The sequence below is a fragment of the Oryctolagus cuniculus genome, chromosome 5 (assembly GCF_964237555.1).
Source record: "Oryctolagus cuniculus chromosome 5, mOryCun1.1, whole genome shotgun sequence".
NCBI lineage: Eukaryota > Metazoa > Chordata > Mammalia > Lagomorpha > Leporidae > Oryctolagus > Oryctolagus cuniculus.
In genome coordinates, this window is record NC_091436.1 from 34260717 (window position 1) to 34332805 (window position 72089).

The 72089-nt window shown below is 41.4% G+C and overlaps 1 long non-coding RNA gene across 1 annotated transcript; it reads right to left on the reverse strand.

The window, feature by feature from the left end:
- Positions 1 to 6775: 6775 nt before the first annotated feature.
- Positions 6776 to 51504, reverse strand: LOC138849581 (uncharacterized). The gene is made up of 2 exons (XR_011388513.1): positions 50970 to 51504; positions 6776 to 6991 (listed from the first exon to the last, which is right to left on the reverse strand). It is a non-coding gene; the product is annotated as an uncharacterized lncRNA (long non-coding RNA).
- Positions 51505 to 72089: the final 20585 nt, after the last annotated feature.

Here is a 72089-nt window from a genome sequence, read left to right on the forward strand (position 1 = left end):
TAGTCAGAACTTCATATATTGTTTTCTTAATTTTTTAAAATTGTTTATGTCTATTGATGTTGGAGTTTAGTTTACAAGTAGTTTACTCCAAGCATCACTGCATTTACTACAGAGCATGATACAATACAGAGTTTATGGTAGAGAAGCTACACATGGGACATGGGGCATGTAAATGGCGGACACTTGGGAGACATTGGTTTCTGGGAAGTGCTAGGTTTGAGAATTTGTCAGATTTGAAGAGTTGTTTGTTTTTTTTTCACTGAACCAGTGAAATTGGTTGATTCTTCGATGTGAGATTCTGCTGATTACAGACTTGCCACTGACATTGATAAGCTGCAACTGGTCTTGGCATTTGAATCTACGGTGGTTATAAAGAAAAATAAAGTCTTGATCCTCCTGAAGGAGATGAATATTCATAAGTAGCTCCTATCTGTTTTTAACTTGCAGGGAAGTCTCCATAGTTGCTCTCTTGACATCAGCAAGATCACAAACACAATGGCATTGAGAGCAGAGGAATTTGGTTGGAGAATTTGGTAAAAAAAAAAAAAAAATCATATAGATGAAGTGACCTAGAATGTTCATGTAGTTTTAAAAAGATATTGTTTAAATAAAATTTTAAAACTTCTGACTTCTGACTCCTTAAAAGAACCCTTAAATAATAGTAATCCTCAAGCTGAAATGAGGGAGAAGCCAGTGTTCTCTCCTGACAGTAACTGAACGTATCCTCGTAAGCTGTACTGTAAGTTGGCACTGCTATCAATGATGCCTGTCCTCGTGGGCTTAAAATGCAGGCCTTTGGAAGGAGGTCACAGCAAGGGAATCAGAAGTCACCACAAGACTCGAGTGAGGTCCTTCAGTTGCACTAATCACACTTATGGAGGTTTGGATGAGGAAACTTGTTACCAGTAGGAGAATCCACACAAAGGCCTAGAACAGCTGGCATAGGAGATGGTCACTGAGGCCTGGGTGGAATTTAGACAGAGTAGGTATTGAAGACAGAAGACCTCCACCTTTTATTGGGAATTTGCTCTGTAAAAAGCAGTGGTCTGAAGATTAATAATAATGGTAATAATAATAAAAGTCTATTTTAGAAAAATATCTTGGTTGGCTGGTGTTGCAGCTCACTAGGCTCATCCTCCGCCTGCGGCACTGGTACTCCAGGTTCTAGTCCCATTTGGGGCACCAGTTCTGTCCCAGTTGCTCCTCTTCCAGTCCAGCTCTCTGCTGTGGCCTGGGAGGGCAGTGGAGGATGGCCCAAGTGCTTGGGCCCTGCACCCCATGGGAGACCAGGAAGAAGCACCTGGCTCCTGGCTTCGGACTGGTGCAGCGCGCCAGCCATAGCAGCCATTTGGGGAGTGAACCAACTGAAGGAAGACCTTTCTGTCTCTCTCTCTCTCACTGTCTAACTCTGCCTGTCCAAAAGGAAAAAAATATCTTGGTAAAGAACATGGATGTAAACAAACTGTTACTATACAATGTGTTAACTGGTTTAATAGAACTCTTTGGAAACAATTAAGGAGGAAGAAATTAGTTCTGCCTGGGGAATTGGGAAAGCGTTTATGAAGGAAATGAGCTTTGATCTGGGATTTGAATGATGAGTGGAATTTTACTGATGGAAAAAGATGAGAAATAGACTCCAGGCAGTGAGTGCAACATATCACAGGACATGCAGATGTGAAGGAGGGCCATGAGGTAGGGAAGCGTGAGAACCTACCATGTGGTTGAAGAGGGTGTGGGGTGGGGATAGAAATGGAGATTGCAAGGGCGATCACTGGGAAAAGCATATGGGTACTGATTTATGAAAGGCTAGGTATGCCATGTTACTAATTTAAGCTCCAAGAAATTGGTTTATGGACAACAGTGTAGTTCAGAGCTTTGTAGAAGGATGAGGTAGGGCACGGGGGAGGTAAGGAAAAGCTACTCTGAAGAGAAAGCATCCTGAATGGGATGACACAGGGAGTAAAGGCGCTGAGAGTGAGTCGCAGAGCACCTCGGAAGCCGGATTGAGAAATCGGCCCTGAGTTCTGTGACGGCGCCCGACCGTAGGGATGTTAGTAGTGAAAGGCTCAAGGAGGCCTGCAGCGCACAACACCGGTGGCCAGCCCACCACCCTGCCCCTGCTCCCTCCTTCCTACCGGAGCTGGGGTTTGGTCCGTGATTCCCCCTCCTTCTGCTCCTAGACAGGGCCTTCAGAAGAGGAGGGAGGAAACCTAATCCCTGCCCGAGGATGAGTCTGATCAAGGATAGTCCTTGGAGCACCTTTTGGCCCATGAAATGTGTAGGGAGTGCTTCAGGGGCCTTCTGAGAATTGCCTTCTTTTTCTGTAAGAGATTCACTGGGAGAGACAATCTCTTCTGCTGTGAGTTGTTTGTTTTCATGTGACCCTTAGAACTTCCATGCCCTGTTTTTGCTATAAGAGTTTGTTATGGTAAGAGGAGTTAGTCTGTGGACAAAGCCTGATTCCTTAATGTTACTGAGCAGCTGATATAAACAAACCTAGAACTGCCTTCCCTTCAGACATGAGATATTTAACATAACTAATATTTGTATTCATGTCAACATGAGTTTGGTTTTCTGCTGTATGTAGCCCAAAGCAGTCATACTAAGGCACTGAGATTGAATCAGAATGGAAGTGGAAGGAAAGTAGTGGAGAACAAATTTTGGGGGCCCAGACACAAGTCATTGTTGCTGTGGGACTGGGATTAGACAATAGCTGAACATCAATGGAACGGAACAATATGACTGGGATTATAGAGCTATCTTGGATCATTGGATTAGAAAAACTAAGGAACAAAGACTTAAAAGATGATTCAGTTTGGGAAAGAAATAACTAGATTTATGGGATCATACTGAATGTGAGGTGAGATGTCTACAAAGTTTAGGGTTGGCATACTGAGGAATGAGAGCAAAAGCCAAGCACGTTTCTTTTTTGTTGCTGTAGGCCTGTGGGAATTATTACATTATGAATGCTTGCTCCTAACTGCATCTTGTATTAATTATTCATGTTTTCATAAGTATAATTAGTGCCATTTATATCAATAGCAATAATGGAAAACACATAATGTAATAAACCAGCGATTTCTTATTCGGGAAGCTCCGTGAAGCTTTCTCAATACTAATGTTAATGAAAGTGTTCTGCTAAGACTTTAATTCATTGAAATATACTCAATTGCTACATGGCAGAGAAGAACGAGCATAGTTCTGGGCTCGAACTGCTCAAATCTGCTCCTCTACGTGGTCCCAGCAAGCGCCTTAGTTACTATGAATCCGAACTCGATTAAATTTTAAGTAGAATACATAAAACTTACTCTACAAAGTTTGTACTTAGTAATGCTAATTACTGACTGTATGCATCCACATTTTCAAAAGTATTTAATTTGTTCTTGAAATTCTCAAATTTGTCAGTCAGAGGTTGTGACTAGGCTTGATTTCCAGTTTACTTTTCCCCCACCAAGGTTGCTGCTATCTTGAGAACCCTCAGGACTCAGAAAGCAGAAGTTTCAAATTTGTTTGCTGAGCCCAGGGGCCCAGATTAGCCATGCCAGTCGTCTGGCAGGGACACTCTGTCAAAAGTGCAGGCCCAGCTATTTTGTTTTTGCTCTCTTACTGCAGGGATGAGCTTTCGGAGCTCTGGCGAACTCATCTCTTCAGGCTTTGCAGTTCCCTCGTGGGAAGACTGAGACTTGGAGGGGCAGCAAGTCCCATAGCAGGTTTGAGTCTACAAGAGCTCCTGTTTAGTCTCCCAGAGAGGTCTCTTTGGGATATGGGAATCTCTTGCAAATAATATGTATTTTTATTTTCCACTTGTCCTTTAATTGAATTAAAAATAGGTTTATTTTGGTGCAAAAACCAATGAAATCTATGCATGTGATGGGTCTTTGAAGAATTCATAGAAAATGTATATTATGAAAAAAGTGTATGGATGTCAAAGCACCTTCATATACATAATTATCCCCCAGAAATTCACTAGGAGGAACTGGCTAGGCCAAAATATTATTTGGCCCTTTATTGTGGATTTGATAAATCTCATGACAAATTTTACCCAAAACAATAATTAATAATCGTTCATTCCAACATTCAACAAACATTGATTACCTACTAGGTACCAGGCACTAGCTTAGGCTATCACAGATTTTTCCTGTTCCATTTAAACAGAGGCTTGTATTTTGAGCAAATTGGTAATGCTATTAGGACCCATGTAACTCACTACAATTCAGATATTTCTGCTTATTGGACTATCAACAGTGTTAATGTAAGTCTAGGTTCGAAATTGACCTACTGATTATGACTATGGAATATTAGTAGTCATTAGATAAGGACAAAACATTGTGACCTTATTTATCCATAATGTTAGAGATTAAGAACTCTTAATTAAGTAAAAAGACTACACCTGTGTGACTCACCTGGCCCTCACCTGTGCTTTGTAGCCCAGCTCTTTCACCCACACACTGATTTCCAGTGATCTAGGTTTGGCAACATCTCTGTCCTGCTTCTCACGATGAAGGTCCCAGTGACTGACAAGGTTGGACGTATTTTGCCCAGGCACTAATCTTGACATTGTCCTTGGACAATCTTGAGTACATTGGCACATTCCCTTTCAATTTAATGATTACACATCCCTAGGTGGGGTTGGCGGTGGGGGGATCTTCCTGGTGATCAAGGAAGTTGGCTTCTCTTTGACACTTGGGAAATTCCAAATTTTGCTTTTGTGACAATAAATCCATCATGTAAATCCCTAGCATACACCAGAAATATTTGATCATTAAGTGATTCACTGCCTTTTCCCCCTTCCAGAACCACTTCCCCAGGGTTGGTGCTGGGTTAGCACACACTTGGTTTATTTTTCTCTTCCTGGGAATGCTTAGTAGAAAATCTATGCAGAGTAGACAGACATGTGTAAAGAAGGGAGAACCTCAATATTTATCTCCCAGCCCGCACCCTGTGGTTTCTGGGTGGACTTGGTTTGCCTGCCTTCCCTCCAACACACACACTTAAAGTTTGAGCTGGAGATGAGTAAAGTGGAAGAAGATAAGGCTGAGCTACCCAAGTGATCAGAGTCCATTGTCCACCTGTGTTCTTCCTCCTCACAAAATAGCACCTAACTGTAAACATTGTAACTATTACTGTATGGGAAAATAAAGGCAGATTTCAGCATAAGCTGGCATTAGCATGGAGATATTCTAAGCTGATTGGGTTCCGCTGCACTTTCTTAGCTGAAGTTTCATGCTACATATTGATATTTCAAAATGGTTACTGGGAAACTACACAAGAGAAACTCTGTAGTATTTTACAGAAAACCATTTTTCTATAAAACTCAAGTTTACAAAACCCTACATGAGCAAACCTTGGTCTCAGGGGTATACTACATCTCCTGCCACACTTAATCCCGGGCAGCTTCTCTCCAGGCACACTGGCTTTCTATATCCTTTCTAGCTCATTGGTCCTCACCTCAGGTTCTTTGCAATTCTTTGCTTTCCTTCTTGCCTGCACCACTCTGCCCCAGCTCTTCTCATGACCTCTCCTGAGTGAGCTATCTCCTGCTCAAGTGGCCTGGCCTGACCACACTATCATAGTGCTGGCCAGTACTCAAATAGAAACATAGGGTGAACCATTACAATTGAAAAAGTCCTAGTGGCCACATTAAAAAATAAATAAAGGGAGGTAGAATTAATCTTAATCTTATTTTTATTTAATACTCTGTACCTAATGTTATAATTTTATCAATTAGTTGAACTTTTTTTTTAATTAGGCAGAGAGAGAAAGAGAGAGACAAAATGATAGAGAGAACTCCTGTTCACTGGTTCACCCACTAAATAGCCAAGACTGGATCAAGGCAGAGCCAGGATCCAGGAACTCAACCTAGGTCCCCCATGCAGGTGACAGAAACCCAATTACTTGAGGCATCACTACTGCCTCCCAGGGTCTGCACTGGCAGGGAGCTGGAGTCAGGAGCTGGAGTTGGGTATTAAATCATGGCACTCTGATGTGGGATGTGTCTGTCTGAACCACTAGGCTAAATGCTTGCTCCTACAAATGTTAATGAGGCATTTTACATTCCTTTTCTCACTAAATATTTGAAATCTGTCACATCTCAGTTTGGACTGGTCACATTTCAAATGCTCAGGAGTCACATATGGCCAGTGGCTACTCGATTGCACCATGCAGACAAAAAATAACTCCTACCTCAGGTCGCTGTTTATTGCAGAATCTTGGTTTATCACAGAATCTTGGTTTATCATTACCATGGCACTTATTAGTATTTGAAATTATATTGCTTGTATTGTATTTCCCTCAATTTTCTATCTGCTCTCTGCCCTTGAAATAAAGTCCAAAAGGCAAGAAGCTTTATTTTATTCTTTGTTGTATTCACAGAGATTTTATGTTATCAATTTTCAAGAAGTATTTACTGAGAGTTAAATGCATAAGAAACAAATATGTTGTTATGACCATGAAATCTGTATGTGGCTTTCGATTTTTCAGTTGCCTGTTCCTTAACGCTCTATTTCAGAGAGATGGGCTAATCATATCAACCACACATGCGTTCCTTTGTTTCCCCTTCTCCATCCGTGTCTTATGGTCACCATGCTGCATTATCTGCATCTTACAGCTTTCCTGATACAGGAGTGAGCCATAAAGAGAAAGCACTTTCTAGTCCCCGTTTAAAGCTATTTTCACATTAGCATTCAACTCACACTGAACAGGAGGACAAAAGCAAGCATCTGAACTTTCTCTTCTTTGCCCTGTTAACCATTACAGGATTCTCCCAGAAGCCAGCCAGGCTGTAAATTACATTTATTATATGGTTAGCCAATGGGAAGAAGACCAGGATCTGGGATCAATTGCAGTCCTTGGAAACTGCCAGGGAGGCTGGGTCTTTGAAAATTTCCCTCTGATGCTGCTCTGGAGTGCGCCCAGGCTTGCCTGCTATCAAGGCCGTCTGTGAAAGTGGGCAGTGGTTCCAGATCTGCCTGTCTGTGCTCCTCGCCTCCATCTGTGAAAGGAAAATCACAACGATTGCTTCTTTCAGTGTGAGATAATGGAGAACATAAGCAAAGACTACTTTATACCCGGAAGTAAGAAGTATTGTTGGTGGTCACACAAAGCACCTGAACTTGTGTTCTCAGTACAGGTATTATAATAAAAACTTTTAGAATCTTGGAGGGTGGATCAGGGTTGCATGCAGAGGGTACAAAGTCAGTGGGATTTGAAAATAGTTCCTGTTCAAGTACAATGAGTGCACTTTGGAGAAAAGGAAAAGTTTCTTGCAAACTTGTTTTGGCATTACATCACATTACTATACACTACATTACCATACAAGTACTGAAACAGAATGAAGAGAAAGTTGACCTGATTCCATTCCCTTCCCTACCTTCTTCTTGCCCTACCCACAGGTTATCTATCGGTGAAATAACATTCCATAATAAACCTAACACAAAGTCAAATTTAAGAATGTTGAGTTTTCAATTCAGAATTAATTTATTCATTAAAAAAATTGTACACCTACTATGCATAAAAATCTAGAGATGGAAATATAAATAAAACCCTTGAGGAGCTTACATTTTAGCAGATGGCATAGTCATTAAGCAACGATTAACTATTTAATTGCAATCATAATGAGTGCCTTGAAGGAGAAGAACCAAGTGGCATCAGAAGAATCCTGATTTAGTTAGCCCTGGGAAGGTGGCCTTCTAGCTGAATTCTAAAGGACAGATAGGGCTTAGTGAGTGCAGTGGATCAGGGAGCTTTGTGGGCAGAGGGAGAAGCAGATGTCCATGTGTTGAGGCAGGGAGTACTCTGGCATAATCAAGAGACTTGGAAAAGGCCAAGTGGCCTAAGCATCACCCAGAGGGCTCCTAAATAAGGGCCTAATGGAGACATCAAGAACCAGAGCCCAGGACGTGTGCCTTCTCCCCCAGCAGAGCTGACAATCGATGGATCAAGTATTCCTCTTTATTCACTTACCTGATTCTTACATATTTAGCCCTTATCTGAGGTGCGAAGATCTCAGAGGTTGTGGCTTTTCCATGCCTTTAGCATTAGATAGACAAATCCCTCCACCCTTTGCAGAATTCTTTGAGCTGAGCCATCTGCTGCAGAAGCAGACAATGAGCACCAGGGGGCAGAAAGCCACTTCCTGCCTTTGCTTTTATAGACCTCTAAATGGTGAAAATGCACGCTGATTTTGACCTCAAGTATTAGAGAAATCAGCAAATGAAACTACTGCCATGATTGGAGGTCCCTCCCTGCTTTTCTAAAGTTAGCCAAGCCTTATAAAAGCAAACAACATCTTAGTGAGTTTTTGGGTATGATTTAATTCACTCTGGCAATCACATGATGATGGTTAAAGAAAAATGGGAGGGAGTAATTTGAAGGGACATCTCAAACTTTGGTGCCCTGAAGGAGAAAGGATAAACAATGTAAAAGATAGTCTTCAACTCTTTAGCAAGACTGCTTTCCTATAAAAATAAGAATTGGGAAGAGACTCTAAGAGAGATGCAGGAAGTCTTAAATTTGCAATTGGATGAGCCAGTGCGATTTGAGAGTTGATAAACTGTTACTAGGAAGATAATGGAACTTCTGCTAGAACGCAGTTATATGAGTTTCACCAGGTTTATACCAAACTTCTGGCAGCTGTTTCCAACACATGATTAAATAATGATACCTCAAACAGAAAAATAGACAAGGCTACTCATTACTAAAAATCGGTCATGGACTGGATGGTAGTACGAACCTGACCCTGATCAAGTTTTACTGATTGCTGCAGATGGAAGTCTCATGGCAGCCATGAGAAAAGCCAGATAATTAGCAGATGTCACCAATGCCAATCTGCTGATGTTTAAAAATGGAACACATGAATCAGCAAACTATTTAGGAAAGTAAGGCTATGCCAACCATTCCGTCATCAAGAGCCTTGTTCGGACAATTTGGTCCATGTGTCGTGAAGGCACTCGGCATGATCATGAAAAATAAAATGGAAACAAGTATCTCATGCCTAACTGTGAGCATCGACTATGTTTATAAATACCATATTATGTAGACATTTTAAAAACTCACAAACAGTATTTAAAACTAATCACTAGGGTAATGCCTCCCCGTTATTATTGTCATTGTCACTGTCATGAAAAGCAAATAGCACTTTAAAGTGCAGCGTGATGTCCTTGTTCTAGAAGCACATCTTTTCATAACAGAATACTAATAGGTGTGGATGTAAGAAACATACAGCAAGCCGATATGCATGTAACTTATACAAAAGAAGCCTAACTCAGGCGCAAAGAAAAGATGATACAATTTGCCGGGATTTCATAGACATTCCACACGGCAGGCATTGTGCTGGGCATTTTATAGGCATTACTATACTTACACTTCATAGCAATCCTGAGGCGCTGGGTTTACTGTTATTCTCATCTTACAACAGACTTGGGGGAGGTAAAGTAATTTTCATAGCAAGAACAATGTCAGAGGTGGAAATAAGTCTGTCCAAACTGTAGTGAAATTTTGCAGATATGGATCACCCGGCATCCATTCTGCTTGCTGTCAGCATCTTCCATTTCCACTGGAAGATTTGCCTTTTTGCCATAGTGGATAGTATTGGTAAGCCAGAAAATTCATTCCCTGTCCAAATTCTTGTCACATCGTTAAACCTGTTTCTCCAGACTTCCATCAATTTAGGGTAATGGACCCACCAATATCCTTCTGATAAATTGAACGAGAGCTGCTCCTGCTGACCAAAGAAATTGATGCTTCAAATAAATGTACTTTCAATCCATCTAAGCCACAATTATGTCAAGAAAATACAATATTTTTACCTTTACTTCAGATACTGACATAACTTCCTAAGTAATGATTAAGTAGAAGTCCTTGTCATAAATAAAATAATTTGCAGTTCAAAGCGATAGTGACTTTTCACTACGATTCATTAAATTCAATGCATAGAGTTTGTTTTATTTGTATAACAATAGATTTTTCTATAGGTAAATTTAATTTTTTCTTAAATTACTTAACATTTGAATTCTTTTCTAGTAAAACCCTTTCCCTTTGTAAAACAAAAGTAAATTCCAACTACAGTGTTTAGATTAGGCTGATTCTGAACTTTTGGGTCATACCCAGCAATTGCTCTAATTAACTGAGCCCTTACTAAGTGTCATTAACGATGCTAAACTCTTCACATGTGATAATTACATCCAATAAATATTATTTATGCTCATCTCACACATGGAGTAGCTGAGGTTTGAGAAATTAAGTGACTTTTAAATGTTAACACATCTAAGAAAACATGAAGCCAGCCCTGGAACTTGGTCGGTCTGAGCCCAAAACATAGCACACTGCTCCTCAGCTATCTTCCCCAGTTGCTGTACTGAAAGTTAGGAGTCCTGTTCCAGACTTCTGAAGATGAGCTGCGCTGTCACAAATTTACAGATGACAGTCATCTTCAAGTGAGGTTCACTGTCTTGCTATGATCTCACAGATAACAGATGAGTTGATTGGCAATGAAGAGGTCTTTGTAACTTTAAAGCCACTGCTGCAACTGCCTTACCTTCCTGGGAGGGTTCATGGTGTGTGGATTAAATGAAAGCGCAGTCGCCACATGTTTATAAAATGACTAGCATTCTCCCAGCACACTGAGCGCTTTCAAGAATGCAAAAGCACGTTTACCAACTACTGAAATTCTTTTAGGCCAGAAGAATACAATAGTAGACGTTCAACAAATATGTATGGCTTCAGTGGAACCAACCTATGAACATATTAATCCTCATCTAATGATTTTTAACCAAACAGAATTCTGGAGTAGGAAGGGAATTTAAAGGTAATTTTATTTTATCCCAGCGGGAAAACTAAGACAAAGACCAAGTTTCCAGAATTTCTGAGTTGCAAACAGGGACCCAGGGTGCAGGTCTTTGGAATCTCAGCAGAGTGCTCTTTCCACACAGGTACTTTCTCTCCTGAGTAGCATTTAAACATAAAGCACAGGTGAGCTTCAGGGAACTACAGAGCCTGATTACATAATCAAGTGATGATTCTTTAAAATCCATTTTTATGCAATGGCCTTTGCCTACTGAATAGTCAAAGGTATATGGAATCGGATACGTTTTAGGGTTGGATCATTTGGAGCATGAGTGCTTGGTGGACAAATAGTGGAATTTTAGTGGCTATGCAGATGGTGTTGGTGGGGCAGAAGAAATGTGGGCTGCCCACTCACATTTCTACTTCTAAACGTTCTCAAAAATCGCAAGGTATTCCCCTCACACTCAACCCACTAAGTGATCACCCCCTCTTCTCTCCCTCTCCATGCTAAATGATCTTAAGAAGATTTTGAGTGGCAGCTTACTTCGGTCTACCCACGCAGTAGATAGAGCTCCCACACCCATCCCTAAAACACACTGACTCAGCCCTTGGATTTAACAGCTCTTATTTTCCATTGTTCTTTTCACATTTAGATAGGAGTTTTGGCAATTCCTAATGGACTGTGTCTTTGTTCTTTTCCTTACATAGCATCCAGCCCTGTGACAATCTAAAACTCAGGATAAAGGTAAAGTTGATGACACAGGCCCCCAAGACAGCATATGCAATAACTGAAATTCATCAAAGGAAATAGAAAGGCTGGATACCATTATCTTTCTGTCCAATCTTTCTTGTGAAATGGGAGGCCCATGAAATGCCATCTGTAACCTACTGCAGCATGAACAGGCTGTGGGTGCTCTTTGGTCTTGGGACACAGGTTCGGCAGCTGAATGCAGAACTGCCTGGAAGAGAGCCAGCTGGTCATTTTTTTGCTGATGCTGACAGTAACAGGAATTGTTGCAAGTGCCTCTCTTGCATTCTTCCTCCCTTTCTTCCCTGCATATTTACAACTGAATGTGCAGTCCTCTCCATATTCTGGCTCGCCTTCCCGGCCTTTTCTGGACCACTGCACAGGAGATGTCGGCAGTCAGATGGCACTGGCATGCCACCTAGGGAGAATTGCTTCTGGCTTTAAGCCCAGATCAGGAGAAACTTAGACTTGGAATTTTTGGACTGCAACTTTTGTTCTGCTGCTTCCCAACAGCGTGCAGTAGAGACTAGAGACAGATGGTTTGCAACTCAGCATTGTGAGCAAAACTTGCCTGGTTTTGCATTTTGACCATTGAATAGGCGGGCTTGTATTTAGCCAAGAATTCTGCACCAGCTGCTGGGGCTGACTTGGTTCTCAGAGGTCCTCTAATGATTGTAGATCTTAGGGCTCCACTTTAAAGTCCTGCAGAAATAGCCCCAAGTTCCCAGGCTCTGGGAAACAAGGGGAAATCTTATTATGCCAGTTGATGCAATGCTAACTGCACTGCATCCACATGTTGATTTTTTTTTTTTTCCTGAACATTGGAGTCAAAAGGCCTGAGAGATCATGTTATGGGTATTAAAGGGACTTGTCCGGGTTCAGACAGCAAGTGAGTGCCAAAGTTGGAGATAGTTGCAGGGTCACGACTATACTCATTGCATTACTTCCATTCCACTTATTTCAAAAACTAAATATAAATTAGCCAGCTTGGTTTTTGGCGTGAAACTACTTTTATTTTTATGTAAATAAGACTTATTTCCCCCAAATTATTGACACTTTGGCAACATTATGCTTTGGGTAATAATTTAGGTGTTGCCCAAAGGCCCATCTATTAAAGTATTAATCCCCAAAGTCTTACATTAATAGATTAAGAATGGAATTTAATTGACTTATAGTGTCTGAGACAGGGGCTTGGAAAGTGATTAGATCAGATTTTGTTGTTGGAGTGGAGCCCCACAATCCAGTCATTGTAACTGTGTCTATATACAGAGGGACACAAGGATGTGAACAAAGAGTATGCACCCTGTGTCTCTCTGTTCCCTGGTTTGCATGAGATCACCCATCTGCCATCTTCTAGCCTCACTATGTGCCTGAGCTGATGGGGTTGTCCATTCTTGGACTGTGAACCTCCAAAACTGTATTCTGAAATAAATGTTCTTTTTTCATAAATAGTTCCTGTCAGGTATTTTAGTTAAAGCAATCAATAGCCAGCTAACTGGCCGGCGCCATGGCTCACTAGGCTAATCTTCCACCTTGCGGCGCCGGCACACCGGGTTCTAGTCCCGGTTGGGGTGCCGGATTCTGTCCCGGTTGCCCCTCTTCCAGGCCAGCTCTTTGCTGTGGCCAGGGAATGCAGTGGAGATGGCCCAAGTGCTTGGGCCCTGCACCCCATGGGAGACCAGGAGAAGTACCTGGCTCCTGCCATCGGATCAGCGTGGTGCGCCGGCCGCAGCGCGCAGGCCGCTGCGGCCATTGGAGGGTGAACCAACGGCAAAGGAAGACCTTTCTCTCTGTCTCGCTCTCTCATGGTCCACTCTGCCTGTCAAAAAAATAAAAAATAAAAATAAAAAAAGCTAGCTAACTGGTAGATAGTAAGTCTAATAATTCTATTCACATTATTGTAAACAGTAAGTACTTTATAAATAAATGCTAATTAATAAACTACTGAAGTCATTTCAAGGATATGTTTTCAGCCCTGCCTTATCTTACAATATTTTTTATTTTTGCTGTCTTAAAATATTGATCAAGCTAATAACTGCTCATTATAAAAAGATACTGTGTACAAAATGGTCATCTCCCCTCTGCTGCCCCCTTTCATAAATCCAAAATGATCACTGCCATTAGGTAGATGGTCTTATAAACCTATTTCCATATTCATAATGCATATTCAAATAGAGGGACACATAAATTATTCTTTTTTAAGATTTTTAAGGCAGAAATGGCATTATCCTGTATGCATTACTTTGTAGCCTTTTTTCTTTTCTTCACTTATGTCTGTATTGTGGACACCTTTCTGAGTCCGTAACTATGAAGTTTACTCCTTCATCCTAATAGCTGTATAGAAGTCTAATGGGTATGTGGATATGGGTATGTGATCATTTACTCAACCATACCAGTATCAGTGGATGGCCAGGTTCCCACTGTCTTCTGTACAGCTTCCTCTTTGGTCCACATGCTGGCTGGCCTCTTACACACTGACTTCTTTTATGGTGAGACAAGCCATGTTCAAAATGGTGTCACCCACTCTTTGGGCAAATGCCTCCAAAGCTCTAGGGAATTTGTTTTATATAAATTAGAGTGGCAATTTTGAGGTAGCATTTCTATTCCACAATTAAGGATAAAGTGCTTTTCTGAACACTGTTGTCTTTCAGGTAATGCAGAGTATACAGAGAATGAATGACTTCCACTGAAAGATGGAATATTCTGAAATTACAAAAGAATATTAAATCTTTTATAATAGTTTCAAGTGTACATACATCTGCAGTATATTATTTCAGTGCTACTTTGCTGCAATATAGGAGCAAAAAGGGTTTGAGGCTACTTTTTGATTTTCTTAACTTTTGAAAATCGTTAATCCATCGAACTGTCAGCTCCACGCGAGTAGAGAGTTAAATTCCCTGAAGAATCCCTAGTATGCATCATGACGATGGGCCATACGCAGGAACGGTATAAATATTAGATGAACAAGTGGACATCTCTTCACTTTCACACACTCTGAATCATACTCTGATAGGGAAGAAGTCACTTTCAGACTCAAGTTGTCATTTTCCTTTTCCAAATGACAACTGGAGATCCAAACACTTCTAGACTCCTGAGCTCAGTGAATTCCCAGAAGTCTACCCCTGGGAACTGACTATGGTTAGGCAAGAACAGAGGCATAAACTCAGACATCAGGTTGGGATGTAACTCCCAGGACAATCTACAGGGGCCATATGGTTTAAAAGTTGAAGCTGTAAAAGACATTATTTATCCTGAATCTATAGATATATGCCTTAGTTGGTGAACTAAATCATAATACAGTGGAGTATTATGATGTCATTAAAAAGGACTATGTAGAAGAATGTTGAGTGATATGGCGAAACGTGATAAATAGCACAAGGGAGAATATGATCATTAAAGAAAATCAAAGTACATGCATATCTGTTTGTGTGCACCAAAATGTGTACAGGATCTCTGGGAGGACTGACTGTGACCATGAGTAATTTAAAAAGAAATTTTCTTGTCTTTGCTTTTCCATCAAAAATCTTCCTGAAACAACAAGGTTTTTTTTTTTTTTTTTTTGAAACTATGAATATGACACAACTCTGACTTCCATCTTATCAAATCACTGCAGTTATTTTCTTTCAACAAAAAACTCTTTCAATAACACTCTGCTTAAGAAAAACAAGGGGTGGGAGTGGGTAATGTTCCTAAAGGCTGAGCAATAAAAAGCAAAACTCTCATTCCTGAAGGAATTGGGAAAGTAGGGCCAGGTAAATATTCTGTCCATGAAAGCGTTGATGATTATGATTTACCTGACAACTATGCTGACAAGTTCTGATTGCAGAAAAATAGATGTAATTATAAGAATTTATGACAATTGTAAACAAGTTTCCTTCACAAAACTTGTCGGTTTTATGTAGAAATCCGTTATTTTTCTTAGACATTTCCCACTGGTGCAGTGGGAGAAGCTGAGCAGCTTAAATCAAGCATCAGCAACGTGGAAACAGATTTTGCAGTGATTTGAGATCAAACGTAGCTCGACCTGCGCCAGCGTATTTTGCTTTCTGTGGCTTTCCTGGGACTGCCCGCCAGTCTGTCGTCCTCACTTCCTGTAAAAAAAAAAAAAAAAAAAAAAAAAAAAAACACCTCTGGTTGTCTGTTTTGGGTCCTGATCATTACAAGCTGTGAAGCATTATGGCATTATGTTCTGGAAACTTCTGGTGTGGCATCAAGTGTCCGATTTGCCTCTGTGGTGACGCTTCCTGCGAAATAGCAGGAAAGCAGCTGGAAAGTGAATCTGGGCTTTTGCAGTGCTTGCTAAGGAGGCCTTGTGCAGTGAGTGGCTTGGGAAACGTTCACGTCCCTGACACGTGGACCCAGCCCACGGCTGGCACGAGAATGCTGCCCAGCTCGCATTTTTAAATGAAGGGATTTGTGGTCTAGGTATCCTCATGCAGGACCCGGCTGCAAATCCACACTCCCTTGCAATCTCCCCTTCTCCGTTTGCTTCCTACAAATTAAATTTCGTACAAATTTCGTACTGGGAGTCAAAGGGAGCACATAGACAAGTCTAGTACCTGCTAACGCTAACCGATGGAGTAAATAAAGGGGAGAGTGATCCAACATGGGAAGTGAGATACTCAGCAGACTCATAGAATGGCAGATGTCCTAAATAGCACTCTGGCCTCAGAATCAGCCCTAAAGGCATTCGGAGCTGGCTGAAAAGCTCATGAGAGTATTTCAGGCATGGAAAGCCAAGACACTCTGGCAAAAGATCTCTGCGAGTGAGATCCCAGTGGAAAGAACAGGTCATCAAAGAAGGAGGTACCTTTCTCTGAAGGGAGGAGAGAACCTCCACTTTGACTATGACCTTGTCTAAACAAGATAAGAGTCAGAGAACTCAGAGGGCTTCCATAGCCTTGGAAACTCATGACTGGAGCATGGGGAGATTACTGATGCCATAGACAGGAGTGTCAATTGGTAAAGTCAACAACAGGAGTCACTGTGCACTTACTCCTCATGTAGGATCTCTATCCTTAATGTGCTGTACATTGAGATTTAATGCTATAATGAGTACTCAAACAATATATTTCACTTTGTGTTTCTATGGGGATGCAAACTGTTGAAATCCTTACTTAATGCATACTAAACTGATCCTCTGTAAAAAAAAAAAAAAAAAAAAAGAAATTATCAATTCCCAACTTGACTCTCACTGGGATTAAACATGACAATAGGTCTGATCTGATTTCATCATCATTTAAAAAAAAATCATCTATTATTTTTCACTTTATGTTTCTGTGTGGGAGCAAACTGTTGAAATCCTTACTTAATGTATACTAAGCTGATCTTCTGTATATTAAGATAATCAAAAATGAATCTTGATGTGAATGGAAGGGGAGAGGGAGTGGGAAAGGGGAGGGTTGTGGGTGGGAGGGACGGTATGGGGGGGAAGCCATTGTAATCCATAAGTCGTACTTTGGAAATTTATATGCATTAAATAAAAGTTAAAAAAAAAAATCAACCATCCCTTCAGGTGCCTCTGTTGGGTTTCTACGAAAGGCAGGTCTTGGGTTTCTGGTGATCTGTAGAAAACTGCCTAGGAATTTTGTCTCTCTTAATTCTATTAGTGAAATTAAAAGCACACAGAAGTCAACGCAGAACACATACACACAAAGTCTTGCAGTTAAACAATCTGCTCACAGCGTAATTCTGGTAAATTGGTGAGCCCATCCACGCACGCACACCTGACATTAGCTGGCTCCTGCATATAAACAGCAAATCTGTAGAGTCTGTGATAAACTGTCATCTCCCTGGGAGATCTTTATCATATCTGAGCTCACTAAAATAATTCTCTTTGTTCTCCTCCTCCCTCACGTTCTCATTATTTTAAAGCCACTAATAAATAGAACTATATACTTAGAGAAGGAGGTAAAAATTGGGAAGTAGAAAAGGAAAGACTATTATTATCTATTGTGTGGTAGGCACTTATTGTAGGTGTTTTACATTTAGTATTTCTTTGAATCCTCATGAAACCCTTCCCAAGGAGATATCATTAACACCATTTTACAGATCAGGAAATATATTCACAGAGTCTAAGGACATGCACAGACCCAAACAGTTACTAAATAACTGAGCTAGACCAGGACCCAAGTTTTCTGTCTTTAAAAGTCTGAAGTTCTTTAATCCAGCACTGTCAGTGGTGTAGAGCTATGCTTGCACTTTAGCCCTTTTTCTGCTTGGAAGGTCATTGGTTGCTTGGAAGGCCCCAGAGAGCTGTCATTTAACTGTTGGTACAGTGTCTTTCCCTAGCTTCCACCTGTTTGGCTGTGGTCTCCAATTTGGAGCAAGTGGCCCCAGAGCTTGAGCAAAGAAAGCTCTGTGCTGTCTGAGGCTGCCCGGCCTGACTCAACACTTGTCTAGATCAATGTCCTTATTTAGTTCTCTTCCTCCTCTTAGTTTCAGGGCCAGCCCAGTGTCTGTGTCCTTTGCACAAGGAACAGATGGCCTGCCACGCTTCCACGGGGTGACAGTCTGCAATGTTTATGGTGATCCGTCTCATGATGTACAGTACATTTTTTTATTGCACCAAAGGTCAGGGGGAACTTGCGTTTTGTACATAAAGGTGAAAGATCTCTCTGGTAAGAGCAGGACACGCTCTGAACATTGCCTTTTACTTGCCTGCTTTTTTCCTGTGTTCCCAACATGTGCCCGAGACCTAAATAACTTCTTAATAGCCAACATTGTTCCTATGGTCCAGGTTCATTTTGATGAGGTGATGATATTTAGAGTATATTAGCTTATCCTTTTATGTCCCTTTTTAAAAAAATCTTTTATGAACTTTGCTTCATCTATTTGCCATGGAAGCTAACAAGGTCACACTTACTGATGTATTCATTTGATAAATGTTAAAAATATATGGCCTTTCTGATCTTCATGTTCTTTGTTTTCAGAGCTTACAGAGCCAGGACAGAGACCATCCTTTTCATAGTTCCTCCTCATCCTCATCCAGTTCAGCCGAACAAACTCTCAGGGCCCATCCTTCAGAGACGGGGAGGGCATAATCATATTTCTCCTATTGTATACGCTTACTTGTGGATGTTATAAAGTAGATGTTACACAATAAGTAGATGCTGTGTGATGTCTCACCTTATTTAATTAAATGCATATCAGAACCATTTTCCTCAAGTCAATACATATTTTCAGAAAGCCTCCTTTTTCTCAGTTGGGTACAATTCCTTTTTTAGGACATGTCTTTATTTAACTCATACTATATTGTTAGAAATTCTGTTTCTAACTTGTCTTTGCTATAAAAAATGTTAGAATATGTGTGTGTGTGCGCATGCAGTTTTAGACAGATCTTTTTAAAAAGAAATTTCTACAAATATGATAGAATATTTCTATAAATATTTCCACAAATATTGTAGAATATTCTACAGATAGCTCTACGAATATAATTAGTAAAAGGTAAAACTTTTAAGGTTGTTGATATATTTGACCACACCAGCTTTTTCTCTCTCCCACTGGTTTTCTGTCTTTTCCTTCCTCCCTTGTTTGGCAATTTCTGTGTTGTCTTTGTATCCCAGCAATGATCGGGCTCCTATAAGAGCTGGGAACATATTGTGCTCATCTTCTCCATTCTTGTCATTCTGCTGAACAATTACTCCTCTAACTTTCTCAAGCAAGCGTTAGTGCAGTCGTTTGACAATGTGGCTTACTTTTAGCCTACAGAATATCTGTATGGAAGGTTAGATGATCCCACATGTGTCAGGCTGTTTATCTGTAGGTTTTTGTGAAGCCCAAAACATAGCAGGAAGATTCTGATGGAGCATAGATAACATTTTTCTTCCAAATAGTTTTTTCATTCTTCCGTAGCGTGAATGCTGTACTTTTCTCCAGATAAAATTGATTAAAACTAGGCATGTAGAATTGGATTTTGGAATATGCACTCAGGATTCATCAGTAAGAGTTTTATTTCTTTTATCTATTTTTTTTAAATTTTATTTATTTATTTGAAAGGCAGAGTTATAGAGAGGCAGAGGCAGAGAGAGAGAGAGAGAGAGATCTGCCATCTACTGGTTCACTCGCCAGATGCCCCAGATGCCACAACAGCTGGAGCTGTGCCCATCTGAATCCAGGAGCCAGGAGCTTCCTTCAGGTCTCCCACATATGCCCAGGGGCCCAAGGACTTGGGCCATCTTCCACTTTCCTCCCAGGCCACAGCAGAGAGCCGGATGGCAAGTGGAGCAGCTGGGACTTGAACCGAGCACATAGGGATACTGGCACCACAGGCAGTGGCTTTACCCGCTACTCCACAGCACTGGCCCCAGTAAGAGTTTTAGACTTGTTTGTCTATAATATACTGATCTTTATATCCCATTTACCTGCTGGGATGCCAGTGCATTTATATATAAAACACCAGTTCATTTCTTTTCCCTGGAACTCCTGTCCCTTCTGTATTTTTTGGCCAGGTTAAAAGACTTCTGACAATATTTGCACTAGGAATATAGAGACAAGTATGCGGCTACTAAGTTACTATAAAAACATGAGTCTTTGGTATTGAGCTAAGAAAATAAGTCCTCTCATTTGATGTATACACAATGTCCTGAACAGCTATTATGATTACTTAGTTTTTCCATGCTGATGTAGGAAGTTTTACTAGCTTTTAGAAAACTAGCTCCAGCCAGCTTGTAGTCTGATCAAGCAGACAACAGATCAAGTGAAAATGAGAAAGTCAAGCAGCTAATCCTCTAAGTTAGGATTTTTTGAAAAGGCATCTCCATGTCGTTAATAAACTGGTGCCACTCTTCCTGAAATGGATAGTCTATCTGGGAGTTATAAACACACATTTGAACATCAAATTTCAATAAGCTATGTTTGCTGTTGGTATTCGTATGTTGCAATCTCCACTACCAAAAAAACTCTCCTTTATTATATTTTTAGAAGTATATCTGTGAACTACATTAAATCTGCTCTCTTTGTATAAAGACCACATTAACATTAGAATTGATTAGAATTGTGTTGTAATTATGACACATTTTATGTGACTCTGAAAATCTAATGTATTGATAAATTCCTAAAAGTAGTAAAAAACTAAAAAAAATGTATCACCCAAAAAACCCTCTTTTGAGCTCTTTATGGTGGCTTGGGAGTTGTTTGCTTTAACCTTTGTTGTGTTAGAGGAGAACTTAAATATACAGATTTTGTGGTTTTTAACTTTGTTAAAAACCTTGAAACCTGGGCACTGGTGCTTAGTGCTAGCGGAATAAGTTGAAATTTCACAATGACAAATACTTGATTTTCAACAACCTCGTATCTGCCAGCACTTTTCGTTTTCTGGTTTAATTTTCACGACAGTCCTACCAACTCCTTGGCTTGGAGAGAGGCTGAGTCCCCTCCTCAGGGTCACACGGCCGGTTGGAGGTCAGGCTGTTCAGATCCAGCTTGTCTTAACTCTGAACTACGCCCTTTCCCTCACGGGACAGTTCTGAATCTTTCCATATGTCCACTCACGTTGTTGTTAAACGAGACAATGGAAGAAATCTCAAGGAAAGAAAGGGCTGTAGAGCTCACCTAGCACTCTGTCTCACACTGAGCTTCTGGAAACACATATTCACCAAGAACTGTTGATGGCACAACTGATTCTCCCCTGTGCACATCAACTGGGAAGAAGCAAAGCTTGGAAATGGGCAAATCCTGCTTTTCATTCCATACGGGTCCCCTTTTAAATACCTGAGATAATGTGTTGAAAATATATGTAATAATAAATTATATAAATAAGTAATGAACCATAGGAATATATAATTTATATTTTATGTATAAATAAATAGTGGATTAATAAAGAATAATGTATCGAAAGTTGAGACACCACGGGGAAATTGAAATAGCACAACTGTAAAGGCACATGGATACTCCTCATCAGCACACGTGGAAAACACATTTGGCAGTGTGGCACAGTTAATGGCAGTGAGGACGATGAGAGAAAGTGGTCTGCTTTTAGATCCAGACACTCTGAAACTCACCCGTAGCTTGCTAGGAATGTTGGGAATGGCAATGTGGCCTCCAAGGTTGAAAAATAGCAAAAACATATGGGCATTCAGAAGAGCACTTTCCTAGCCACTGACTTTCTTTAAAATTCTAGAAAAAATGCTCATTTGAAATATATTTTAAAATAGTTTGATGAAACATCAGAAGGCTGAATATTCCTAAGTTAAATATTTAACATCAGACACAAATTCTTTGTAACTGCCTGTCCACTGGTAGAGAGATTTCAGATATAGCATTTCCTGAGGGAACCTGAATTGGCTAGTGTATTTCAAATTTCCCCATGATAATAATATTCACTATGGGGTTAGGTGTTTGTGTTTTACACAATACCTCTTTGAGACTGGTAATACCATTGCACCCAATTTTCAGATGGGGAAACTGAGACCCAACTCATCCACTAACATAGTAGGGAAGCAGTAGAGTCAGGATTCAAACCCTGGTGATTGGTGCCTTTAAACAGGTACTGACATACCAGGCCATACAGCTCAGAGAGGGCCAGGCAGGTGACTGGGATGTTAATTGTTCAAGGACTACCGCTGTGTGTTCAAGGTCATAATGAGAGTTTGCAACGACAGTCCGCTGCATTGTGCTGGTCGCATCATAAACCAAAGGAAGAAAAGGAAGGAAACGGCTTACGATTTAGGCCTGAGCTCCTGTGAAACTCTTGAGGGCCTGTGAGAGTTGAGAGCCCCCACAGGGCATCATTTCCTGCCCTGCGCCAGGGGAGAACTTGGAAAAAACCGCAGCATGGAAAGTTCCTTTGCACCTTGTGAAAGGGTCACAGTGTTCAAGCCGATGGCTGTTGTTCACTGTTCTCCTTGGAGTCCGTGCCTGAAGTTCTAAATGATTCTTGACTTTGGCTTCTGGCATATGCAGAGTAAAGGAGCCAACACTCTGGATTCCCAGCACAGGTCTTGGCCTGGAATTGTGCTGCCACATGTGGCCCTGGCCACATGGAACTCCGGTGCTCTCCCCTTGAACAATGTGTAGGCTTTTGAACTTCTGGGACTTTGCTTGGCAGATCCCCTTGGGTGGGGCTGTGAACTTCTCAAGGCAAAATGGCTTCTGTCTTTGGGAAGCTCATGCAAAACCAGAAAGGCTGCTTTATTTATAGGCATGCATATATGCATATTTATAGGCATAAATCATGAGGGCCCTGATGGGATCAGGTGTTTCTGCCTGTCACCCACAGAGATTTATGGCCTGCGCTTCCGCCAAGTGAGCCCTTCTCATTGCCCAGGCTGACTTGGGCATCATGACAGAAGGAAGAAGCTAAGCTGGGTGGGGAAGGTGGATCTCCATGATTGTGCTCTAGTATATAGAAAGGAAGAGAGAAAGAAAAAAGGAAGAAAAGATTAGTATTTTCTGCTGGAATCTAGGCACAGTCATTCCTTCCTATCTTGCCACCGTGTCTCATTGTGTTCAGACTAGTTTAAGGAGTCTCAGTGTTGTGTACAGTGCTATTTTGTTCTGTTTAAATTCAGGACTTGATTGTTTCCATTTGTGTTTATTTTTTGTTTCATAGGCTTGTTTTTAAAGATTTATTTACTTTTTCTAAAGATTTATTTATTTATTTGAAAGTCAGAGTTACACAGAGAGAGGAGAGGCAGAGAGAGAGAGGTCTTCCATCTGATGGTTCACTCCCCAATTGGCCATAACAGCTGGAGCTGTGCCTATCCAAAGCCAGGAGCCAGGAGCTTCTTCCAGGTCTCCCACGTGGGTGCAGGGGCCCAAGGATTTGGTCCATCTTTCACTGCTTTCACAGGCCATAGCAGAGAGCTGGATCAGAAGTGGAGCAGCCAAGTCTTGAACCAGCGCCCATATGGGATGCTGGCTCTTCAGGCCAGGGAGTTAGCCCACTGTGCCACAGTGCTGGCCCCAGTTTTACTTTTTTTAAAAAAATATTTATTTATTTATTTGAAAGATTTAAAGAGAGCAGGAATGACAGAGAGAAAGAGAGAGAGATCTTACATTCACTGGTTCACTGTCTGGATGACTTCAATGGTCAAGAGCTGAGCCATGCTGAAGCCAGGAGCTAGGAGTTTCTCCCAGATCTCCCCGGTGGGCATGCTGAAGCCAGGAGCTAGGAGTTTCTCCCAGATCTCCCCGGTGGGTAGTAGGGCCCATGTGCATGGCCATTCTCCACTACTTTTCGCAGACCCTTAGCAGGGAGCTGGATTGGAAGTGGAGTAGCCGAGTCATGAACAAGTGCCCATATGGGATTCAGTAAGTGGTAACATTACTTGCCATGCCACAACACTGGCCCCTACTTATTTATTTTAAAGGCAGTGTAAGAGAGAGAGACAGAGATAGGTCTGCCACCCACTGTTTCACTCCACAAATGGCTGCAATGGCCAGGGCTGGGCTAGGTCAAAGCCAGGAGCCTGGAACTCCATCTGTGTCTCCACACAGGCTTCTTTCCATGGCACATTATCGATGAGCTGGCTAAGAAGCAGAGCAGCTGAGACTTGCACTGGTGCTTATATGGGATGCCAGCATTGCAGTCTGCAGCTTAACCTGCTGCACCACAAGGCTGCCCACATAGGCTTGCTTTTGCATAGACAGACCACTGTGGATAAAGAAGACACTTCAGAATTAGTGATATCAACTTGAGGAAGGGTGACCAAGGTCCCGGTTCTCACTGTCAAGCAGTGTGACCCTAGACAAGCCACACTGCTTTCCCATTTGTATCAAGGCCACATCACATATCTAGGGAGCATTTTCAAATGAAATGTCTTGGGACCAGCACCATGGTATAGTGGGTTAAGCCTCTGCCTGTGGTGCTGGCATTGCATATGGACCCTGGTTCAAGTCCCAGATGCTTCCCATCCAGCTTTCTGCTAGTGCACCTATGAAAGCAGCTGAAAAATGGCCCAAGTATTTGGGCACCTGCATCCATGTGGGAGACCCAGAAGAAGCTCCTGACTCCTGGCTTTGGCCTGGCCCAGCTCTGCCATTGTAGTCATCTGGAGAGTGAACCAGTGGATGGAAAATCATTCATTCATTCTCTCTCCCTCTCCCTCTCTCTCTCCCTCCCTTATTCTCTTCCTCCCCCCCTCCCTCCTTTTCTCCTTGTACCTTTGTCTTTCAAATAAATAAACAGATCTTTTTAAAAAAGACATGTCTGGTACAACAGAGCACAGTCTCACCTTACAGGCTAACAATACTCTTCTGTATTTTGGATATAGTGGTGGTTACATGACTATATACACTTGTCAAATCTGAGTACTGAGGGCAGACATTCAGAGTGTTAGTTAAGATGCTGGGTGGAATGCCAGCGTCTTATACTGGAGTGCCTGGGTTTGAGTCCCAGCTCTGCTGCTGGGTAACCTGACAGGAGCAAGTGATGGTTCAATTGTCTCGGTCCCTGCTACCACTCACACAGGAGACCTGGATTGAGTTCCTGACTCTGGGCTTTGTCCTAACCCAGTTCTGGCCATTATAGGCAGTTGAGGTATCTCTCCTTACCTCCATGCCTCCCAAATAAATAAATAAATTTATTTTAAAAAATCTAAAAACTGTATATTAAAAAGAGTCAGTTCTACAGGATGCAGATTATCTTAATCTTATGTTTTAAAAGCCTATGAATACTGATATAGTGGGGAAAAAATGCCTAGGACACTCCAAGCCAATTACCTACTGAAGGCTATGTGTTCTTTTTTTAAGATTTATTTATTTATTTGAAAGGCAGAGTTACAGAGAGGCAGAGGGAGGGAGGGAAGGAGGGAGGAAGGGAGGGAGGAAGAGAGAGAGAGAGAGAGAGAGAGAGAGAGAGAAAGAAAGTTCTCCATCCACTGGTTCACTCCCCAAATGGCCACAATGGCCAGAGCTGGGCTGATTCGAAACCAGGAGCCAGGAGTTTTGTCTAGGTCTCCCACGCAGGTGCAGGGGGCCAAGGACTTGGGCCACCTTCTACTGCTTTCCGAGGCCATAGCAGAGAGCTGGATCGGAAGTGGAGCAGCCAGGACTTGAATCCATGTCCATATGGGATGCTGGCATCACAGGCAATGGCTTTACCTGCTACACCACAGCGCCAGCCCCTATATGTTCTATTAACCAACTCGTACTTGGGAGTCTATAGGAAATGAAATATACTTTCTAAGGTGCCATGATCCTAGGTTCTGGTGTTTGTCGGTGGTGGCCATGAAGTCAGCATAATCGGGGCAGCAGAGAGCAATATGGTGCCTACAGTCTCAGCACGTTGGAGCAGGCCACTTACATCACAGCAGGGAATGGAGGCAAGGGCCGCTAAGTTCTGGGTTTAATTCTCAACCAAATCATCCAGGATGTTCAGTGAACAGAAGATGCGAGCAGAGCCATACACTGACTACATAGTTGAAACCAGTATGATGAGATAGGCTGTTGAACTTAGAACTGACTATTAATAAAAGCTATTCATTTTGCTTTTCTGCAAAAAAAAAAAAAAAAAAAAAAAAAAAAAAAAAAAAACAACAACAACAACAACAAAAACAATGCTGTGGGGTGAACCTGACACTCCACTTATATGACAACATGTAAGTATCGGGTAGACACAGGCTCACTAATTGGAGTTATGTGGATGTTAATAGAGAAGAGAATGAACTCTTAGGTCTGACAGATGTTTTGGGGTCTCACATCAATTTCAGAGAGGATTGCACCCCACCATTAGAAAAGATATGTGAGGACCACGTAGCCGTTTCCCAACAGCATCTGTTATGCTGGAGCCCTAATAAGAAAAGGAGCTGTTGAAAATGTTTCACTTTGCTTAAAGTTTCCTGGAAGAACATGGGGGGAACACCCACCGTGCTCCAACAGAGCCTTGTGAAGAGGGCTCAGGTGACTGCATGTCTATAGTGGTGGAACTGTGACAGTATCAACACCAGCTTGATTGGGAGGGAATGCTCCAAGACCAGGATGGTTCTCTACATGAGCTAGAATGCAAGCCCATAAAGGAAGTAGTTTGCAGGTGGGCCATGGGAAGCCAAAGCCATGGGCAATGTAGAATTAGGAGGCAGTGCTTACAAGTGGTAATAGCAACAGTTGCCAACAACAGCATAATAGTCAGGAACAGTTAACATGTTAGAAATACTTTGTCTGTGCCGAGTGCCGGCTAATGCTATCAGGAGGCTCATATCACTAGTTGATTAGAAAATGAGGAAACCAGGGTGTGGATGCGATCACTTCCCTAAGTCCAGTCACCATAGCTGGTAAGTGGTAGAGCGGGGGCGAGGGGAGGCACCCAGGTAAGGCAGTTCTCCAGCTGGGTTATGAAATCACTACAAACCTTCTGGCTCCCAGGAAGCCCAGAAAGCAGCTGCAGTGAGGAGGATGGAAAGAATACACACGAGAGCCAGAAACCCAAGCCATGTGGTGCCAGGAGAAAGGGCAGAGAGAGGCAGCCCATTCCCGAGACTCTCTGGGGTCCCAGCTGCAGTTCCCATGATCCTGCCGTGCTTCCTGGGCGAGCAACACAAATCTTAAATAAACCCCTGTCTTCTTCTCCCTGCTCTTATTCTATTTCGCTGGATCTTTGTTCCTTGAGCTCAAAACTATTAAACTGGAATGGAGATGCATGTAAAGTGGGTGCTGGGGGATTTTCTTAGGTAAAGTCCAGGGCAGAGAAAATTCTCCCACTCTCTCTGATTGTCATACGATTGCTCTTAACCTCCTCATCTTAGGAAGATGAGCTCTTGCAGTTCATTAAGAAAATATCTTATCAAGGGAAACTCCAAAAGAGGACACAAAACTGCTGACTTATCTCGGAGTTGTTTAGCAATACACTTAGGTCAAGTGCAGCTGTTGAATCCGGTCTCTTATGATGATCTCTTTTAGGACTTTTGTTCCAATTTCCTTAATGGAATTACTTGTCCGTTTCGCCGAGATTTTACCCACCACTATCTCTCTCTCCATACTGATCAACTTTTCTCTCCTGTAAGGTGCCAGCTAAAAGGGCTACCAGGGCTGGTATGTGCCACAGAAGATTATGCCACCACTGGCATCCCATGTCAGGGTACTGGTTTGAGTCCTGGCCACACTGCTTCTGATCTAGCTTCCTGCTAATGCACCTGGGAAAGCAGTGAAAGTCTTGGACCCCTTCCACCCATGTGGGAAACTCAGATGAATTTCCTGACTCTTAGCCTGGAGCTAGGCCTGGTCCAGACATGGCTGTTGCAGCCATTTGGAAAGTGAACTCAAGGACTGGAGATCTCTCTTTTTCTCTGACTCTCATTCTGTCACTCTGCCTTTCAAGTAAATAAGTCTATCTTGTTTAAAAATAGTGAGATCCCCAGTGGAAAGAATGGGTCATCAAAGAAGGAGGTACCTTTCTCTGAAGGGAGGAGAGAACTTCCACTTTGACCATGGCCTTGTCTAAAAATGATCAGAGTCAGTGAACTCAGGGGGCTTCCATAGCCTTGGCAGCTCATGACAAGAGCCTAGGGTGATTACTGATGCCATAAACAAGAGTGTCAATTTGTTAAGTCAACAACAGGAGTCACTGTGCACTTACTCCTCATGTAGGATCTTTGTCCTTAGTGTGCTGTACATTGTGATTTAATGCTATAACTAGTACTCAAACAGTATTTTTCACTTTATGTTTCTGTGTGGGAGCAAACTGTTGAAATCTTTACTTAATGTTTGCTAAACTGATATTCTGTATATAAAGAGAATTGAAAATGAATCTTGATGTGAATGGAAGGGGAGAGGGAGTGGATAAGGGGAGGGTTGCGGGTTGGAGGGACGTTATGGGGGGGGGAAACCATTGTAATCAATATTCTGTACTTTGGAAATTTATATTCATTAAATAAAAGTTAAAAAAATAAAAAAAATAAGCTACCATTCTCCTGAAGAGCAAAATGTTGGAACCTTGAACTCTGTGCTTCATTCAGTCTGTAGTGCACTTTTGTGAGAAAGCTGACCTAATGTGGAAACAAAAGTTCCCTAAGTCACCTGGGTCTGCCAGGGAGAAGCAGAGCCAGGAACAGGAAGTGAGTGCCCTGAGACAGCCTTTCAGTGAGGATTGAGTGGAGCTCAGCCTGGCAGACGCAGAAGACTCCCAAGAGGGCAGATGCTCAAACTAAATAGCAAAGCCAACTGCTGTGCACATTTCAGAGTGGTGGGCCTCTTGGGGCCATGCTTGGTCTTCAGCATCTGGAGAGATGATTCTAATTTTTTTCAATTACACTGAAATGCACTGACAAAGGAAAAACATCCACACTGGCTCATCTATTTGCTTCTGTTCTCTTGTGACTTCCCAAAGGGCTTTATGAATACTGCAGGACTTTGGCTCTTTGATCCCCTGGAGAAAGGTTTGGGACCTGACAACCTTTTCCTCTAATCTTACCTTACTGTTCTTTCTGAACTGGCCCACTGAGGGCTTCTGCCCTTGGGACTGACAACCTGAAAGCCCAGCTCCAGCCGGCTTCTCGGTGGCCTCAGGGCTGCAGCTCAATGGAATTTTAATAAGCAGCAGCTTCGGTTGCCAGGTTGGCACCAACCACAAGTTACCTCACCTGTCCTCCTCGTTAATCTTGTTATGTTAATGGATATGATTTCCCCATAGTGGAGACTGGATGTTCTTGGTGCTCACACCGCACCTTAGGGCTTGAACCAGAGGTGCATTAGACCTTGTCAAGACCCCAGTTGCTGCCAGTGAAGGTTCTAGGAGCTCACTGAGCAGGAAGCAGCCCCAGAGTCACTGGAATTGTGCACACCTGTGGGCTCTAAGAGACTTACTCTGGGAAAGCAGCATCCACCAAAAGGGAGGGACTTCAGGGTGTGATTAAGGTCTTCGGATCGTATTTCACATTCTTGGTGGCATCCTGGCCCTCTTCTCCTCACTCAGGACAAGCGTCACTTCTCACATTTGTTGATGGCCTGTATGTGGCATCCTAGCTAGAGCACTAGGACAGAGAAGTTTCCTCTGTAATGGAAATTAGCTTCATAAAATATTTACAGAACACCTAGAATAGGTAGTGTGTTACGTGAGTGGATGGGTAGCAGAACTGTATTTAGGGCATCCCTTTAGCATGTGGATGGAGCAGTCCCTGAGGACCAAAGGGTAGTTATTACTTGTCCTGCTGTTTGGAGAGTAAGCTGTGTCTTTAGAGACCAGTGAGCCTCCTCTGGCAATTCCACATCACCTGGAGGCCTGGGAGTCTCCATCACCTGTTAGTGGAGGTGGTCTCCCAAGTACAGGAAGAATCCGTTGCTATGAGTCTTGGCCTCATTTATAATCCACAAAGTGCCAAGAAGAGAATGCACCTGCCAATGAAGTTACATATTCTCATTCAGGAAAGACACAGAAAGAAGGTTTGAAGCATATTTTTGGATTATGTTGGGTTATTTCACAAACTTTCATAGAAGTTTATTTTAGACAAAAAACAAGCAAAGGCGCTAATGGGAGCAGAGTTCTTTTTAACTTGCAGAAGTCTTTATTCCTTGAGCGGGGCGGGGGGCAGGAGGGGGGTCTCCCAGCTCTGCCTGTGTCCTACAAAAAGCACTTGGACAACTTACTCAAGCCTCCCAAGGCCATGTCACAGAGTTGACGTATGTGCAGATAAAATGAGTGCACACTGAGAAACTGGCCAGCGCAGCCTGGCACATGGGGCACCTAATTAGAGCATGCAGATTGCTGAACAGTCTTTCGTGCTAAAAAACTAGAGGCCATCTTGTCAAGGGAGGCATCACAGAATCAGTTTCTGGAATTCCTTTCTGTAAGGAGTCACTTCAAACCATAAAAGTGCAAAGAAAGGGACAAGAAACGACCATCAGTCCTCTCTGTTAGCTATACCTGACGTAAAGCTGCTTCAGTGCCTCTTCTGGGTGGGGTTTTGGCACAGTGGTTGTGTCGCCCCTTGATATGCCTCCGTCCTCTATGAGAGTATTTGGGTCCAAGTCCTGCCTACGCCACTTCTGCTCCAGCTTCCTGCTATTATGCACACCTTAGGAGGCAGTGGATGATGGCTCAAGGGCTTGGGTCTCTTCCACCCATGTGGGAGACCCGGACTGAGTTCCTGGCTTCTGGCTTCTACCTCATTTAGCCATGGTTGTTGTGGACACCTGGGAATGAACCAGCGTTTGGACAATCTATCTCCAGCCATCTGTCTCTCTGTGTCTCCCTGTCTTTCAAATAGGATGAAAATAAAGTTTTACAAATGAATAAGAAAGAAAGTTAAAAAAAAAAAGAACCTCTTTTCACTGGCTGTAGTGTCCAAAACGACAGGAACAATAGCAAGATAAATGGACACACTTGAAGTGCCAGAATTTTTTGTTCCCCACAACGTTTGGCGGCCGGGATTTGCAGGGAGCATGCACGGACAGCCCAGGTGGTGGAATCTCTAAGCTACTGGACAGGAAGTAAGGTCATTCTGGCCCACTCCCACACTGGGGTCAGGGGATCATTTCTGTCATTCTGTCATTTGACTAGAACACAACTGATGAGTGCATTCACACACATGGGAACATGCGCTTTTTGCTGAACCATTGAATCTACCTGTTTGTTACAAATGTATCTCTCCTCCAGCCTCTCGGGTTTACCTTGCATGCTCATAGCAGTATCTTCCCATAGAATCTGAGCTAACCAAGAACAATGGATTCCATTCTCAATTATTTCTGTTAGTAGATGCACAAGTTTGAGTAAGTTGTTTACTCAGTTTCTTAATCTTTAAATCGTGATAAAGAGACAGCATTCATTCTCTGCTGTAGGTTTTCTGTGAAGATTAAATGAGTGTAGAGAACTTAGCATGGTGTTTGGCATATACTATGAGTTATACAAATGTTGTTTTTGTTGTTGTGATGCCAGCATCTGGCATGATTGTTGACTCAAATGGCATTCAAAAAGGTTTTAAAAATTGATTTGTTATGGCTAAACTGTAGTCCTGGTCATCCAGCTCTGTGCTTACTCTGTGTTTAGACCTACAGGGCTGAATGTGGCTGGAAGAAAATCACCACTGTGCGGATTGTCCTTGCATTAAGTTCCTGACCATTAATGGCACTAATGCTGCTCGGCAATCGGACTGTGGTTCTCAAATCCAGTCGGCCTCCCACTCTCCAGGGTAATTATACTTTCTTCCCAAGCCTCAAACCTCCCTTATTCTCACACGTAGCTATCAATCTTGCTTTTACCTCACTAAAAACAAAGAAAGGTGTAATCGAAGGAGACTGTTCCCATCATGCCCACTTCTCAGCTCCCTGTCTAGTGGCTTGTCGATTCTGTATCCCCTCCTGTTACCCAGCATAGAAAACTATCCCCTGGAGCACATAAACAAGTCTAGTACCAGCTAACACTAACCGATAGAATAAATAAGGGGGAGAGTGATCCAACATGGGAAGTGAGATACTCAGCAGACTCATAGAATGGCAGATGTCCTAAATAGCACTCTGGCCTCAGAATCAGCCCTAAAGGCATTCAGATCTGGCTGAAAAGCCCATGAGAGTATTTCAGGCATGGAAAGCCAAGACGCTCTGGCAAAAGATCTCTGTGAGTGAGATCCCAGTGGAAAGAACAGGTCTTCAAAGAAGGAGGTACCTTTCTCTGAAGGGAGGAGAGAACCTCCACTTTGACTATGACCTTGTCTAAACAAGATAAGAATCGGAGAACTCAGAGGGCTTCCATAGCCTTGGAAACTCATGACTGGAGCATGGGGAGATTACTGATGCCATAGACAGGAGTGTCAATTGGTAAAGTCAACAACAGGAGTCACTGTGCACTTACTCCTCATGTGGGATCACTGTCCTTAATGTGCTGTGCATTGAGATTTAATGCTATAACGAGTACTCAAACAATATATTTCACTTTGTGTTTCTATGGGGATGCAAACTGTTGAAATCTTTACTTAATGTATACTAAACTGATCCTCTGTAAAAAAAAAAAAAAAAAAAGAAATTATCAACTCCCAACTTGACTCTCACTGGGATTAAACATGACAATAGGTCTGATCTGATTTCATCATCATTTAAAAAAAATCATCTATTATTTTTCACTTTATGTTTCTGTGTGGGAGCAAACTGTTGAAATCCTTACTTAATGTATACTAAGCTGATCTTCTGTATATTAAGATAATCGAAAATGAATCTTGATGTGAATGGAAGGGGAGAGGGAGTGGGAAAGGGGAGGGTTGTGGGGGGGAGGGACGGTATGGGGGGGAAGCCATTGTAATCCATAAATCGTACTTTGGAAATTTATATTCATTAAATAAAAGTTAAAGAAAAAAAAAGAAAACTATCCCCTGGCCAAAGCCAACTTTACAGCTCAGTATTAAATCCCACCCCCTTGTTCACACAAGCACATTGCCACAGCTCACTTAGTCACTCTCTCTCTCTGCATCATTGCTTTGTCTCTTTGTACCAATCATTCCCACTGGCGTTTTTTTTTTTTTTTCCACCTCACCTAAAAAGTTCTTATTTTGGAGTTATTTTTCTTTCAGTTGTACCCCCATTCCTTTCATTTCCTTTATAGCAGTGCTCCTGGAAAGAATTGACCATATCAGCCATCTCCAGTTTCTCTTGATTCCATTCCAATTGGGTATAGCTCCTGCCATGGCCTGAAGCTGTTCTTGTCAACATTATTGGTCACTGACCCCCTACAGTAGTCATCACCTTACGTGACTTATGAGAAGCATTTGCATAATTGATCACTTCTTCCTCCTCCCAGAACAATGCATATCTGGTTTTTCATTTGCTTTTGGCCATTTTTCTTCAGTCTTATTTGCTAATTCCCCAGCTTCTAAATGTTGGGGAATCTCAAGGTTCTCTTTTCTTTCCTTTCAACGTTTGTCCCTTATGCCTGATAATATCAGTGTCATGTGGAATGTGTTAGAAAGATTCTCTCCTAGACCTACTGAATCAGAAACTACATTGTAACCGTATGCCTAGGTGGCCTGTTTGCACATCAATATTTATTATCACCCTAAGCAATGCTATGTAACTTCACAGCTTTAAATTCCATTGATTTGTTGACCTAACTCCCAAATTTATATCTCTACTCAAAATCCTCTGGTGAAATACAGACTCATTCATCCAACTGCCTAGCAACATGAATGTCTTAGAGGGATTCCCGGCTTAACCTGCTCAGATCTGAGCTACCAACGTTCCCCGTGAACTTCAATCTCCATACGCTCCCATCTTCCCATCTCTTCCTTAGCAGCAGCTCCAGTCTTCCATCGCTCAGGACAAAGCCCTTGCAGTCATCCTTGCCCTTCCCCTACATCTGGTCTGGCAGCAGATCCCAGCGGCTCTCTTTGAAGGGCAGCCAAAATGTCCCCGCTCTCAGCACCTTGGACCAGCTCTGCTTCCGCCTCAACACCTGGCGTGTTCTGAAAGGAGCAGCCAGAATAAATTTTGATCTGTTATGGTACTGCCCTGTTCCAAATCTGCCGACGTTCCCACCTCACTTAGGGTAAAACCCACGGCTCTGCAAGGCCAGTCTCTCTCACTCTTCTGATATTGTTTCCTCTCCTTTGTCACTTTGCTCTGACCTTGTTATTCCTCCATCCCAGCAAGCAGTCTCCTGCCTCAAGACCTTCTGGCGTGTGGTGTGCTGTTCTCTCTGCCTGAGTGCTCCTCCCCCTGATGTCTGTGGGCCTTCCCTTCTGGTCTCAACTCACTCACCTTGTCAGGATCCTTTTCTTAGTCTTGCTACCTCAGGTCTCAGCCTCAGCTCCTCCCCTGCTTCATATTCCTCCTTCCTTTACTGATTGGCAAATCTAACATTCTCTGCTCTGTCTCCACATACGTGTGCATGTGTGTATATGAATGTGTATGTGCTTGCGTATATGCATAGAGATGTTTGTTTCTGGGCTTTGGATCAGGCTGTGCTGGTTTCATTTGTCAACATCTGAAAAATTGCCACATTGCTTTAATTACCACAGCTTTATGGTAACTCTGTTCTTCTTTGACACTGAAAATGACTTTTCTTGTCCCTTTGCTGTTTCACATACATTTTAGAGTCAATCTCTTAAGATCCATCAAAATCTCTGTTGGTATTTTGATTGACATTACATTGTATTATGTATTCATTGAGGAAAAATTGACAGTCTTATTACATTGAAAGATTCTATACCTGAAAAAACATTCCCTTCCATTTATTTAGGTATTTTTAAATGTCACCTGATAAAGTTTTATTAGTTTTATCATAATGGTCATGCATGTTTTGTTATGTTTATTGTGATATATTTTCTTTATGTTGTGGATTTTATATATGAATAACTTAATAGGCTCTTTTTTTGGATGACTTCCAGATTTTTAGAAAAGTTTTAAAGGTAGTATAGAAAATGCTGTTATACTCCTCACCAAGTCTCAGTTTCTTCAATAATACATTGGTGTATTTTTCAAAGCTAACAAACCAACACTGCTACATTACTATGAACCAAACTCCAGAATTTGTTTGACCAGTTTTTCTCATTAGCATCCTTTTTTGTTGTTGTTGTTCCAGAATCCAACCCAAGATACACTATTGCATTTTGTTGCCATGTTTCCTTAGTCTTATCTAATTCATGATGGTTCTCAATATTTCATGACATTGACAGTCTTGAAGGGTGTTGAGTGTTTTGCAGAACCTTCCTCAGTTTGGATGTGTATATTTTTCCATGATTAGGCTGGGTTCTGGATTTTGGAAAGCATAGCACAGAGGTAGGGTGACTGTTCTCATTGCATCAGGGCACCTCTGCCAGCCACATGCCATCACTGATGATGTCAAGTATTTTCATGGAGTTCGGGTGGTATCTGCCATAATGTATTATGTATTTAGTGCATGTGGAGGGCATGCATTTTTCTTTCTCTGTTTTGTATCAACTACGCATAATAGTCAATAAAATGTTAAATATTTCACCTGAATCTAAAACACAGGAAGTGATTATAGCTGATAGTTGGTTAATTGCTCCAACATGTAAATTGAATTAGGTTAGATAAAAAAGAAAGAAAAAGAAATCAAAGAACAATACACCAAACTCTAAAGACATAAATATGAACATTATTAAGAAAAACTTGGCACATTTTAAATTCCAAATATCTTATTATAAAGGTAAAATTAAACTATTCTCAAATTTTAAAATTGTGTGTATTTTAAATTGACAAAATTAAATATATTTATGACATATAATTTGATGTTGTGATTTACACACATGTATTGTGGGATGATTAAATTATGCCAATTAATATATGCTTTCTTACACACCATTTTTTTTTTTTTTTTGTGGTGACAACACTTAAAATCTCTTCTATTAGCAACTTTCAGGCAAACAACATATTGTTATTCTTGTAGTCACCATAATGTGCAATAAATCTCTTAAATATATTCCTCCTGTTTGGCTGAAATTTTGTATTCTTTCACCAGCATTCCTCTAACCCTCCCTCTCTCTACCTCCCATCAATCTTTGGCATTCTCAATCTTGAAATCAGGGTAGCATTTTAATAAAAACAAAAGTTTATTGGATGACTCAGGTCATACCCTGGATGTGTTGAAAAACCAAACGTGAAAGTATAGTTTAACTTGGACACCTCCAGTTTCGCCCTCCTCACCTCTCAGTCTAGGCTCCTGGCATCCACAACCACACGCCATTCCTTTAGTGTGTGGGTCTTTCTCCTTCCACCCACCTTTCCTTATCTTCTTTCCTTTGCTTGGAAAAACTTCCACTGTCTTCTCGAATACCCTTCTTATTACCTTCATTTCTTCACATGACTAACACCTGCTCACATGAATAGCACTTCTTCCAGGAAGATTTCCCAAAGAACCCTAGACAGGTCAGGTGCCCCTAGAATGGTTACACCCTTTTACACTTTCCTTCTCTAAATACTTAACAGCTATATTGTGTCTGTTCACTTGCTTGGGGCTACCAACAGATTGAAATCTTGCTCACAGTTTTACTCCTTGTTGAGCAGTGATTTATTTACCTTCTAGAGCAATGATTTTGCATACTGTGCCAAGTACCAAGGGTAGTGTGATAAATTGCCAGCATGCCAAAAATGCATTTATAATAATCAGGAAGCTTATGCATTATTTAGATTAATTGTTTCTCCATGCTACCTGATGGCAACTTTTGTACTATGTAAAACATTTTATTCAACTTTTCTTTTGTTGTGTAATGAAAAAAAAATTAGGGATTGAGTGTGTACATGGTCAGTTGCCCTAACCAGGTACCTTTACATGTAGTTCATCAGATATATTCTATGGTGTCTGAAAACTTTTTGGCCTTGGCCCTTTTTCACCAATACACACATTCATGGTTTAGTGTAAACTGACCAATATCATTTATTATAAGTAAGCAGCCTAGCAATTTGGACATAAAGAGAGTGGCTTTTTTCTTCAAGACCATTTTTTAAAAAATCTCAGCTATATAGATCTTAAATTCTTTACGCCACGCTGATTACATTGTAACTGTTACTTTACATAATGTTGATTTACAATATGACTGTTAGTGTTGTCATGTGACATATTGCACCTTATTATGGACTGAATGTGTATCCCCAACTCCCAGATTCCTATATCAAAACCTTAACCCCTGTTGTGATGGTGTTTGCAGATGGGCTCTCTGGGGAGGAATTAGGTGTAGGTGAGGTCTTGAAGACGTGGCAGTCATGATGGGATGAACAGTGAATGACAGCAAGAAAGGCCATATGAACACACACTTAGAAGGCAGCTAACTGCAAGCCGGGAACAATAACAAACAGTAACAATAACAGAAAGTTAGAAGTGATGTGAAGGGCTGTACAACCTTGTCAGTTAGAATAGGTAACCCTGAAGGTTATGGCCATAAATCAAGTCAGGCTACTTGTTTTTAAAAGCTCATTCTGCTGAATCTCAGGAGATGACTATATTTTGGGAGGCCCACTGCACGCCATTTGGGAAAAGTTGAGTAGCAGGTTGAGGTGGAATCCTGTGGAACACCAAATATTTGTGTGAGAAAGGAAACAATGAAAGAGCCAGAGGAGAAACTCTGAGAGCTCAGGAAGAACCAGGGTCTTGATGTAAGGGAGTACATAATTTGCAGAAATAAGAATCAGTTAGCAGTGTCAGGTGTAACGGATCACCATGGGAACTGACAAGAGGCCACTGAAGTAGGTAACCACTGTGTCCCCTACAGTCAAAGTCACAGTTCTGAGTTCTTCATCATTCTGCCCAATCATACTCTTCCTTCTGCATTTTCTATTTTAATTTTTGGCAGTTTGCCACCAAAGCTAGAAAGCTGAGAATAATTATGTGTTCCTGGAACACCCACAACCACTCAATTTGATGCAAATTTGTGCTCCAAAATACCTCTCAGATCCTACTCTCGTAGCCCTCCACACCCTCCAGTTGAGTCAGGCCCTCATCAACACTTGCCTGTGGTATTTTATGACCTCCTAACCAGTTTATTTGTTCTGATCTTGTTCTGTTAACTTCATCTTTGTTAGTTATTTGAGATTGCATAATGAAGTATACTAAAATGCTATAACTTGAAACAACAATAAAAAGTATCCTTTGTATTTTCTGTGGGTTGAGAATTCTAGAAAAGCTCAGACTTACAATTCTGTCCTGGGGTCTCATGATATTGTGGTCAAGATGTTGGCTAAGGCTACAGTTGTCTGAGCCTCGATTGACACCAGGGATCTACTTCCAAGGTGGCTCCCTCAGACAGTTCACAAACTGGTGGGAGGCCACAGTTACTCCTCAGTGTTCCTCTTACAGAGTCGCTGGAATGATCTCATAGCCTGGCAGCTTAGCTTCCACCAGAAGAAGTGATCTAAGATGCCTAGGCAGAAGCTGCAGTTCCTTTTATGAACAGAGAGTCACCTGCCCCCTACCAGCTACTTGACATTTTTTTCAGATCTTGGTACTTGACTCATAGCTTACTTCTCTGTCCCGTGTCCTGCTGTTATAACATCAAAATTCATTTGGGAAAGGAACCAGAGGATGGAAGATCTCTTTCCCCCTGTCTTTCTGTAACTCTACCTTTCAAATAAATAAGTAAATCTTTAACAAAAGAAAAATAACCTAGTCAGTGAGGATCTAAGTATACACTGCGGGGCTAAATGGGAGTCATGGGAGGTTGAGAAATGTGTCTTCATGATTATTTTCAAATGCCTTGGGGCTGGAGGGGTCTCATTCAAACCTCTGTGCATAGGACACATAGGAAACTTACTCAGGGCATTCACCGAATGCAACTCCAATGGTCCCTTCAGATGCACAGTTTTTGCTTACTTGGGTAATGCAGAATCTACAACACCTAGGATAGTTTGTGTCTGGTGCACATAGGTACTCTTTGGTTAAATGGATGAATGAGGATCTGGCACTGTGGTATAGCAGGTGAAGCTGATGCCCGCAGTGCTGGCATCCTATATGGGCACCAGTTCAAGTCCTGGCTGCTCTACTTCCGATCTGGCTCTTTGCCATGGCCTGGGAAAGCAGGAGAAGATGACCCAAGTCCTTGGGTCCCTGCACCCATGTGGGAGACCTGGAAGAAGCTCCTGGCTCCTGATCAGCCCAGCTCCACCCATCGTGGCCACTTGGGGAGTAAACCAGAGGATGGAAGACTCCCCCCTAACCCGCCTCAGCTTCTCTGTAACTCTGCCTTTCAAATAAATAACAAAGTAAGTCTTTAAAAAATAATAAGTGAATGAATGAATGAACTAGTACAGGAGTCTAGGTTCTGAAAGGTTATTTGTTAATGTTTGCTTTAGTTTATTTTCATGAACTCAAACTTACCCAATGTGACCATATTTTCTCAAGAAAGATTATTTTATTTAATTTTTCTGACAACCTTCTGCAATTCTTAGCTCTGTTTCACAACTCAAGAAAATGATAGCCAGAAAGGCTGAATAGCCTGTGATCTCTTGGCCAAAATGTGCAAAATGTGGAGGAGCTAGGGTTGAATGCAATCTCATTCCAGAGTGAGGACTCTGGAAATTTTTTTTTTTAATTTTCTACTAAGGGATCATTTACATAAAGTATAATTCATCAATTTTAATGTTCACAGTCATGTCAGTTTTTTTTTAAAAAGATTTATTTATTTATTTATTTGAAAGGCAGAGTTACAAAGAGGTAGAGGCAGAAAGTGAGAGAGAGAGAGAGAGAGAGAGAGAGGTCTTCCATTCACTGGTTCACTACCCAGATGGCCACAACAGCCAGAGCTGGGCCGTTCCAAACTCAGGAGCCAGGAGCTTATTCCAGGTTTCTCATGCAGGTGCAGGGGCCTAAGTACTTGGGCCATATTCCACTGCTTTCCCAGGCTATAGCAGATGGATGGATTGGAAGTGGAGCAGCCGGGTCTCGAACCGGTGCCCATATGGGATGATGACACTACTGGCAGCAGCTTTACCTGCTATGCCACAGAGCTAGCTGCAGTTCTGTCAGTTGTGACTGATGCATATGATAGGGTAACCATCACCGCAGTCAAGATATGAAATATTTTTGTGGCCCCAAAAAGTTCTTTGATGTTCCACTGTGGTCAACCCCTCCTGCAATACCCAGCCCCTGATCTGTTGTCTTGTCATATAACTGGAAACAGAATACAGAGGCTTTTGAGTCTTTATTTTTTCCCACTTAGTAATCATGGATCTATAAGCTTCATTCATGTTGTTTCATGGATCAGTATTTTTTTCTATTGCTGAATAGTATTCTTTTGTCTGGCTGTGTCGGTTTGCATGCCTGCTCCTTTGTTAAGGACATTATGTCTAATCCGCAGCACTTACGAACGAAGCTGCTGTGAATATCCATATTTAGATTTGTTGTGCTCATGCAATTTCTTTTTTTGCAGGGTGGGATGAGGAGTGGATTGCAGGCTTGTACAGTAAGTGTATGTTTAATTTTATAAGAAATTCTGCACTTACGACTGCCATACTAGCTTAAGGCATTTTCCTATAACCATTCTGGAAGGAGCTGATCAGACCACGTGTGGACAAGTTTGAGGCAGAAGCCTGAACACTAAACTGAAGAATCCTACATATCTTATCTGTTCTATATCATGCCCACTAAATGGGCTGACACTAGAAACATCAATTGAAAAAGGAGTGAATTTCATTCCTGCAGGACAGGTCTATTCCTGGAATGTGTGACAGTGCTGTGTTTACAGCGGTCCTGTTTTCAGCCATTTTTCTTTCCTGTCATTTTGTAAATAAAATAATAAATTAGAGATGATATGAAAACAATGAGAAATTCAAAGAAAATTGAAAGCAAAGTAATAATGAAAAATCTAGATAAATACTAGGATAAAAAATGAGAAAGAAAAAATAGGGAGGGGAAAGAAGGGAAGTTTGGTCTTCTTAGTACTGTACTTAGGAAATTCTTGAAATCTGTTCTCTTTATATTAATAAAAATCAAAAAAGGAAAATAAAAAGAAAACTGAAAAAATAAAGTATCAAACAAGAAAGAAAATAAATAGCAATATCACAAAGATATGTTCTAAGCAAAAGAATTGATATGCTGTTTTTAGGAAACAGATGCTGTTTTTAGAGGAATTATACTAGATTTTATTGTATTGCAATAAGGAAGGACTAAGCTGAAAGCTCATCAAGCTTGCATTGTTTCGACAGTTTACTCTTTTCACCTTCCCCAAGACGGGATGCCCGAGATGCACAGCTTCCCTAGTCTGAGGGCAAGGGTATCCTGACTGCTTCCAGTAGACTCTGTATACGTTTGGTATTTCTCTCATTTTAAGGCAACTGTGTGGCAGATACTATGTTGCGTCCACTTAGTGTTTGTTAAACTGGATGACACATCCCATCCACTTCAGCCCCTTTACATGTTAAATTGCACCCAGGAATATAATCATGAAATATCAGACAAGACACAATGTTCTCTTTGGACTAAATGGCAGGCTGTGAAAGTCCAGATTTTGCATCACACAAATGTGGATTTATAGTCCGGCTCCACCACTAACCACATGATAGTTTTGATCTTGAGCTTGGTAATAAAGAGCAGAGACAACTCCAGGCAAAAGAATGTATGGTTGAGATTCTCATGGAGGTGACCAGGAGGCAAAACCAGAGCCAGAAACAAGTGCTGTTGAATCTTGTTGAGCCTTGGGCTGAAGCTGTGTTGGATTGTGGGCCTATCATTTTGTGGTTAGTGTGACTCTGGTCTGTCCTCCATGTCTCTTCTAATTACCTCTTTGGCTTTTCGTTGGTTGATTAAGATTGTTCATGTTTTCATTTCAGTTGTTCTAACAGGAATAGTTTTTGGCTCAGGACTTTTTTTTGTTTTTAATCCTGTTCCATAAATCAGAAGTTGCTAAGCAGCCTGTGCTTGTCTTTTCCCATTTTATCCATTGCTGGCCTTATCACCTATGGTCCAATGCAGAGGACAATGAAGGAAGAGCATCGCATGACATAAAATATGATCCCCAATGGCCACAGCAATTCTAGAAGTGGTTTACACAAGAGTCTGTGGCCAGAAACTTATTAATTAATGGATTCTCAAAAAGTTTATGGAAAACACGGATGATGAGAAAACTGAATAGATTTCAAAAATTTTACATCAAAATAAATTGATCTGTTAATTCTATTTTCCACAAACTTTATGAAGTTCCCTCAAATCTGATACCATGAGTCTCAGTTTTCTCTCCTGTAAATAAACATTATCCTGGGGCCAACACTGTGGCATAGCCAGTAAAGCCGATGCCTGTAGTGCCGGCATCCCATATAGGCACCAGTTCGAGTCCTGGTTGCTTCACTTCCGATCCAGCTCTCTGCTATGGCCTGCAAAAGCAGTGAAAGATGGCCCAAGTCCTTGGGCTCCTGCACCATCATGGGACACCTGGAGTATGTTCCTGGCTCCCAGCTTCAGATCAGTGCAACTCCAGCCATTGCAGTCAACTGGGGAGTGACCCAGTGGATGGAAGACTTTCTCTCTCTCTCTCTCTCTCTCTCTCTCTCTCTCTCTGCCTCTCCTTCTCTCTGTGTAATTCTACCTTTCAAATAAATATATAAATCTTTTAAAAAATAAATAAACAATATCCTATGATTCTAAAGACAGTATTGCTTCAGAATTAAGGGCAAAAGCTCTGAGAACAGACGACCTGACTTTTGACTATGTCAGTTCACTAGCTGGGAAAGAGGCAATTTATTAACTTCTCTGTTGCCTCAGATTCTTCTTTTTTGTATTTTTTTAAACTTTTATTTAGTAAATATAAATTTCCAAAGTACAGCTTATGGATTACAGTGGCTTTTTCCCCCCATAACTTTCCTCCCACCCGCACCCCTCCCAACTCCTGCTCCCTCTCCCATTCCATTCACATCAAGATTCATTTTCAATTCTCTTTATATACAGAAGATCAGTTTAGTATATATTAAGTAAAGATTTCATCAGTTTGCACCTGTGGGGAGCAGCCCGGACTGGACTGAGTTACTGGAATTAAGACTTATTCTATGCATCTGCTCTCCCACAATATGGCGCTGGGAGAGAAGTAAACAGCTTCTGCACAGCTGCCTCCAGTTCAGCCAATAAACTGTAGGACTTGCTCCTGATTGGAGAGCAGCGTACTCAGCGTGTGGGCAGCCGAGTTAGGATTGGTGGAGGAGGACTATAAAGGAGGAGAGAGACGGCATGCACCGGGAACATCTAAGGGGAACATCTAGCTGAAGGAACACCTGTGCAGCCCCCGAGAAGAGCCGGCCGGCGGTGTGCCGCTCCCCTGCGGAAGTGGGGAATGTGGCCAGGGGGAACTGCCCTTCCACGGAGGTGGAAGGGATGGTAGCCAACCCGGGAAGAACCAGCAGCAAACCGGGGAGGGCCGAGCAGACGAAAGAACAGCGCAGGGTCCTATGTCGTTCCTCCACGAAGAGGGGGAGCGACAGCACCCACACAGAACATAAAGTGTAAAATACTGTTTCAGTACTAGTTATAGCATTAATTCACATTGGACAACAATTTAAAGACAGAGATCCTACATGAGGAGTAAGTGCACAGTGACTCCTGTTGTTGACTTAACAAATTGACACTGTTGTTTATGGTGTCAGTAATCTCCCTAGGCTCTTGTCATGAATTGCCAAGGCTATGGGGGCCTTTTGAGTTTGTGGACATCGATCTTATTTAGACAAGGTCATAGTCAAAGTGGAAGTTCTCTCCTCCCTTCAGAGAAAGGTACCCCCTTCTTCTTTCTATTGGGATCTCACTTGCAGAGATATTTCATTTCGTTTTTTTTTTTTTTTTTGCCAGAGTGTCTTGGCTTTCCATGCCTAAAATACTCTCATGGGCTCTTCAGCCATATCTGAATGCCCTAAGGACTGATTCTGAGGCCAGAGTGCTGTTTAGGGCATCTGCCATTCTATGAGTTTACTGTGTATCCCGCTTCCCATGATGGATCATTCTCTCACTTTTTTATTCTATCAGTTAGTATTAGCAGACACTAGTCTTGTTTATGTGATCTCTTTGACTCTTAGACCTATCAGGATGATCATTTGTGAACTGAAATTGATCGCTTTGACTAGTGAGATGGCATTAGTACATGCCACCTTGATGGGATTGAATTGGAATCCCCTGGCACATTTCTAACTCTACCATTTGGGACAAGTCCGATTGAGCATGTCCCAAACTGTACATCTCCTCCCGCTCTTGTTCCCACTCTTATATTTAACAGGGATCACTTTTCAGTTAAAATTTAAACACCTAAGAATAATTGTGTGTTAATTACAGAGTTCAACCAATAGTATTAACTATGACAAAAAAATACTCAAAGGGATAAAGTATTAAGTTGTACATCAACAGTCAGGACAAGGGCCGACTATGAGATTCTTCTTTTTTGAAGCAGGGATGCTAAAAATACTATTGGCGGTTACTATGGAGGGCATATCTTTGAATTAATTAAAATATACCTGTTATTGTTTGCTTCCAAGGTCACTTGGAAAATTAAATGAGCTAAACTAAGCAAACATATGCAGTTTACAATAGAGGCACAGTAAATGCACACTTCTTAAGAAAAGAGATAAGGTGTATAGCTTCTAAATGAACGGCCTTTCTGTAAACCTTTGTCCTTGGCTTCTCTTTCAAGGGAACGCAGGCTCAAACAAGCACTAACTTTGCTCTCTTTGCCATTGTGAAAGCGAAATTAAAAAAATGAGCACCTAATAGAAATAGGAAGTGCCATACTCAAAAGACATTTCTATGTATTTTCATTTTATTTTTTATTTTTATTTTTTATTCATTTGAAAGGCAGATTTTCAGAGAGAAGAGGAGAGATAAGCCGGCGCCGTGGCTCACTAGGCTAATCCTCCGCCTTGTGGCGCCTGCACATGGGATTCTAGTCCCGGTCGGGGCGCCGGATTCTGTCCCGGTTGCCCCTCTTCCAGGCCAGCTCTCTGCTGTGGCCAGGGAGTGCAGTGGAGGATGGCCCAAGTACTGGGCCCTGCACCCCATGGGAGACCAGGATAAGTACCTGGCTCCTGGCATCAGATCAGCGCGGTGCGCCGGCCGCGGCGGCCATTGGAGGGTGAACCAACGGCAAAGGAAGACCTTTCTCTCTGTCTCTCCCTGTCCACTCACTGTCCACTCTGCCTGTCAAAAAAAAAAAAAAAAAAAAGAGGAGAGACAAAAAGAGAAAGAGAACTTTTCCACCCACTGGTTCACTCCCTGAATGGCCCACAACAGCTGAGGCTGGACTAGGCTGAAGTCAGGAGCCAGGAGCTTCTTACAGGTCTCCCACATGGGTCCAGGGGCCCAAGTACTCGGGTCATCTTCTGCTGCTTTCCCAGGCACATTAGCAGGGAGCTGGATTAGGAGTGGAGCAGCCAGGACTTGAATCAGTGCCAATATGGGATGCTGGGTTTGCAGGTGGAGGCTTAACCTGCTATGCCACATGCTGGCCCCCAAAGAATAAGTGTCTTAATTACAACCTTAAAAAAAAAGACTTCTTCATCTTTAATGTTTGACTTTAAAATGAATAGCCTGCCACTCTGTGATCAAAGAAAGAAGTTGCTTTCTGTAATTAATACAGCGCAGCCTGCTTGGTAACACCATTGAAAAAGACCCAAATATGTCAGATACTGGCAGATGTCAATGTACTTTCAAATAGGAGCCATACAGCATCCACACAGAAAAGGCATGGCAAGCAAAATGGAGCCGGAAGAGTGGGAGAATAGTAACTTCTCTCCTTCCAGCCAGTTAAAGCTCAAAGCTAGAATTTCTCCAGTTTCTGAAGCAGTAGCACTTGCCCAGTGAATACTATGGATTTGAATTTGATCCAAGAGTCTTTCCATTTTTGTATGCCACATTGTGTTTCTCTCTTATCAAACAGTCAATGGGGAATCCACCTGTCAGCTAATAGAGGTGTCTGTCAAGGGCTGTGTTTCAGATTACTCAGAAGCAGCCCAAGGCTAAGGAAAAGCTGTAATTACAGAGGCCTGAGTTAGGATGGCTGCCTCTGGGCAATCAGTAGATTGCTAAATCTGGAGTTCCTTCTCATTAAGCGTTGAGAGTCATGGCACTACAGTCCCAGTGTGGAGGAGTCCCTGGGGGCATGCTACAAGATGAATTATCTTCAGAAGCCCTTGGGCTTCCCAAACAAATTGACCTGTGGGTTATGAGTCAGAATCTGAGCAGGACAAAATTGATCTCCCCTAAGAGACAAACTCCTAAGCTGCCCTTGCAATCTATCAGTCCCATTGCCCTCCCACTTAATGTCCACAGAATGAGCACTGGTCTAGGGAGATCAATCAGGCCCGCTCAGTGGGAGTAACAGGTTGCTGAGTTGAAGAAGTGTTGTTGTAAACCACCCCCAGCCACTCAGTAAAGGAGGAAAACCTCTCATGGTATACTATGCCCATGTACAGTATAGTTATACTCCTTACAGTATGTTATTTCCTGGCCTACATGGGGTGAGGCCTTTGGATTCCAGGAGAACTAAGGGCCTGTGTACTGACTATGTTCCCAAACATAGGGCCTGTGGATAGTTTAGCATCTAAGTCCAGTAGGCTTAGGAGGAGTCGCTCCTTGTGAGAACTTCTTTTGTATGGACTTTCCCTGTGACAGTCAAAGCAATTGAGGACTGAGCAGGCTCATCATCTCTGTAGCCAGCATGTTTGCTATCACCGCCCGACTTTCCCTTGATGCCCATTCTTTCCTTGCCTGGAGCAGTTTCAATTGACTTCTCACATGTTCTACCACTAGTCCCAGCAGACCTACCATGTATAATTGTTCTGGTGTGCAGTGTGTTAAGAAGCTCTTTGGAGAGGACATGTGGGGCTAAAAGCCAGTCCCAGCCAAGCCAATTACACAAAAATAAATTATAAGGAGTGCCACAGCAAAAGCTCGCTCCCCACCACCTAGCAACCTCACATCACTTGGCAAAGGCTGATGCACTGGGACCCTTGTGGCTTGGTGCCCAGTTAGGTCTTCATCTATTCACACAACTCCTTTACCCCTGCTTTGGGCTCCCGTGTCCTGCACTCCACACTAGCCTTCTGAACCCAATCAATAAAGTCAGAAACATGGAGTTGAGTCTGTGGTAGGGGTGCCAGACTCCTCCTGCACCGTAGCCAGGCACTGCTCAGCAAGGCGCAAAGGGAATCTGAGCGCCCACCTTCAAGAACCTTGTGTTAGATGCCTATTTTTAGTTTATATTTGCATACTAATTTTGCCTCCTTTTCTATATTATTAATAGACACTTTTGAATTCCTATTATGGACAAAGATCTGAGCTGGGCCCAATGAGTGACACAAAGATGGATAAAGTATACACAATGGCCAAGGAACTCACTGATTTTTCTGAAAACTTAAATAAAAATGAAGCCCTTTTCACTTTGCTAAATCTGATTTGCAGCCTGATTTATTAGATTGAACTGCAGTTGAGTTAGGCTATGAATCAAGTGGGTCCTTGAACACCCAGATTGATTTCCTAACAAGAAGCAGAAGGTTTGGCCTTACAAGGACAACTAAGTTACACAAAATAAATTATAAGGTGTTTGATTTTTATTCATTTCAACATAGCAAAATGTTACCAGAACATTTTTTTTAATGAAGCTATTGTCTGAAAGCAGGAAAATATGAAGAGGATAAAAATTTACAGGGGGAAAATGGATGCATGGATTTTCAGGACTTTAAATTCTCTGGTGATGGATTGAAATCAGTTGGCATACAGTGGATTCCTACTGAAGTAAATTAAACGAACTCAAAGAAGAAAAAACTATTATTTTGCCTAACTATGAAAAGCCCCATTATATGGGAGTATTGGTTGGATATCACTTGTGTGTTCTCCAAAGGTCCACGGGCTGGAAAGATGATCCCAAGTGTAACAGCAGTGAGAAGTGCAGATTCTTTAAGAAGTGGGGTCTGGTGGAAGGTGATTAATTCATGGGACACCAGCTTTGGAATGGATTAATTTAGTTCTCACAAAGCTGGTTAGTTCTTGTGAGACTGGTTTCTTACACAGCAAGGCCATCCCATGTACTTGGCCTGTCTTACACGTGGCTGTTTCCCTTCCTGCTTCTATGCATGTTTTTTGTTTAAAATATTTATTAATATAAAGAGAACAGATTTTATGCATTCCATAGGTACAGTTCCAAGAAGACAACCACACTTTACTCATTCCCCTTCTCCTCCCCAATCTCTCTCTCCCCTTCCCTCACTTCATCAGTTTTTGCAAAGACATAATTTTAATCCACTCTATAGTCACAGGCTTACTTCATCATATCATAATATTCAACAGGTAAAAACTAGGAACAACACAGTTCCACAGGAGTATAAACAAATTGTTAATGTGATATATCACATTTATTGGTTTGCATGCGCGTGTGTGTATGTTTTAAAGATTTATCTTACTTATTTGAAAGGCAGAATTAGAGGTAGAGATATATAGAGAGGTCTTACACCCACTGGTTCACTCCCCAGATGGCCACAACAGCTGGAGCTGAGCCAGTCTGAAGTCAGGAACAAGGCACTTCTGGGTCTCCCACATGGGTGCAGGGGCCCTAGGACTTGGACCATCTTGTACTGCTTTCCCAGGCCATAGTAAAGACTGGATCAGAAGAGGAGCAGCTGGGACTTAAACCAGCACCCATATGGGATGCCAGAACCTCAAGCTTTAATCCACTGGCTTTAATCCACCACACCACGGGCCCCAATTTGCCTGTGTTGAACCATCCCTGTGTCCCAGGGATAAATCCCACTTGGTATGGGTGAATGATCTTTTTGATATGTTGTGAGATTTGATTAGCTAGTATTTTTTTTTTTGAGGATTTTTGCGTCTTTGTTCATCAGGGATATTGGTCTATTGTTCTCTTTCACTGTTGTATCTTTTTGTGCTTTAGGAATTAGGGTGATGCTGGCCTCTTGGAAGGAGTTTGGGAGGATTCCCTCCCTTTCAATTGTTTTGAGTAGTTTGAGAAAAATTGGAATTAGTTCTTCTTTCAGAGTTTGGTAGAACTCAGCAGTGAAGTCATTCATCAGATTCTGGGCTTTTCTTTATTGGGAGGGTCTTTATTACTGATTCAATCTCTCTTGGTTATCAGTCTATTTAGGTTTTCTATGTCTTCATGACTCAATTTTTTAAAAGATTTATTTATTTATTTGAAAGTCAGAATTACAAAGAGAGAGAGGAGAGGCAGAGAGAGAGAGGTCTTCCATCTGATGATTCACTCCCCAGATGGCTGCAATGACCAGAGCTGCGCTGATCTGAAGCCAGGAGCTGGACGCTTTCTCTGGGCAAAACCATTCCATCTCCTACTCTCTCTCCCAAATTGTATAATTTAGGCCATTTACATTCAGAGTATTGTGCGTTCTTAACAATTTCTTTCTTTTAGGATTTGGACTATGCCTCTCCATTCTCTCCTAGCCTGTAGGGTTTCTGATAAGAAATCAGCTGTTACTCTAATTGGGGACCCTCTGAAAGTAATCTGACCTTTCTCTCAAACACATTTTAGAATATTTTCTTTATGTTTTACTATTGAAAGTTTGACTATAATGTGTCATGGAAAATATCTTTCCTGATCACATCTATTAGGAGTTTATCTGCTTCTTGTACTTGGATGTCCCTTTCTCCAAATTCATGAAGTTTTGTGTTATTATTTCACTGAATAGTCCTTCTAATCCATTCTCTCTTGCTATGCTTTCAGGAACTCCTAAGACACATACGTTTTATTGTTTGATAGTATACAATAAATCTTGAAAACTATTTTCAGTTTTTCTAATTTTTTCTTCTTTTTTTGTCTGAATACGCTATTTCCAAGGATTTGTCTCTAGCCTAGATACTCTTTCTTCTGCCTAACCAAGTCTGTTGTTCAGGCTTTCAACTGTATTTTCTATTTGTTATATTGAATTCTTCATTTCTAATATTTGATTTATCTTCAATATCTCTATTTCTTAGCAAATTTTTTTTATTCATATCATGCATGGATTTTTTCTCTGTGTTCCTGAATAATCTTATGATCATTCTTTTGAATTCATTTTCAGGCATTTCATCAATCTATTTGTCTTCACATTCTAATATTGAGGTGTTGTGTTTCTTTGGGAAAGTTACATTGTCTTCCTTGTTTTTGTTTCTTGTATTTTTGCATTTATTTTTTGGCATTTGTGGAAACACTTGTAGGTTTTCTCCTCTGATGGCTTTCATCTTTAATCTATGCCTCTGTGGTTTAGTGGAGTTTCTGCTCCTTCAGTGGATGTCCAGAGGAATATTCTGGGTGATGCCAGGGAGCTCTGGTCAGTGCTCAAGGGTGGGTGAGTGTTCATGGTGACACTTGTGTTGGGCATGGTGGATCTTCTCTATTGTCAGCAGGTGGGTAGAGTATGATCAAGTCTACTTGTGAAATCACAGTCTCACCTCCTCTCTTCCAAGGTGATCATTGCCCAGAGTTAGCCCACAGTGGCTAAAACCCTCACCCAGGCATGCACATGAACTGCTCAAAGGATCTGCGCAATCTTCAGTCTGAGCACGGAACCCTCTGCAGTTACCCACCCCAGGCAATCAGGGAGCTCTGAGCCTCTGAGGCCAGACACAGTGATTGCCCAGAGACCCAGCTATACCCCATGGCCTATCATGCAGTCACAGAATCTCCACAGTCATAGTGCACAAGTCTCTCACAGTGGCAGGGTACAGGGGATCCACTGTCTGCCCCGTGAGTCTACCCTGTCTATGGAGAGAGCTGAGGTGTCCCCAGAGCCAGCTGCCTGTGGGTGCTCTGCCTTGTCAGTTTGAGCCCTGGAGCCTGTGGGGAACTGAAGCCCCTCAGTCCTAAGTGTGTGCCCAGCCCCCTACCAACCCTCCAGGCCAGACTCAATGTCAGTGGAGAATGCATATTTATCCCTCTGATAAAATTTCCTTGTCATGTGTGTGAGAGATGCTGCAGGCTCTACTGGCATTAAGATGGTAAGCTTTCTCCCTGCTAGTAACTGGACGCCCTTGTTGAGGGATAGGGAGAAAGAAATGTCCTTTTCTTTCCCAGGGTTAAGTGGGTACCTTGCCCCCCATTAGTGCTCCAGGCTGGACTCAAAGTCAGTATGGTCTGCAAGGTGCTCCCTCAGGCAATATTACCTGTAACACAGGCTGCTGCAGTCTGCTCTCACCTCATTCGCAGAAGCTGGAGTCCCCTCCAGTCCCCTGCTGCAGGTGTCTCGGGTGGTGTCCCAGGTCACTGCTGTCCTCAGTTCGTCACGGTGTCTTCTTTCTGTAGAATTCCCACTGCAAACTTCTCTCCAACTTCCTCTGCGTTTTTTCTCTTATCATCCCCTGGCCAAAATCAGCATGTCTTTTCCCTATTCAGCCATCTTGGAATCCTCCTTGTGTGTCATGTTGTGACACAACTAGGGGACCCTCACCAGACACTGGCATAATGCTCTCTGGACTTTTCAGCCACCAGAATTGTGAGCTAAATAAATCATTTTTCTTTGTACATTACCCAGCCACACAAAATGGGTGAAATGTTTCACAAGGACCAGCCTGGCTCAAGGCAGCCATATCAGAGATAGTGGCCTGTCCTTGCATATTGCACTTGGACCCATGTGCATCTTGGCTGTTAGTCACCACTGAGGTTGATGCAAGATGACCAACGTGGCATCATCTGCTTCATCCCAGCTGTCTGGGCTCTTCTGTTCTCTCTTGGGATGAGCTAAGGGCTCAGTGTGTTGACTGCAATTCACAAAGAAAGGAACTGCCTGTGTTTCCATGCAGGACTGACCTCACAAATGTTTACTCATGAGGCTGGATCGGCAGGGCTCCAGCTTTCTTCTATCACTTGTTTGTATGGGATAGTCCACGATGTCCTTTTTTGACAAGAACACGACTCATGCTTTTCATTTTCCTGACGTAAGTTTTGCCAATGTCATGATGATTTTTATGAGTTGATACTGAGAACTCTTACACATTTGGTACGAGAACCCACCTCCAGTTTCCTGTGTCTCTTGCTATAGAATATTTTCCTCTCAAATTGGTGCTAAATCTGTTTCTTTTCTTTTCTCTATCTGTAGCAAGACCAAAGATGAGCTTGTGTTTTTTTCAGGGAAGTTAAGAAGAAAAACAAGTGTCATTTAATCACTTGTGATTTAGATACGTGTACACACACAGTGAAAAGTCAGGTGTATCTCACATTTATCTCTCTGGAGTTGACAGGCTTCAGAGATGATATTAGCATGATGACACCTTACAAATAACACATTACCTCTGCCTTCCAAGACATTGCACTTCATGATTTATGATCTAACATTGCCTCCCTCACCTGTTATTATTCCTTTTTGAGTTCCTGCCCATGAAAAGATTTCATGCTTAAGACATGGGGTGAATAAAATTAACAACAGTTTTCATCTGTTCTTTTATAAGGAGGTAAGAGGCATTTTAAATGCCCAAGGCCAAATGACATTGATTTTAGAGTGAGGCATGAAAGCTAGAAAGGGAAAGTCAAGGCATGCTCCCATCCAGTGTTGCAGACTTTCTGCTCTGCAGCCTGCAAACTGCTGAGCATGGACTCTGCCCATCTCCTCCCAGGGTCCAGGCAGGAGGTGCAGGTCAAGAGTTCAGACTCTGAATGCTTTTCCAAGAAATAAACATCTCACAGTCATCATCTCAGCTTTCAGCAAGGTAACACAGGAAACACAGGGGAGGGCGAGTCTTCCCTGGAAGAAACGCTCATTTGAAATGTCAGCAGGAGAGAATTTCTCAACTAAACTACGGTATATCCGCCTCATACACTACTATCCAGGCTTTTAAAGTGAAAATTTGAAAATAGGAAGCGATCTGAGAAATGTTTCTGATAAAATTTTAGTTTAAAAATCTGAATGCCCAGTTTTGGCTGCACTATAATTCCAGCAAGTGGGAAATAACATGAAATAAAAGAGAGTAAATGGTATGCTACAAAGGGGGTAAAAATGGATGACAGGTCATCAAAGAAGGGGGTACCTTTCTCTGAAGGGAGGAGAGAACTTCCACTTTGACTACGACCTTGTCTAAATATGATCAGAGTCGGTGAACTCAAAAGGCTTCCATAGCCTTGGCGACTCATGACAAGAGCCTAGGGTGATTACTGACACCATAAACAACAGTGTCAGTTTGTTAAGTCAACAACAGGAGTCACTGTGCACTTACTCCTCATGTAGGATCTCTGTCCTTAATGTGCTGTACATTGTGATTTAATGCTATAACTAGTACTCAAACAGTATTTTTCACTTTGTGTTTCTATGTGGGTGCAAACTGTTGAAATCTTTACTTAATATATGCTAAACTGATCTTCTGTATATAAAGAGAATCGAAAATGAATCTTGATGTGAATGGAAGGGGGGAGGGAGCGGGAAAGGGGAGGGTTGCGGGTGGGAGGGAAGTTATGGGGGGGGAAGCCATTGTAATCAATATTCTGTACTTTGGAAATTTATATTCATTAAATAAAAGTTAAAAAATTTTTCATATTCATAATATATGTTATCATACAGTTGTGTTATTTTTCAAGTGGATTCTGATCTTGAAGACTTAATTGTGTCATTTGTAAGGCTGTGTACTTGATAAAAAGGCAAGATCCCTGAATAACAACTGCTTCTCACTTTTCTATTTTTTTAATCTCCAGAACCTGTAAGATGAATTTATCAAGTATTGCAACTCCAGAGATTTGTAAAAGAATCTTGAAGTGCAGCTATAGTATCAAATCTACCATAATAAAATTCTTGTTCAAATAAATGAAAAAAAAAAACTTCCTCATAGTCTTCTAAATAGTACTAATTGTTTTAAAAATAAAAATTTCTGGTTTTTATTTGCAGAAATATTGAAAGGTAATATAGAGTTTCTAAATAGACCATACCTAATGCCCCCTATATTAATGTCTTACATTAGTATAGAATATTTGTCAGAATTGATGAACCTGTGTTGGGACATTGTTGTTGACTGAAGTTCCAACCTTGTCCAGATTTACTTACTTGTCACTGATGTCCTGTCTCTGTTCCAGGATCCCATCCAGAAGGCCTCGTTTGCATTTGGCCTTCATGTCCACTTAGGCTCCTCTTGGCTGTGACAGTTCTGAAACTGTCAAATCATAAGCATTTTAGAATCTTCATCAGCAGAGGTTTGTCTGATGTGTGGCTAGAGTTTAGGCTGAGATTATGAGTTTTCAGAGTGAAGACCAGAGAGATAAAGGGTCGTGTACAGCACATTATGTCAAGAATACCCACTATCACCATGACTCTAGATGCTAACCTTGATCACGTGGTTGAGGCTGTGAAACATATTTTTATAAACACGCCACTGTTTGAATATTTGCCAAAGAACAGAGTTAAAACATACATGGCAAATAATAAAAAAACAATGAGCAAACAAACATGGTTAAGACTTCAACCTGTGACTTCCAGAATTTGTTAAATGAAAACATCACTTATTACCTGGGTCCCACATACACCTATCTGTTCTGTCTATCACTACCTTGACCCGCTATCTGATTTCATTTATACCTTAGTGAGAGTATGTGAATATGTAAATATGTATTTATATCTTTCAGAGATTGAAATGCCATGAATCCTCTAGAATTATTTGGGGCTTCAGTGTTAAATTCTGGGCTGTGAAGACCCACACCCAGTTTTAATATCAAGATAGAAACTGTGTATAAAAGATGCCTTCCATTCATATCAACAGAATAAATAAACTTCGTGGAGCTGTCAAATCAGAAGGGAACTTCAAGTGATGAGGTCCAGCCAGCTGATACTCACAGGTCTGTTGAGGGAGGAGGTGTGCAGGGCAAGTGCTTCTGAGTAGCCTTACTCCCTACCCCCAACCCCAGCAATCTTAATAAACTGTATTGAATTAATAACTGAATATTTTAATAAAGAGTCAAGAGTACTTCAAAATAAAGTTTCCTGGGTGAGCATTGGGGCAAGTAGGCTAAGCCACCACTTGAAACACCAGCATTCCACATTGGATTATTTAGGTTCAAGCCTCAACCCCTCTTTCTTTTTTTTAAATTTTATTTATTTACTTAACAGGTAGAATTACAGACAGTGAGAGAGAGAGAGACAAAGGTCTTCCTTCCATTGGTTCACTCCCCAAACGGCTGCTATGGCTGGTGCTGTGCCTATCCGAAGCCAGGAGCCAGGAGCCAGGTGATTCTTCCTGGTCTCCCATGCAGGTGCAGGGCCCAAGCACTTGGGCCATCCTCCACTGCTATCCCAGGCCACAGCAGAGAGCTGGACTGGAAGAGGAGCAACCGGGACTAGAACCCAGCACCCATATGGGATGCCGGCGCCGCAGGTAGAGGATTAACATAGTGCGCCACGGCGCCGGGCCCCAACAACTCTTTCCATTACAGCTTCTGCTTAATGTAGATCCTGGGAGACAGCAAGTGACAACTCAAGTATTTTGGTCCCTGCTACCCATGTGTAAGATTTGGATTGAGTTCTGGGCTCTGAGTTTCAACCTTTCTCAGTCTCTCAGGCTATTGAAGGCATTTGGGGAGTGATCCTGTGGAGGGGAGAGTCTCTCTCTCTCTCTCTCCCTCCCCCTCCCCTACCCCCTCCCCCTCCCTCTCTCTCTCTCTCTCTCACTCACACACACACACACACACACACTCTCTCTCTCACTCTCTCTCTCCCCCCCCCCCCTCTCTTCTTACTCTGCCTTCAAATAAAATAAATAAAATTAAAAAAAATCTTCCTGGGGTTATTGGTCATTTTCAGCCATGGCAGAGGCAGGGCTGAGGTATATGCTCCATCTGTAGTCTTTGTTCCATAATGTGTTACACTGCCGCCCACTGGCATGCATAAACTGGACAAGTCTAATCCCAGGACAGCCAACTCATAGGCTTACCTAGTGCTGGCATACAAAGAGGAGCTGGATCAGCTAGAATTTTCCTTTGGAAATTTGGACTAGGAAACAAGTAATGAATTATGAGGACACAGATTTAGTGGAGCTGTAAAATTCCCACAGGCTGGTGTAAGCCCAAAGTCATGAGCAAGTTGAAGTTATGTTGTGATATAAAGAAGAGAGACAGAGCTGGGTGAGAAAGAATGTCCTAGAGAGAAATAGAGTCAGAGAGAGGCCATGAGAGGAGTCATTAAAGAAACCAAAGATGAGAAACCAGGGCTTAACACTGGGATACTTCTCAGGCCTGACGATCTTCTGATCCATTTGATTTGTATACTTACTTTCAGATAACACTCCCCACCCACGCCACCCTGCTCCCCATTCCTGACAGATCAAAGGGCAATATCTGAAACAGTCAGGGTCTGTAGGCTCCTTGCCCATTCACAGCCTGCTAGCATTTTCAAATTTGAATAATTTCCCTGGCCAAAAAAAAAAATTATTTTAAATATCTTAGAATTGCATGTCCTGTAGTCAACATTTCCAGCTTGCTATTTTTCAACAGGTTTGTTTGGACATAGTACAGGAAAGAAGGGGAAGATGGAAACCATGTAGCGGCCACACCCCTTCCTTCCCACTGCTGACATGCAGATCCTAGCCCTGTCACACTCACTCTCTTCTCGCACCTCCTTCTGCAGGGAGCCCACTACAAAAGCTCCAAAATCCAATCTTGTAAATGCACCGAAGATAACTATAGCTGTTTGCTCTTGGAAACTTATTGGGCTGCCATCCTTAATCATGGTGTAGGAATGCATTTATTTATTTATTTATTTGATAGAGTTACAAAGAGTTACTAAAACCAGGAGCCTGGAAATCTGTCAGGATCACTGACTTGTATGCATGGGCCCAAGCACTTGAGCCATCTTCCACTGCTTTCCCAGGCATATTAGCAGGGAGCTGGATGGGAAGAGGAGCACTCAGGACACAAACCAGTGCCCATAAGGGATGGCAGCATTGCAGGCAGTGGTTTAATCCTCTGTGCTAGAGCACCAGCCCCATCATTATGTTTTATGAAACCAGATATGTTATATGCTTGTTGAATCATAACCACACTACATTTATTTATTTTTAACTATGCCAAACATGACTAAGAGTGTATTAAAACATGCCACAAATAGAATGTTATGCATAGCAATGGATTTATAAAACATTAATTAGATAGCTTTTCAGATCAACAATATCTTAAAAATAAATATTAGAATAATTACATTTCTCTTGAATGTAGCCTCTGCTTCCTTTCATAAGGATTACTCGGCTTCTTTAAAGAATGTTTGTTGATAATTTCTTGGAGTTCAACTTTGTAATATGAAGAATATTGTCTTAAAATACCATCTTATTTAAAAGTATAATTGCAGAGTCTTCAAGGGATTTTTAAAAAATGATTATTGTAATGGAAAAATTTGGCCACTTTTTGTACTTCATAGATGTGTTCAGTATGAATTTGAAAAGATTTTGTTAGGTAACACTCTTGCCTGAATGTAGGATTATATAATTGAATTAGAATTGGGTTTATATGATTACATCGATTATATAATTGAACTAAAATAAAGTTGTTCTTAGGATCAATAAGATAACAGCAAATAGTGTCTGTTTCATTGACATTGGAATTAATTTGCATTCAGTTTTGCTTTTTAAGTGGAGCTTGATCAAAATCAGAACAAGATGTCAAACAGATGGAATGAAAAACCGGTAAAGCTTGATTGTTACACTGAATTTCATTTTATGCTGGAAGTTGAGACTTTCCTTACACTGGCAACAACTCAACTACCTATTCTAACCACTAAAATCGAACAGTATTGCTACGCTAAGAAGAATAGAACATGTACCTGTTTTACCAGGATGACTCCTGGTAGCTTGCAATGTTAGTAAAGTTTTCATTCAGCATTGAATGTGCATTAAAAATATTATAGAAGGACTAGGGTAGCAGCCAAAGAAAGCAGAACTAGGTGTGAGAACTTTACCAATCATGGAAGACAAGAGCCACTGTGTATTCAAGCCTTAATTCTAGATTCAATGATTCTTTTATAGAAAATTATGAAAACAACCTGAGTTATTCCTGTGACCCAATTACATCTCAAATTATTTTGATCCAGAGAATGCCTTTGTCCATAATTGTTTTGTTATACAAAGAATGGAAGACATTTTATTTATAGGGTGCACACATAAGCCTGCCTATTTGAATTGGTGAGAATTAACACCTGCTGGGCACTGAAGTAGCAAATAAACACATCCAGGTCCTACAGTCCCTTCTTACATGCATACAGTCGTGTTACTAAACAAAAGTACATCCTTAACTACTACATGCACTCATTGTATTTGTATTTCTAAGAATTAATCATCAGCATCTTTCTTTTGGAAGTTGCTAGTGGATCAACAGATGGTTTGGTAAACAGTATAGTCCTGGAGAGACAAATAGTGAATCTTGGAGGAATAACTTTTTTCTATTCTCTTTTCTTTTCTCTTTCTTATCTCCCTTCACCTCCCTCCCTCCTCTCTGTCCCTCCTTCCTTCCTTTCCATCCTTTGGTTTTCAAATCCAGGGGTTGGTTGTTTCTCTTCCCACTTTCTGTAATACGCTTTGTTTGTGGCTCTCACATCAGGAGCTTCTTTTCTGTGCTCATCACTTCATTCTTTTAGTCATTCCCTCAAAATATAAAAAGTGCTAAAATCTGTTATAGACACCTCTACGGAAAACAGGGGTGAAAATCCTGTGAAGCTCTACCCTTGGCGCAGTGGCACCTGAGTGTTCTTCAGTGCTTCATAGACTTTTCCAGCAAAGTGGTTCTAAATGGCAGAGTCATGAACACAAACCCACCTTAGAACTTGAAGAAACCGGCTCCACACTGCTGACCCTATCCTCTTGTCTTCTTGGTTTTTCTTTTGGCCCGAGAATAGATATTCACAGTTGATTTAATTATTTAATTTCCTCCAAGATTTTCACATAAATGTGAAACTCTTGAACTTCCTCTGGCTGACTATATATGCTACTGCTTGCAAAGTACAAGCTGAGAGTATTGGAAAATAGACTCACTGTGTTTTAGAGAATGAGCTACTTCCTTTATGAGTAAATACATTAACCACCTGTGATTTAAATAAAACGTCCAGAATTATCCAGTTTTTGGCATCCTATAATAAAATCTTATGACACTGAATTTTTGTTAGTAAATACAGGATGATTATTTTGTATATCTTGCCTAAAAGTCTATTAAGACAGTAGTTTTTAAATGATCATTTAAAAAGGCAGCACAATGAGTGGTCAAGGAAACACTAGAGATCAGATTTAGTCTTAGTTATACAATTTATCAGCCACGTGATCTGTATAGATACTTCACCCCATACTCAGTTTTCTCATCTATAAGTGGGAACAGTTATGCTATCTACACGATGGGTGTTACAAGTAGGTGTTTGGATTAGTAAATATGTAAAGTGCTTTGAACACTGCCTAGTAGTTAGTAAGTACTATACACTATTGGACTAAAAGCTCACATTTATAAGTGACATTGATTATATGCGGCGATTTGTTTTTATTAAAGGAGAAGCATAAATTTAAGATTAGTTTCAGAGGACTTGGAAAGTGGAACTCAAGTCCTGTGCTCCTATGTGAGTTAGAATGCTAAAAATTGGCCTGTTGGCTCCTTCATCCCTTATCACACTGTGACAACAGTTTACAGCCTGCTGTCTCTCCTAACTCTCTGTCCCCAGAGATAAGCCATGCGGCCATTGGAAAGAGGCCATCCATCATGACCTCATTTGGGATCATGTTTCTTTAGAAACTCAGTTCTCATTCTGTGGCTGGAGTGTGCTGGCTAGGACTGTCAGGAAACACAGCTCAACAGGCTTTGTCTTTCTGGCACTGTCTTGTCTCCGCATACTATTGTTTCAGGGTATATATTTTTGTGTTCATTCCCACATATGGATGGGGGAACTTTAACCTTTCGAAACGTCAATGATGAAGATGCTCATTGACATTGACCTCAGAGACTACCACTGGATGGAATTACTGGCAGCCGATTTTTTTCCCATCACTTTTGTCTTTTATTATCTTCTGGTGATAAACCCTATGTGGATATTTTTCATTGTGTTGATAACCTAGCAACCACGCCATGGGATCCCGTGTTTATACTGTTTACGATAAGCTTAGTTTCAGCTGAACCTGCGCCCACTACAGCCCGGAGATAACTCTCCAGAATGAAAAAGGACTCATGGTGGTTGTATGAACATTCAATAGAAATAGGTTTCATAAACAAGAGTAAAATATAGGCATTGTGTATGTAAAAGAACAATAAGAACAAAGCTCTCTTGATGATGTTTACACATTTTAAACCCTAAAGAATGAGAACTGTACATTTGAAGTTCAAAGAGCCTGTTGTGTGCAAAAATGGGATTTCCATCAGAGCAGATCACCATGGAGACTGTTTCTGTCCACTTGATGATTACCTGTTTGAGGCCCGGAAACTATAAGCCATGGGAGGCCTCTTGGAGCATTTAAAGCACTTGGTATTTTCCTGTTGAGCCTGGACAGGCAGAAGCATAACAGACGAATGTGCGTTATTTCACTGCAGAGGATTCGTGGTAATGAGTATTATCAAATACATGACTTTTTATTGAGATTGAGTTGTTAGGCTTCTATTGTCAAAAATCAAGGTGTATTGGGGGCTTTGGGAGCAAAGGGAGCTGCTGAAATCAAGGTTGTGTCTATTGGAACTTAGAGAATGAAGAGGGGTATATTTTCTCTTTAAAAAAATAGATGCATTTATTTGAAAGGCAGAGTTAGAAAGTGGGGAGAGAGAGAGACAGAGAGGTCTTCCATCTGCTGGTTCACTCCCCAAATGACTGTGTTGGCTTGGGCTGGTCCAAGCTGAAGTCAGGAGCTAGGAGCTTCTTCGAGTCTCCCACATGAGTGAAGAGACCCAAGAACTTGGGCCATCTTCTGCTTCTTTCTCAGGCACATTAGCAGGAAGCTGGATTGAAAGTGGAGCAGCTAGGACTCAAACCAGTGCCTATATGGGATGCTGGCACAGTGGCTGAACCCACTACACCACAGTGCCAGCCCCAGGGAAATATTTCAGCACAGTGTTGGAGGCAATATATAACAATGAATAAAACTGTGAGCTCCATTTCCAGACAATCCAGGGTTCAAATCCTAGTTCTGCTATTTAATGAGTAAAAACTTCCCTAGCTGCTTCCAGTTTTACTTCCCTCCTGTATAAAATGACGAAGTTGCAAAGTTTTTGTAATGTTTCTTTACAGACTTCATTTATTTATTTATTTTGTTTATTTAAAAGGCAAATAGAGAAAGAGAGAGAGAAAGGGAGGAAGAGACAGAGATCTTTCATCTGCTGGTTCACTACCCAAATGCCCATAATAGCCAGGGATAGGACAGGCCAAAGCCAAAAGCCCAGAACTTGATCTCGGTCTGCTATGTGGGTGACAAGGACTGAAGTAGTTGACCCATTACCTGTTGCTTCCCAGGATGCACACTAGTAGGAAGCTGGCTTTGGAAGTGGAGCTGAACTCAAAACCTGGCGTTACAATGTGAGATGTGGGTGTCCCAAGTGGTGTCTTACCCACTGCACCAGCCACCTGCCTTGTTGTAATACTTTTTGAGAGTAATGTATACAAGGTTCCTGCATGATAGTTTTGAATAAATGGTAGTTATTATTTAGCTGGTAAGTAATGAGGATGAAAGAATAAGATTTTTTTTTTTTACTTGACTTGGTAGTGATACATTGTAAATCTGCACAGTAGAGTTCCATTTGGTACAAGGCTCTGAATTAATTAATTAATTAAGCATTTCTTAAACCTCTACTGTATGCCACATGCTAGGTGTTGCAGCAGGGATAGATGTGAAGAAACCAGTCACACAGGCCAAGTTAAACACTTCCACAGATGTTCTCATGGGATTGTATCTCACTTATTTTCACAGCTACAGTTCCTAACATGTAGAGGACAATTAGCAAGTATTTACTGAATAAATAAATGAGCCAATGAACAAATGAATTTATAATTAAGATATAGTGTCTACAATCAAGGAAGCATGCAGTTCAGGAGAAAGAAATAGAAAAAAACAGCACACAAACAGTAGGGAGAAAAACAGGGAAGCTATTGTTGGGTGCCCCATGTCCAGGATGCCAATCACAGCACTGTAAAAGCCTAACCCAGTGCGGTAATGATGTTGTGACTCCTTCAAATGTCCATGCCTAGAAGAGATCTAAAAGGAAGGCTTGCTGGAATGTCAAATCAGCAAACCCATATTGATGCCTCTTACATCCTATGCCCAGAGTGAGGCAAAAGAAACACCCACCTAAAAAGAGCAAAATTTTTTTTTATCTCAGTATGACTTACATTTTCTTTTCTTGTTTTAGTTATTGGTTCCTGTCACCACAATTCAGATTTCATCCATCTTGCATCTTTCTTTCAATTATTTCACTGGGACCTCCTGCACACATTTATATTAAAGAGAAAAAAAAAGAGGGATGTATCTCCATAATTTCTCAATTAACTGTCTTCTTCAAAGTTATAAACTGGGAAGAAAAGTGAAATTGTTGACTCTGTATATATATATATATATATATATATATAGTATTTTGAATATCAGAATTTGGCCATTTGAGGATCTTACCTTCTCCACTGTAGGCCAAGCTACTCTACACTCACTTCTCGTTGTAACCTCACACCTATGCTGATCAAGGCATTTCCTTCTTCCTGGACTCAGTTATCATTTCTGGGACTGGTAAAGCCAGTTAAAGGCAAGGAGATTTTGTGAGATTTCCTAACAAAGATATTCCAGGCCTTCCTTACTGAATGTCGATCTAATAGAATAAATCAAAAGATTGCACTGCTGCCATTTTGCAGTTTAGCTGTAACTATATAATATAGCTAAAGGCAGAGCTGGAGTTTCCATGGTATAATTCCATCCTAAAAATAGGCATATAGAAGCTATCCCCTAGTCCTAAATATTACAGAAAGCTAAGATGATAACACATTTTTTTTTCTTAAGTTCTTTTAACTTGGGTTTTGTGTCATTTTCAACCAAGGGTCATCATATATCCTGCATTTCCAAGACAGTCCCAGTATTCTCTTTTCATTTAATAATTCTGTGATGCCTGTGCCTTCTGATCCAGCTCCCTGCTCCTGGCTTTGGATCAGCTCAGCTCTGGCCATGGCAACAGTTTGGGGGAGTGGACCAGTGGATGGAAGACTTTTTCTCTCTTTCTCTCTCTCTCTCTTTATCTTTCTGTCTCGCTGTCTCTACCTCTCTCTATAACTCATCTACTTTATCTGATGTTAATATAACACTCCTTCTTTTAAACCTAGTATTTTCCTGGTAAGTCTTCCTATATTGTTATACTGAAGTGAATTTCTTATAAGCAGTGTATAGTTTGTTGTTGTTAATTTACTCTGTTACTCTTAGTATTTTACATGGGGTATTTAGAAAATTCACATTTAATGTAATTACTGTTAATTCAGGACTTGTGTCTGCCATTGTGTTGTTGTCTTTTTCTTTGTTGTCTTTTTCCTGATTTCTTGTGGCTTCTTTGAGTGTATTTTAGAATTTTAATTTATCTGGATTATTTTTGAATGTTTATTTTAGTATAGTTTTTTTAGTGGTTGCTCTGGTATTTCATTTTACATAATTTATTAGTCTAGTGGTGTTAATATTTTACCAGTTTGGGTGAAATATAGAAATAGTATCACCTTTTAAGTTTCTTTTTATTTTTCTACTTACACTAACTGTCAACTTTGGTCATCAAAGTCTTGAGACAGGGTTGTACTGTGCCAAAAAGCCACACACTGTCAAGCAGATGGCTGTGTATCCTGTCATTCCCACCCCTCTCCCATGGGCAGTGCAACAGGGGAACCTGACGTCATGAGATTTTAAGCACCGTGCTCTGTGAAGATGATCCCAGCCTGCTCCAAGGAGAAACTATCCTCTGACCAAGGCCATTACATAAATCTTCCTTTTCATTTTGAAAATGAGAATCAAATACTACACCAGCTATGAATATTATAAGAGCCAATCAAGACAAATAGAAATATTTTGGGTTTCCTAGTAAATTTTCTTTCTGAAGTGCTTCAAATCTCTGCAGATATTTCTGCCTTTTAATACTTACCTAGAAAAACAGTAAGTTTATGGGGCTTGTGTGGTGCCAAAGTCTACATTAGCAAGGAAGAAAAAAGAAACAGGAAAGGAAAAGGAGAAAGGAGAATGGTAGGGGGGAGAAGGATGGGTTTTCTGGTAAATGCCCCAAATTCTAAACCTTTTCCTGGCTCTTCCAAAGCTTGTCTAAAAGTGAGACCCCTTCCTTTCCCTTACTTGTTTGACTCTCTGGTGGGCCTGCCGAGGATTTGTGAATGATCACATTTTAGAAGACTTCTGACAAAGAGATTTGGGAGGAATGTGTAAACTGAATGCCTGCAAGAACCCAGACTGTTCTCCTCACTGTCTCATTAATGTCTTTCTACAGGTCAATGCAGAACACCTCAATGTCTGAATGGCATGGGGAAAAAAAAAAAAAAACCTCTTCATCCTTTAATCTATTTCTTAGAGATCACTATCATTATCTATAATCAGTTCTATATATAATTAGGGGGTTTATTTTTGCGTCACAAAAACTATCCCTAATTATGTGTTATTTGCCAATTGCTGCAGATCCACATTTGTCCTTATGAAACACGGGTCTTGCTCCTTACTGTATTAATATCATTTCCACATTCTTTCTCTCCTACTCCAAATCTTCTGGTTTTGTGATAGGTCATGTTCAAAATGTTTTCTAAAGCATTTACCTATCTTTCCAGCACTCACATAGCATGTTCTGTGTCAAACCACCCATTCATCACTTGCAGGTCCTCTGGCAGAAACAGGAGATAAATCATCATGCTCAAAAGCAGGGATTGGGGCAGACTTTTATACAGATGCTGTATTCTCCTTGAGGGCCAGACACAGCTGCTTACTGTAAATCCTTTGGGATTCCTTTGTTTAAAAAACATGTGGGAAAGTTACCATGAGGAATATCTTTTTAGGTAGACCTCCTTCTAAAGAAAAAGAGATTTTTTTACACTAAACAAATAGGTCAAAGTTATCCTATGACTGAATAGAAACATGATAATGGAAAATAAATGGATTGTTTCTTTAGACTTTTAGCATACTCGGTGGTTCATGGATCCACGAAGTGAAAGAAAATTTCTCTGAACAAGAGCAAACATTTCAGAAAGCCAAGGGATATGTAATTGGAGAAAATGGTTCCATAGTCTTTGGAAATTTTCCATGATTAACTAAATTATTGCCAGAAAATTATTGTATAAGCAATACAGAACCCTTATTTTTGCTATTTCCTAACATGAATTAACATGTTTTTGTCAGTACTTGCACACTATGATCACTTACAGATAAAGAAAAATTCAAGGGAGTAAAATGTATCCCTATGAATATACAAGGATTGTGGACATCAAGAATTAATACATACCACACATTTGCAAATATTGAGTAAACTAAAGACATTTTCAAGTTCAAGGTCAATTTAAGACATTACCATTAAATATCATTTTAATAAGCCAGGCTAGATTTAAAATTCTTATTCTGACTGCCTATTTTTCTTGGAGCCTAGATCACTCCACAGCAATAAAAACTGTTTTCTTCATATTGGTATACATTATTTAACATTTACCTGCACTTGGATGACAGAAATTCAAGTACTTGAACCTTTACACAGATTATATTTTCTCTAGGTTATTTCTTTCACTTTCAGCAATGAAAAATAATCTAGGTTAGTTGAAAGTGCCGTGAAACAACATCATAGGATACCTTTAAATGATAACTTAGTAAAGTAGTCAGCCCTTCAAGTTTCCAGGCAATATTTCTGTTTTCATCACCAATATTATTTTTACAGGATTTATTAAGAGTGTCTCTGTATTTGCATTGTGTGTTAAGAAACATGGTACTCCTTAAAGAACCCAGTGTGAGTCCAAATACTTTTCAGTCTCTTCTAGTCCTCTACTTTCATTTACTGCTCATATTTGGTGTTCTCCTAGAGTCTGCATTTAGCTCACATGTATGGCAGTTTCCTGGGCAATCACATCACCTTTGCCCTTGTTTATCACTCCCAACAAACAATAGAGCAACGTGGTTAAGAATACAGTCTCTGCTCATGCACTTAGACTACCTAAATTTAGATCTTGCCTCTGCCACTCACAAACCTCTTCTTGGTTCAGTTTCTTCATCTGTAGAATGCAGAGAATAATATCTACCTGACAGAGATGTGAGGTCTGTAAGTATTAATTCAGTAAGTGCTTAGAACAGTTTGTCACACTGCAGATTGTCATTGTTGGTCGTTACTATCAAAGTCAATGATTCCCAAGTGTGTTTCTCCAACCCATTCACCAAAGCTCTAAATCTAAACGAACTTCTGCAAAATAAGTTGTCCCCAGTTAGCCTTCATTAGTATCACAGGGATGCCTATTAAAATTGTAGATTCTTGGGCCCCATCTCATACCTCACGAATTAGAATGTGTGGGATGAGACTTAGGGATCTGCAACTTAATGAACATCTTAGGTTTTCTCATACCAACTAAATGTTATAACCATTTCTCTAGGTTTACACTTATTATCTCTGAATCCTTTATATTGGGCTGATCTTTAAGCCCCCAGAGCTGAACTTGACCCAAATATTTCACCATGTCCTCATCAGAAGTCATCCCATCTTAGACACTGGCAACATCATCTGTCCAGCACTCAGCAAGACATCCTGGAGTTACCCTTGATTTCTGACCTTGTCAATCCCATGTTTTATTCCCATGATTTGTGTATTTCCTGTATATATTCTCCCTCACTCTAGTCCTATCACTGTTGATTTCATTCATTCATACAACAATTATTTATTGAGTCTATTACCTTGTGGCAGGTAAGGGATACAGTCATGCACATATTGAGCTTGTAACTTAAAGTACTACAAATCTTTATCATCATTCATCTGGATTATAATAATTACCTTTTGATTGGTTCTTCGTGTCTTCAGTCTTCAGTGCTTTTCAAATAATCCTTCACATGGTTAGCCAAAATCAAGTCTAACCATTTCAAAATTGTGGTTAAATCCCAGTCATTTCTTTTTTTTTTTTAAAGATTTATTTATTTTTTACCTGAGAGTCAGAGTTACACAGAGAGGAGAGGCTGAGAGAGAGAGAGAGAGAGAGAGAGAGAGAGATCTTCCATCTGATGGTTCACTCCCCAATTGGCCACAATGGCCGGAACTGCACCCATCTGAAGCCAGGAGCCAGGAGCCAGGAGCTTCTTCTGGGTCTCCCACGCAGGTGCAGGGGCCCAAGGACTTGGGCCATCTTCCCAGGCCATAGCAGAGAGCTGGATCAGAAGTGGAGCAGCTGGGACTAGAACCGGTGCCCATATGGGATGCTGGCGCTTCAGGCCAGGGCGTTAACCAGCTGTGCCACAGCGATGGCCCCAAATCCTAGTCATTTCTAAAATAAGGTTAACCCTCCTTGGTGTCAGACGCAACATCTCCTGAGACTTGCCAACTTTTCTATCCCAACTCACAATACTCTCTCCACCTAGAATTTTTTGTTTGTTTGAAGAACACTAAGATATTTGCAGATCCCTCTTCCACACTATGAGCGTGTCAGTTAAATGCACGTGTATTCACCTTCTGCTCGTAAGTGCAGGATGTTTTGTGCAATAGGAGGGCATGGATGGAGGACCCTGAGTCATGTCTTTCAGGATAAAAAGCCGCCTGCTCACGTCTCAGTGCCTCCCCAGCAGGCAGCATTCCTTCCCATCCCGCCTTCCTATTTTCCCCTTCCCCTCAATCCTTTTCTTCTTAGTTGACTTTGTTCATTATTTCAAGATTCATCCTGCCTAGTCAGCTTCTCCATCCTCATGCCAGGCTGACCTAAATGAGCTTCCCTTGGTGTCTCGAAGACTCCTAAGCATTGGGTTCATTGTTGTACTAACATTACCTCTTTATGTGTCTGCCTTTCTGTCAGAAATATTTATTGTTCTGAATTCCCGGGAGGCCAGGGCTGGTCAACCATAGGAAGAAAAGTAGCTTCATAGCCCAACTCACTCCCCTTCTCTTCCCAGCCCTTGATTCCTTTCTTTGTTGTGAGAGCACATTCAAGATCTGTCCAAAAATCCACCCTCCTCCACTTGCCCTGCAAAAAGTTGCCTCTTGGCCATCCCATGGGCCTAGGACCATGCATTCCAGAGGTGCTATAAACCTGGAAGAGATTGAACATCCCAGGAGGAGGCTTGAGGCATTTAAACAGAGAATTCTAGGTCCCATGAAATGGGAGCATGGTAGGGAGTGAGGGTGGGACAGACAGGTTCCCTTTGTTTTATAGGATGGGATGAGGTGGAACAGGGCGTCTCCTGCACAGGAGCCAGGGGAGGATTTACAGTTACCTGGATCTTAGGCAGGACTGACCATGAACGGAGCACAGAACAATGACTGGGACACATTCAATGTGCGCCCAATACATGTAGTCAGATTTAACCAGTAAAAATCACCTGGCTTGGGGCCGGCACTGTAGTATAATAGGTAAAGCTGCCACCTATAGTGCAGACATCCCAGTTTGGGTGCTGGTTCGAGTCCTGGCTGCTCCACTTCTGATCCAGCTCTCTACTATGGCCTGGGAAAGAAGTGGAGAATGGCCCAAATCCTTGCGTTCCTGCACCCACATGAGAGACCTGGAGGAAGCTCCTGGCTCCTGGCTTCGTATCAGCCCAGCTCCATCTGTTGCTGCCATTTGGGGAGTGAACCAGTGGATGGAGGACATCTCTCTCTCTCTCTCTCTCTCTCTCTCTCTTTCTCTCTCTCTCTGCTTCTGCCTCTCTGTAACTCTGCCTTTCAAATAAATGAGTACATCCTTTAAAAAAAAATCAACTGGCTCATTACTTCCTAATCTGTCAATCCTAGTGTCATGACAAACTCCTATGTTTCTATCAACTGTGAGATGGGTGACAAGCAAATTTGAGAACTTTTTTTCATAAACAAATTACCCAAATTTGGAGTTGTTGCTCTAAAGATGTCACTTAGAGAGAAAGTTTTAGTATTAGGGTCAAGGACTGCTGGGGATGTTGCCGGGCCCCACACCTTCTCATTTCTACTCAGGAATGCATTTTACCATTGATAGAGAAGGTTATGGATTGTGGTTTTCATATGAACTATACTGCCTAAAAGTTAAAAGCACTGTAAATACTGATGGTTACAAAGAGATATGGAGTGAAATGTCATGGACTTGATTCAGATGTAGATTATAATTCCAGCTCCACCACTTGTAAATTTTCTTTCTTTGAAAATGCAACTTCAGCTTTCTGAAACTCAGTCTTTCCATTCAAACAATGAGCTATGATCTCCAACTCCCAGGTTGGTGGTGAAGTGTAAGTGAACCAGTATCTGTTGGTTCCTAGACTTTATCTGATGTGAGCTCTGAGTGTGGGTAGGGGGTGATGTGATGGAATTTTATTTGCATCTGGAATAGGTAATGGGATATGGGAGGAGGAAGCGATCAAAGTGGACGACAGAATTAGAGTAGAAAATAGATGACCTGCAACAGAACCAAAATAGGCTCAGAGGTTGTATTCTGACTGTTGTTCATAGATGAAACAGGACAAACCACCACTACTACCACCACCAGCAACAACAAGAGCACCATTACCTGTGGGAGGAGAAAGGGACAGCCAGCCGGGAAAGGAGCAGCTCCCAGGGCCACAACCCCCAGAGGCAAGGCAGCCAGACACTCTTGGGTAGAGCAATAGGCCCTCAGTCACAAAGGCAGTTTAAGAGCAAGGCAAGGTCTTGGCAAGAGGAGAGTTTGGCTAGAATCAGAGAGCCCCTCCATAGACAGGTGCTGTAGGGTGGGAGATCTGCCGTAAGAGTCTAGTGGTCAGTAAGGTCCTACCTCAGTGTCAGCCCAGCACAAAAGAGAATCAACATTCCAAGTAAGAGCTGAAGTTCACCTGCCAGATTCAGAGGATTCATTCAGTGACTAAAGCTGGTGAGTGTAGGTGGGATGAAGAGTCTCCTGGGAAAGTGGGGTGACAGAGAAACAAAGGAGTGAGGCAAAGGGGGCAGCTGGTAGCTAACACACACTCATATACCAATATGTGCCTGTTTGCCAAATGAGCTATCCTTAAGTCAGCCGTGAATAAATCTACTCCATTCTAGGTGGAGTTAGCTTTTCTTTTATATTTTTTCAAACTTTACTCTTTTTTTGAAGATTTATTTATGTATTTGAAAGGTGGAGTTATAGAGAAGCAGAGAGAGAGAGAGAGAGCGAGAAAGAGAGAGCACTTCCATTCACTGGTTTACTCCCCAAATGGCCACAATGGCTGGAGCTGGGCAGGTCAGAAGTCTGGAGCTAGGAGATTCTTCTGGGTTTTCCATGTGGGTGTAGGGGCCCAAGCACTTGGGCCATCTTCTGTTGTCCTTCCAGGCACATTAGCAGGGAGCTGGATTGGAAGTGGAGTAGCAGGAACTTGAACTGGTATTCGTATGGGATGCTTTACAAGTTACTCCACAGTGCCAGCCCCTGGAGTTAGTTTTTCTAAACTTGGTCTTTTGCTGTTCTTGTAGAACCTTTCGGACATGGTTTAGTAAAAATAGCTTTAATTATTTGTTACTTTCATTTGTTATTTATTATTATTTTACTCTAATTTTATTTATTATTCACTTTTTTTTTGTCTTTGACGAGTAAAAATACCTTACCTTTGCATGCATTTTTTTTTTTCTGTTCTAGAGCAGGTTAATTCACTACTTACCAAATAGCACCCAAACAGAAACTGTTTACAATGCTAGGCTGGAAGAGCAGTTAAAACACCATCTCATTTAGGAAACTTCTCTTAGCCATGAGAAAACAGTTTACAAAGAAGTACCACACAAGGATACTTCAAGATGTTTGCAGAAAAATTAAATTAAAAGTTAAATTTATGTTGATGCAAAAAATCTTGGAAACTATGTTTGAGGCATCTTCAAAAGTTTCTGAAAAGTGTGTAATGTGAAAAAACTGCATGGTTTCAAATTTTCTTTCCTCAAACCAACTTATCTTTTAATTCCATTTTTGCACGAGCTTTCTGAAGTCTCCTCATATAGGAAAAAGACCCAAAGGAGCAGCTTTGGATAATGAGGGAGGTATATTGGGCCTGGAACTCTGCTGCATGGCTCCCTCGCTGCCCCTGGCACCCAGTTCCTGCTGACAACAGAGTTTTAAAAATGTCAGCCTAGTCCAGCTACCGACTGCTTTCGCCTTCGTTAAAGTCCATGTCACACAGCTGCCCACCTGCCAAGAATAAAACTCACTGTCAGAACAGAGCATTCTATCTTTGGCTAGCTCTTTCTCTCTCTCTTTTTTTTTTTTGGGGGGGGGGTACCATCAAACTTTGTCTTTCTGCAATGTCTGTCCAACAGCACTCTTTGGTACCACTTTAATAAACTTCATCCTGAGAGCCTCTGATTTAAATCACAGAAGTTCACAAAGCATGTGCCTTATATATTCAGAACATATCGATGCCTCCTTACTTGTTGCAAACATTGTCATACTGAAAGCAGCAAAAAAAGAAATTTTTTAATAGAAAAGGGAAAGTCTGCTGGGAAGCAGTCTCATAGGATTTGGGAAGTAACTAGCATATAAATTAGCCACATGCAGTCATAAACCAAAGCATGATCCCTGAAACAAGATATCTAGACACTGTTGGAATCTCAAAATAAAAACAACTGATTAGTGATTAGTAAAATTTCTTTAGTAACAATAACTTTATAAAGAAAAAAGTAAATTCATGTAAAAAAGGTGTTTCTTTTTTTGAAAAGTATATTTGTATAGAAATAATGCATACTTGTGCTACAAAGATAGTGTGAATAGCAGATACTAATTTATCAATCTGATACACTATTTTACCTCAAAAAGAAGGTAATTGGGAGGAGGGCATTTGGTCCGGCAGCTAAGACACCAGCTGGAATGACCACAGTCCATGTCGGAGTGCAAGGAATTGAGTCCCCTGGCTCCGCTCCTGATTCCAGGTTCCTCCTGATGGCTTGTACTAGCAGGCAGCAGGTGATAGCTCAAGTAGTCATGTCCTTACCATCCATGTGCAAGCTCCCAGATTCTGCCTGGCCAAGTCCCAGCTATTGTGAGTATTTGGGCAGTAAAACATCAGATGGGCACTCACTGTCCCTGTCTTTTCTCTTCTCGAAATAAATAAATAAATAATTTTCAGAAAAGTGAGGTAATTAATGGATAGTGGATTGTCCTCTGTCCCTCTTGACTTTTCTGTGTAAGTAGAGAATCTGACAGTATCTAAAAATCATAGACAATTACATCAGAT